The sequence below is a fragment of the Muntiacus reevesi genome, chromosome X (assembly GCF_963930625.1).
Source record: "Muntiacus reevesi chromosome X, mMunRee1.1, whole genome shotgun sequence".
Taxonomy (NCBI): Eukaryota; Metazoa; Chordata; class Mammalia; order Artiodactyla; family Cervidae; genus Muntiacus; species Muntiacus reevesi.
Genome location: NC_089271.1, coordinates 96,947,396 through 97,019,484, shown reverse-complemented (window position 1 = coordinate 97,019,484; position 72,089 = coordinate 96,947,396). Strand labels below are relative to the sequence as shown.

Sequence of the window (72,089 nt, the reverse complement as noted above, 5' to 3'; positions counted from 1 at the left end):
CTGACTCATGAGCCGAGTGCTGAGGCAAGCCCAGGACAGACAGGTCCCTGGGCCTTGCCTGCCACTCAGCAGACGGCCCAACTGGGCTCCCGACCTTTGGGGTGTCACCTTCCATGAGTCATGCACCCTGCAGCAGAAGAGATCCTCAAGTGTCCCCCAACGATGCCACAAGTTTCTGATCAGCAGCTGAGTGTCCCAGCTCCCTATCCAGGGGCCTCCCCAGGAGACTCACTGGAAAGCAGGGTCACGCCAGCCGCCAAGTGCCTTGCAAACACATTACCCCAAACCCAAAGACAAGTACAAGGTTTCCACACGGTGAACACCAGCCCTAGTCGCTCTGCCCTCACAGCTGTATTTAGGAGCCTCTCTTTGGGCGTGAGGCGGCCAGGCACTGCGTCCAACACACATGCTTTGAGAGCCAAGGGACACTTTACAGTAGGACAAGGGTCACGTGCAAGGATAAACAGTGGCTTGTTTCTGGGCCTGTGGGCCTCTCTGCCTGCCGATGTGCAGCCCTGCCCCCAGTCTTCCCCTATCACCCCCTGGTCATTGTTCCAACATCTGGGACTTCGGACCAGAACAGAGAGGGAAAAACACTAACCTGTTTCCACAACACATTTCTCTCAACCACCCAGATCCAGCAGGGCCAAAACAACTGGCAACGCCATCAATTCATAAAGGTCAAAGTCCCAGAGACTCTCACTGATTCCAGAGCAGCATCACATGAGGGGAGTCCCTGTCCCTATCCCCGCACCAAGTGGGCACCACAGCACAGGGTCGATTCAGACAGAACCAGATGGGCAAGTCCGAGCGCTATGGTGACTGCATGGTATCAGCATGTTCTGGTCTCTCGGTCACTTTCCTCTCGAGAGCCCAGTCTGGACAGGCCTCCTGCCCAAAGAGGACCAGGTGCTGGAGGATGTCCACCTGGAAGATGTCCTTCCCGCCCCTCCCATCGATGGACTGCAGCAGCCAGCGGGGGTTGGCAAGCGCAGTCATGTACTTCTGTTGCAGGTCGGGTAGCAGGCCTTGATTCTCCAGCTCCTCCACCTAGTCGGGACCTAGGTTTTCTAGGCACAGCAAAATGCTCCCGATGACCATGAGATGTGTGCAAAGACAGGACACAGAATGAGAACAAGGTCATTCAAAGTTGCACCTGCTTGAGACTAAGACCATATCATGGAGGGAACCCGAGGTGAACTGGGTCCTCTGGCTGAGCATTTCAGACGGGCTCACCTCAGCAAAGGGAACTCACAGCGAGGCCAAGCGAGGGAGGGAGCAAAATGAAACGGAGAGGCCTGGTGCCCCATGAACCCACCAGGCCACGGGCAGCTCTCAGTCTGCCCACTGCAGGCCACAGGGACAGAGCAGGAGGGCCCCAGCAGGGGCCAGCAAACATCAGGTCCCCAAGGGATTTACCAGCAGACAGGTGTTGCTGTGGGGCCTCACCCCTGGGGAGTCAGGGGACTTGCTTAGGCCCTGCTTCAGGCAGTGTGGGTGTGGAACCCAGGCTTTGTGCTTTACTGCCTCTCATGGTCTCTGCCGGGAACACAGACACACGTGGGGAAACAGACACACAGACAAGTGCCACGTGCAGACCTGGACCCACCTCTGCCTCAAGCACAAACGGGGACTGAGGCCCAGAGTGGTGATCAGGCACCTCGGGCAGCTGGCTCCCAGCCCAGGGACTCTTGCTGTCCCTCTGAAGAAACCTCAGCCGCCACGCCCAACCTCACAAACTAGTTCAACAGAAAACAAACAAGCACAATCCGGCCAAGATCCAGGGCAGTGCTGGGGGCCATGAGGGCAGCAGGAGGCAGGGCATCACTTACCCACGATCACTCCATGACTGAACTTTACCCCGTCCCGCAGCAAGGCCTGGATCTGGGTGGGGCTCATCCCCAGCCTCTGCTCCAGCAGCTCCCGCCAGGCCGCGTCCTCCCAGTCCCGGTGTGCCACGTGGACGGCCAGGGTATAGTGCTGGTGGCCACGTAGCATGGGCTGCTATGGCATCTCCATCTCCAGGGTCTTGACACCGTTTAAGACAAAACCCGCATAGGGCCGTCAGAAGAGCAGACAGCCGAACTTCATCTCCCAGGGCTCCCAGGTCTTCATGTGGCTGCAGAAACACAAAACCACAAAGGTCAGGAGTGTGATTCAGTGGCCTGCAAGCTCACAGCCCTGGGCTGGACCTCAGCCCCATGAGCCTGAGCATCCTCCAAATCTGCTGACACAGAAAGCATGGGTCAGAGAAAGCTGGCTCTTTCCATCTATCTCCACACAGTTCACTGATGGCATGGTGGTAACCGAGAGGACCCATCCATCCCATGCAGTCTGTGGGGAGGTCAGCAAGGAGGGTGGGACAGTGGGAGAAAGGCATGAGGTGAGATCCAAGACAGAGGGCCCTGAAACCCTGAGAGCACTGAGGAGGGAGCACAAGCCCCCTGGCTTCACAGCCCAGAGACCAGGCTCTGGTCCTCTCCCAGCACAGATAGGCATTGTCCTGGGCTTGGCTTCCCCCACTCCCTGCCACCACCCCACTTTTCAGCTCTGCGGCCCCATCACTGCCCATGCTCTGCAGATCCCCCGTCTTAGCCCAGGGATGATGAGGGCAGATCTATGCTAACCAATGTGGACTCGGCCATGGGGCACCCTGGACCTCAAAAACCCTGCCAGGTGTCTTCCCTGTAACTTTGGGAGCCATTTTCCACCCAGTCCTTCCCATACCACTGCCTCCACTGTCAGCAGATGTCCCGGGCCCTGCTCAGAGCCTAGAGAAAGAACAAAGAAGTGCAGGAACTACTGAGATGGGTGCACTCCATGTCATCACCAGGGTCTAGGATGGCACCATGTAGGGATCACAGAATTCAGACTTCAAATAATCCACTAGGTTATCGTCACCTCGTTTGACAGCTGAGGAGGCACAGAGGCATAGATATGTAGCCCATGACTGCAGGGGACTTGAACACACGCACCACCATTCTCACTTCTTTCCCTGTACCTGGAGGGGGGTGGTCCCTGCTCACTGGAGGGGGGTGGAGGCAGAGGAGCAGAGCCACGAGCCTTAACGTCAGCAGGGTCTCAGCACCTTGCAAGGGGCCTCCGTTTCCACATGACTGTGAGGATGGGGACAAGGTCCCATGGGCACCCCGCTCAGGGCCTTCTGGACCTTTCCCTCCCGGAGCACAGCAGAGCCACAGTTCTCACAGGCCCACGAGGCCCTATGTGATCTAGCTCCTACCCTGGTGGCCTGCTCTTCTCGACCCTGGATTCACCCCCAGTAGCCACAAAGGCCATCTTTCCATCCTTTTAACATTCCAGTGTGTTCCTTCCTCAGAGCCTTTGTAGGGTGTGAGGACTCACATTGTGTACCCTCAGAGTCAGGTGCTGGAGTCCCAATCCCAAATACCTTGGCGTGACCTTACAGACAAAGGAAAGTTCTTCACAGAGCTGATGGAGGTCAAGTGAGCACAATAAGGATGGACCCTCCTCTAACAGTACAGCTGTCTCCATATAAAGGGCACATTTAAAGACAGACAGGCACACGAGGGAACTGGGGTGAAGAGGAAGGCAGAGCTCTCCAAGCCCAGACACACCCACCAAGGCCAGCAATGCCCTGGAAGAGATGGAGGAGAGATGGGAGAGACGCTCCACAGCCCTCATGAGAGCCAACGCCAGCCAACACCTCAAATTCGGCTGCCGGGCCTCCTGAACCAACATGGATCCTAGTATGAGCCACCCAGTGTGATTCGGATGTGACTGCCGGCAAATGAAGCCAGAGTGTCAGCCCTGTCCGAACATCTCTCTGCAGGGGCAAGTGGGGAGTGGGGGGATGGCTTCTCCACTCCCAGCACCTCGGGCACACTCTTCTACGTCTGCACATCTTCGTGTGTCTGTATACACCTGCCAGTGTCAGGGGTCCCACAAGTTACTGATGCTTCCCTCTTGATGGAAGGGAAGGGAAAGCTCATTCTGCCAATACAGCCACTCGACATGACCACACACTCATTGAAAAACCATGCAGGAGGTGGCCCAGGCCACATGACACACACCCGAGGTGCTGACACACACCAGCAAATGGCCTCCCACAACGGCTTCCCCTGTTTCCACTCCACCAACCACAGGCAAGGGTGTCATGGCCTCATGCACTGGCTGGCCCTGAGCATCATCATTCGGTTGAACGTTTGCCCACCTGCTGGGTGACAAAGGGTCACACTCTTCACCGGGTCTGGCTTGGTTACAAAGGACCTGGCTGGCCCCGGGGCTTGGCCATTGCTGTGTCTTCTACTGGGGTATGTGACTGGATCCCAGGCTTGCCCAGTGGCCACCATTCAGTTTCTCAGCCAACCCAATCCCTTCCTCCTGAGAGCCTCCAAATCTCACCTGTGTGGGTGGAATCCCTGAGCAAGAAGTGGCTGCAAGCACTCCTACAGCCTGAAGCAGTGGGTGCCTGCTTGATGGCCAGAGGAGAAAACATGCTTCTGCCTGCTTGACTGGGCATCTTCACCTGCACGAGGACCGGAGGAACAGGGAGAAAGTCACCAGTGACAATACAGCAATCTTGGACAACAGCTACCACGGTCTTCTCCTTGGCAGGGCCCTCAAGCCACGGGTTTCCAGGAGGGCCCAACTGATGAGAAACACATGAGCAGTTTCCCTCAGGGTGGGTTGTGCTCATCACAGCAGCTGGCCTGTCCTCATGTGGCTGGGACAGGGACCCCATGATGTCTCAGTCCATAGCACATAAGCCCATCTCCCAGGAGTGATTGTGATTTACAGCCCAGGAGACCCTGCAATACAGGAGAAAACAACTGCTTCCCTCACACTGCCACTCTGGAAGGATCCGGGGGCCGCCACAGTCAGTGGGCTGCCCTCCATGGACTCGTGGTTGGTCCCCACCAGGAGGGGAACTGGGGACAAGCAGCTGAGCCCTGCAGGGTCAAGCTTGGGTCGGGACGACTCGCAGGGGGAGGGTGGGCCTTGTTTGAGGTCATAGTCCAGGGGCAGGGTAGGAGGCTGGAGGGCAAGTCTGCTGGCATCTTCCCATGTGGCCCAGGGCATCACTGGGATGCACACGTGGAAAGAAAGTGGGCGGGGATTGTGGCCGTGGAGGGGGCCAGAAGGTCAGCCTCGGCCCCCTGGCAAGCACTCCTTGTCCCAGAGCCTGGAAACCCCCGCCTGGAGGTATCATCTGTACATGAGGCAGGCTCCGCCTTCCTGCAAGCAGAGAGAGTCACAATCGCTTTGGGATGGCTGGGCTGCGGCCACCAGGCAGGACAGTGATCTGCCACTGGGACCGAGACAGCTGACAGCACCGGCTGGCCTCAGTCGCATCGTGCCCACAAACACTGACGCCCATCATTTCCAGTGTGTATGGCTTCCCTTACTCACGTAGGCACGCAGGTACGTAGGCACGCAGGCACGCAGTTACATAGACACGCACGTAGGAACAAAGGTGCATTCCCTCACTGGCGCTGTCTGCTAGGAGACAGACTAAGATCCGCCCAGCTCTGAGGCACCTGGAAGGTCAGACAGGGAGGAGCCTCGAGACCAGGGGCCTGGAGTGGGACCCGGAGGAGGACCAGGAAGTGAGCAGCCTAGTGGAAGAGAGGGGAGGAGGTGGGAGGAGCAGTGTGGGAGGAAGAGTATGGGAAAGACCGGGGTGAGGTGGAGCTTCTGGAGAAATACTTGGGGCTGGGGTGGGGCGGGGTGGAGCAGAGCTGGACTGGGAAGGAAAGGGGCTGGGGCTGGGCTGGGTTGGGGTGGGACTGGGGTGAGGCTCCTGCCTGGCTGTGGGTGGGGTGGAGCCATCAGAGGCAGGGCGTGGCTGCAAAGATGGAGCTGTTTGCCTAGGAAACCCACGGAGAGTGGGCCTGTCCAGCTTCATGGCAGAGGCCAGACTGTGCCCTTTTGAGTCCTTGCCATAGGTGTCCAGTCTGCGAGAATCGGCGAGAGTCAAAGTGACCATGACCCAGTGTCTTCAGCGACTGCATCTGAACTTCAGAGTGGACCCCAGGGGCCAGGGAAGCGGAGAGAGGCACGACCTCTGGGCATAGTTCCCCATCGCTGGGCTGAGGCTGGCTCCCCTCCAAGCCACCCTGAGACTGCTGGCCCGGTGCTGAGCAACAGTCTATCTGTTTTTTTGCAGAGGCAAAAGAAAATCCTCAATGTGTTTCCTGCTGCCCCTGGGACCTGAGATGTCTCAGAGAAAGGCAGCTTTGCCTTCAGAACTGTTTCCTGAACTCTTCCTTTCGTCTGGGAGCTCAGCTCACCCAGAGCAACCATCTGACTCTGTTCCTATCCACCGCCCTGCCTGCTGTGTCCCTGCCTCCCAAGTGCCTGATCACGGTAAATGCTCCTCTTCCTGTCCCCACTGCTACTAGCTGAACTCAGGCCTCATGGGCCGGGGTGGTGCTGTCAGCCTAGGCCCCCCACCAGCCTGGAAACCTGTCTCTCCATCTCCAGCTGGTGTTGTACATACCATTGATTCTGTGTCACACTGCATGCACATCTGTCCTCAACCCCGGATGGAAACCACAGTTGAGCCCTCTCCTGTTTAAGCCCCAACCTGACCGTGGTGCCCTGGGGGGCTTCCTGTGGTCCCAGGTCTCCTTCCTCATCGCCCAGCACTCTGGGTGACTGTGCTGGCCCTGGGCTCTGTGTAGAGCACATCCAGGACCCCACAGTTCAGCTCCTGCAGTTCCTGCCCCTAGACGGCTGGCTCCTCTTGTCCTGACAACCCTCTGTCCTCCTTCCAGGCACAACCATAACATAAGTGTCCGTCTTGCTCTTTTCCGTCTGCCCAAGTGTCCCTTGCTCTCATCTGGTAGTTCTGGGGCGCCCTGGATCTTCCTGCTGATGCCTTTGCCCTCCTTTTCCTCCCAGGCTGTGGCTGCTGTGCATGAGTCTGGACCCCCGAGGGTCACCGAGTCCCTGGAAGGCAGGGTCGGTGTCTCACTGGTTCCCGTTAGCTGGGCGCCCACGCAACTGCTGCTTTGGGAATGTTGAGTCCGAGCAGTGCTTTCCCTTCTAACATGCAGCCTCTTCTCTCCTTGCAGAAGCCTCCCAGCCACGAGTTGAGGGGCAGAGGCTGCCTCCTGGATTTGAGGCCTCAGTGCTGCAGGGACCCAAGCGATCACCACACCCAGCTCCCTCATGCTGGTGCTCTCCTCCTTGCCCCAAGAGTGGTTATCAGCTAACTCCATATACCCCAAAACGTGCTGGTAGTGGTTTCAGATCATGAGGGAGGGTCCTGTGAATGGTAGGTGAGCTGCTGCTGTTCTTCCCTCATCCTGGCTCTGAACAAGACCTTGCCCACTGAACTGGACACCTATGATGTGTGGCTGCTGATGGGGGCAGCTGTGAGGACCTAATCTGTGGCGTTTCTCTGCACCTGTCCCTTTCCAGCTGCTGGCGCCAGCTCTCCTCACGTGCCCAGATGTGCAGACCAAGCCCCGGGGAGTGCTGCCTCCCACCCCATCTGGGTCTCTGAGGCTTGGTGAGGGTTCCACTTTGCTCCTGCTCTGCATTTGCGGCAGCACTGACCTGGGAGCGCTCGATCCAGATTCTCGGTTTCCCTCGTGTCCTCCTTGGACGATGTGGTTTCCTCTCTGAAATGCCTGTTGCCCATTTTTCTGCTGAGCTGTGTGTCCTTTCTGTGCCGAGTTGTGAGCACTTCTTTTGGGCGCTCATCCCGCCCTGGTGTTTGTATTACAGATTTGTCCTCTTCTGTTTGCAGGCTAGCAATGGACTCAGTATTGGCTTGGTGTCTCAGAGCCATAAGTGCCCCACAGGTCAGCATGTGTCCATCATGCCCTCCCAGTGGGGGTCACCATCCACCCCCAGGCTTGGCACCTGGGGCGAGCAGTCCCCAAGGAGACACTGCCCTGGTGTCCAGCACTCTGCCAGTGAGAGAGGGGCCCTTCACATCCATGTCAGTCCCTCGGTCCCTGCCTAGCTTTGGTTCTGGGTCTTGGACTCTCACATGCAGGACAAGCCCAGGGGCAGCTGTGTAGCTCCGGGAGGTCAGCCAGACCTACTTTCCCTCTGTCTCCAGGGCAGCTCCCGTTGACCACAGCCCTTTCCATACAGGCCAGATGGAGGGGCCAGCCTGAGAACCAGACGCATTTCTGATTTCATCTCAGTTCCACTGCAGTTCTTTGAGAAGACGCGGCACACATGGGACCTGCGGACACGGGTGGCCATTCTGCTGCCGCTACTTGGGGTACTGATTGCCCAGGGGATGGGGCACCACCCAGGCTGACTGGGGGAGCTTTTGTAAGCCTCTGGTGCTGCCCTGCTCGCATTCACATCACAGGCCTTTATATCACGTTTGACCCGGGGGTGTGAGGTGCTGGTTTGCACGTGTCCATCACTCCCAAGCTCTGGGGTCTGCATGTTCTTCACTGTCCTCCATCTGGGCAGGTTGGCCACAACCCAGGTGCCACACTCCCCAGCATTGGAGGGGGCTTCCAGACACCATGCTGAGGCGCACAGACCAGATCCAGCTATTTAGTTTTTGAGAACGAGGAGCAGGGAGGGCAAACTGGAGTGCACATTGCCATCCCATACCAATGGTGAGAGGACTTCAGTGAGGGGACTCTTGTACTCTGGGTGGGAGCCCCATTGGTTATCCTTTGAGTACCTGTGTGCCCACTGTGGTGACTTGGTCAAGCAGAGTGTGTGTGAGGGGTCAGGAGCAGAGGATGCCCATGATTTGCCACCAGAGGTGAGAAGGTTCCCCAGTTCATGAGTGGGGCGTGTATCCCCCCTCTTTTTCTGTGTTTCTCTTTCACCCACTGGAGTTCACACCAAGTTTCCATTTGGCCTTACCATCTTTCCCTCACATCACATGTTCCCCCAGGTTCTGAAGGACTCCTCGACAGACATCTCGCTAAGCCCTGAACCTGGCTCTGGGGGATACTGCATTCTAGGCCTCAGGCCCTCCCAGCTCAACCAACTGACGAATCCTCGGGACTAGCCCCATGTCTCTTGACCGCTGAGCCCCTGTGCCCAGAAAGCCCAGCCCAGTTGGTCATCCCACAGGGGCCACAGAGTCAGAGTTAACCATGTCTCTCACATTGCTGTCAACTTGACCCTGTGTCTGGCAACTTCCATTCCTCTGGTCGTCCCACCTGCCTGTGTGGGTTCACCATCTCAGAGCCCGAGATCCCTTTGGGCGGGCCTAGGGTTGTTCCCATGTCTGTTTGGTGTGGTGCAGTAGCGTCCTTCATCCAGGGACCTGCCCCATCCCTGTTCCTCAGTTCCAGACCTGAGAACTGGCTCAGGGGCCAAACATGGGTGAGGTATTTTGACCTGTTTACCGGGGTGGCTGCCCTTGTCCTCAGTGTCGTTTTGGACTGTACCTTGGTTGGTTGCCTACCTATCAAAGCTCTGGGAGCCCGCGTTGCATGGTCCACCTTCCCTGCTCTGTGGGTCCGGCCTCCGGGGAGGCAGCAGCCCTCATCATGGTCCCTGGCTCCTGGCCGCCTAGCGCAACCCCACGACCTCTGCTGCAGTCTCTGCTTGGTGGCCGGGCAGTAGGTGGCCAGTTCTTCCCATGCTTCCTTGTTCTCATCCTGGTAGTGCTGTGGGCTCTGCCACAGATCGGGGCGGCCAGTTCCCCTGCTTCCTGGGATGGAGGGCACCTGTGAGGGAGGCCTCTGGTCCAGTTTGCTCCCTTGAGGGTGGGGGGCACCAGCTTAGAAGTTCAGAGATGTCTGGGATGTCCCAGTCTTCTGGGGCTTGCCTTCCAGTCTCCCTGGCCTTTGTGTCACTGATGCATTTTTTCCTGAGAGGACATCAGATACCAGTGTGTCAGTCCTGCCTTGGCGGAACATTCAGTGTCTTTAAGTTCAGCCACTCCTGTCGAATCCTGGGCCAATGTTTAACCCTGCCTGAAGCTTTGTCAGCTACTGGGGAGACCCTGCCCCCTCCCTTGGTTCTCATTTTCTTCATCCTAGGCTGGTCAGCTCGCTGCAGACAGCAAAGCAAGGAAGTCACTTTCCTGTATTCCCCCCCTCCACGTTCCACACACCTAGATCTTCTCACTTGCCAGGGAATTCCTCTCCCCTTGCCAGCCCAGCACAAGTTCTAGCAGCTGGGCTGTGGCCTTGAGCCCAGGGCTGAGTACACACTGACTACCCCCAGGATGGGTCCTCATAACCCATGGGGCAGGGATGTCAACCCCCTACCAAGACCCCATCGTGCCACTTCTCCTCAGACCACTCCAGAGCCAGCCTTCTTGGGATGGGTCCTTCGTGAGGCTGTTCCCAGGGGTGGGGAGGGTAGGGAGTTGGTGCAAGAGGCTGGCTGGGGACTTAACCACCAAGGGGACAGGGAGCAGACATGACCGGGCAGGGCACCCATCACCTGCAATGTTGACCTGACAGTTCCTGCCAGCCCGTCGGGAGGTGCAGAGCACAGACAGGCATTGAGGTGTCCACAGTGGGCCCTGATGGTATGGCGTGCAGGGCGTCACGTATCCATTCACACCTGCATCACTTAGGTCTGGGGATGGGGAGGCTGGAGTGCATCTTCCAGACAGATCTGTAAAGCACAGAGCCTGAAATGAGGCAGAGGTTGGGGGGCATGAAGCCTGGGGAACCAATCCCTGAGTCACATCGAGGGGCCATGGAGGGCTTTTCAGATGGGAGGGCCGTCTGTGCTGGGTCTTGTAGTGAAGAGGGTCTCCTTGGCAGGGAAATGGAGGAAGGGCACCCAGAAGGGTCAGACCCATGGAGGGAACTGAGCCCAGGTGTGTAGCTGAAGCAAGTGAGCTTGTGGAGGGCCCCCAGCCTGACACTATCGGTATAGGTTCCCTGAGGGATTTTCGGCAAAGGATTTCTAAAGCCTTTGATGCGCTGTGAAGTTTCATCCACTGACTGCAGAGGCAAGGCTGTGTGCAGGCATGTGCAGCAGCCAGGTAGGCTGGGCAGGCTCTGGTCCTCCACAGAGGTGGTGTGGGAGGAAGCAGACACTCTGCTCTGCCATCTCAAAGCTGGATTGGTCCCCAGCACCACCAGTGCTGGAGCGTGAGTCTCAGCAAATCACTCCCTCTCTGAGTCTCCGTTTCTTTATCTGAACGGTGAACACGGTGTGAAATGTCCCCATTAGGAATAGTCGTATTTGCCAGTGTATCTGATGAGAGTGAGGCAGTCTGGGATGATTCACATAAAAGCAGTCTCTAAACCAGAAAGCACCTACTCTGAATAGTAGTTGAAGAGGCATCTCTTGCCAAGAGAGGTTTCCCCAGAATGAGTGGGAATGCAGTCATGTACCTTGAAGCCTGCAGCTGGGAGACAGGGAGACAGTGAAGAGCCTCCAATTAGGAAAAAAGGAGAACATGGACACCACTGGCCCCCAGTGCCAAAGATTCTATAGGATGTGGCCTGGGTTGGGACTTGAGGGCCATCGGCAGATTTTGAGCAAAGATGTACATAGTGGCACCTGGGACAGAAGGCAGTGTGAGCTGAGTCAAACTGCCAGGCTTTGTGAACTGGGAACTGTAGCAGGACCAGGAATCCATGAAGCTGGGGGCCTCTTCCCTGAACTGTGCAGGAGACAGCATCTGACCACTGCCTCAGGTCCATTATCTGCTTTCCACCACTCCATCACCCAGAACACTTCAGCAGCCAAGTGTTTTCACCAGCTTGACCTAAGCACTTTTGGTAGTAAAACCAAAAATGGATGATACCAAGAAGCTATTTATAGTATCCCGAATTTTCCCTACGTAGCTCACTTGGTATTAACAGTCACATGGTTCACTGCAGCCACGTCAGTGTGTTTGCCAGCCCCTGCCTGGGTGTTGATGATCTCTGTGTCCCCGTCAATGATTTCTAAATCCATAAACTCTTGTGGCCCCCAAGACTTTTTGGCAAAGCATTGGGAACAAGTGATCCTAGCCCCAATAAGACCCAACACTTTCAGAGGACTGACAGAGGCCCAGGGGTACTGGATGTGTTACCTTCCTCCAGCCTTCTGCCTAGAGGGATGCCCTTCCTGGGACAGGCAGGACCAAGGGCCAGCCCCAGGTCAACCTAGATAACTACACACCCCACCATCTGCCAAACAGCCTTAGTATGTGGTATCTTTTGGTACCAACCATGGTCTTCTGTGGTAGAATGGGAGGACCTAGAGCAAAAGAGAAGAAGGACCCTTGGCAAGCACGTGTAGTCACTAGTTGGTAATGCTGAAAACCTGTCCATTGTCTTGTTTCAGGAATCCGGAGCCCTCTGTGGTCTCCCAGTACAGCCCCAGAAAACCTGGGTCCATGCACACAATTTTGGGGTGTTAACGTGATTCAGGAGTCTCTGGTTTTGAGATACAAGCGATGACACCGGAAGCTCAGGAGCATTAGGCTCACCTGGTTGACTTGCTTTCATAGCACACTTTTCAAGTGTCGATAGGAAATGCATGTAGAGGAGGTGAGCGGAAAGGGCACTGTGCTGCTGCTGGTGCTACTTGCCCTGCTGGGCTGCCTTCTCTGTCTCGGGGAAACCTGAGTGTTACCTTTGGACAAGATGGAAAGCTGCCTTTAGGGAGTGGCACCTGGGCCTCACTTGCTCCATGCTTGGTAACTAATCATTTTCTTAGGATTAACCTGGACCCTAAATTGCAAAGGCCAGGTTTTTCCTGAGCAAAAGTGTGGTTTCCGGTTAGCCCATGATCTGGAAGCTGCCTCTTGCTTGCCCACCCCAACCGGCTTCTGTGCCCCAGTGACCCTCCAGGTACCCGGGTTATCCATGAGGGTGTGTGGCCATCAGCTACACAGTGCAGGGCTGAGCAGCCCAGATCAGTGTCCTTGCCTGGGTTTGTCCTTGGCATTGTGGCATCATGGCTCAGGGGCCAGGGTTTTAGATCTTGAGCCAGTGATGACCCTTTTCCAGCCTCAGTTTTCACATCTGTATGCTGGGTGTAGTAGCAGTGCACAGTCACTAGGACACCAGGGAGGGTTCCATGTGTTGAAAGGCTGGGATAGATTTGGTGCACAAAGATGTTATGGGGAAGGGGACCAGGAAAATTATGCTGGGGTCTTTCATCTGCTTTTGGGACCTACCTTTGGCTGCAAGGGCAGAAAAGTGTGCTCCATGCCACCTGGTTGCCAGCCTGCTATCATGTCCCTCTGGGGATCTGGGCAGTGTTTTTGAGCAGCTTGCTGTTGGCATAGCAACATTGCCAGAAGAAATATCGATTACCTCAGATATGCAGATGACACAACCATTGTGACAGGAAGCAAAGAGGAGCTGAGGAGCATCTTGGTGAAAGTGAAAGAGGGGGATGAAAAAGTTGGCTAAAGACTCAACATTCAAAAAATTAAGATCTTGGCATCTGGTCCCATCACTTCACAGCAAATAGATGGGGAAACAATGGAAACAGTGAGATATTTTATTTTCTTGGACTCCAAAATCACTGCAGATGGTGAGTGCAGCCATGAAATGAAAAGACACTTGCTCCTCAGAAGAAAAGCTATGACCAACTTAAACTACATAGTAAAAAGCAGAGATATTACTTTGCTGACATAGATCTGTCTAGTCAAAGTTATGATTTTGCCATAAAGAAGGCTGAAGGCCAAAGAACTGATGCTTTTGAATTGTAGTGTTGGAGAAGACTCTTGAGAGTCCCTTGGACTCCAAGGAGATCCAACCAGTCAATCCTAAAAGAAATCAGTTCCAAACATTCATTGTAAGGACTGATGTTGAAGCTGAAACTCCAGTACTCTGGAACCTGATGCAAAGAACTGACTCACTGGGGGAAAAAAAAACCCTGATGATGGGAAAGAGTGAATGCAGGAGGAGATGGGGGTGACAGAGGATGAGCTGCTTGGATGGCATCACCGACTCGATGGACATGAGTTTGACCAAGCCCTGGGAGTTGGTGATGGATGGGGAAGCCTGGCGTTCTGCAGTCCATGGGGTCACAAAGAATTGGACACGACTGAGCAACTGAACTCAACTGATGGGCCCAGATGCTATGCTAAGCAAATCACACATACTGAGTGGTCGCTATAGATTTGAGTATACCATTACACCCACTTAACAGTTGAGGAAGCCAAGATAACAGGTAGTAAAATCGTAGCAACAAGATTTGAGCAAAGAACCTGTTGACCTTGTTAGTCCTCTGACTCACCATGAGACTCAGCCAAGTGACAGTGTCCCTGCTGCTCCAGGGCTCTGGCAGATAGGTTGAAGAAGTGGGTCAGTGGGGGAAAACCACAGGGAGTGAGGGGGCTAGAACACACAGAGAGAGCATGATCTAGCCCAGGAGGAGTTGCCACTCACAATAGGCGGGTGTGCAGGCCAGGTGCCAGGTCTTTTGATTAGCCCAGAATGGCCAAAAAACCTGAAGTTCAGTAAGAGATCTGGTTTTTGAATGTTGGCTTCCTAATTTTATAAAGGCACTCTCCATACCAACCGACTACACCTGCCACTCACACAGAGCCTACAGGTGGCCCTCTCCTTCCTCCACTGCACTGGCTCCACACAGTGTGCCCCTTGCCAGGGGTTTGCTCTCAGACATTGATCTTCTGTCTGAAAGTGCTCCCACCTGGGCTCAAGCTGTCTGCTCAGCTTCAGGAACTTATGCTGTTAAAGAGTGGAGAAAGATTTGGGGAACCCGCCTGCTTTCATGTCTCTTGTGGTTTACTCAGCTCAGTTCGGACTGCACCTCCAAGCTTTCCCACATCCTCTCTGTAGGGATCAGTGTCCTCTTGGCCAAAGTTCTCCCAAGGCTTTGCACCGCATCTGGCTGTATCCTTTCTTTCTTTTACCTGGTCATTTTCTCCTCTCTCCCAGTTACACAGTCAACCTCTTGGGGCAAATCCAGTTCAATCCAGTTCAGTTCAGCTCAGTGACTCAGTTGTGTCTGACTCTTTGCAACCCCATGGACCACAGCATGCCAGGCCTCCCTGTCCATCACCAACTACCTCAGTTTACCCAAAATCATGTCCATTGAGTCGATGATGCCATCCAACCATCTCATGCTCTGTCTTCCCCTTCTCCTCCTGCCTTCAATCTTTCCCAGCATCAGGGCCTTTTCAAATGAGTCAACCCTTCACATCAGGTGGCCAAAGTACTGGAGTTTCAGCTTCAACACCCAGGACTGATCTCCTTTAGGGTGAACTGGTTGTATCTCCTTGCAGTCCAAGGGACTCTCAAGAGTCTTCTCCCACACCACAGTTCAAAAGCATCAATTCTTCGATGCTCCACTTTCTTTATGGTCCAACTCTACATCCAAACATGACTAATGGAAAAACCATAGCCTTAACTAGATGGACCTTTGTTGGTAAAGTAGTGTCTCTGATTCTTACTATGCTGTCTAGGATGGTCAAGACTTCCAAGAAGTAAGTGTCTTTTAATTTCATGGCTGCAGTCACCATCTGCAGTGACTTTGGAGCCTTCAAAAAAAGTCAGCCACTGTTTCCACTGTTTCCCCATCTATTTGCCATGAAGTGATAGAAGCAGATGCCATGATCTTAGTTTTCTGAATGTTGAGCTTTAAGCCAACTTTTTCACTCTCCTCTTTCACTGTCATCAAGAGGCTGTTTAGTTCTTCTTCACTTTCTGCTGTAAGGGTGGTGTCATCTGCGTATTTGAGGTTATTGATATTTCTTCCAGCCATCTTGATTCCAGTTTGTGCTTCATCCTGCCCAGTGTTTCTCATGATGTACTCTGCATATAAGTTAAATAAGCAGAGTGACAATATGCAGCCTTGACATACTCCTCTTCCTATTTGGGATCAGTCTGTTGTTCCATGTCCAGTTCTAACTGTTGCTTCCTGACCTGCATACAGGCTTCTCAAGAGGCAGGTCAGGTGATCTGGTATTCCCATCTCTTTCAGAATTTTCCACAGTATATTGTGAGCCATACAGTCAAAGGCTTTGGCATAGCCAAGAAAGCAGAAATAGATGTTCCTTTGGAACTCTCTTGCTTTTTCAATGATCCAGTGGATGGTGGCAATTTGATCTCTGGTTCCCCTGCCTTTTCTAACCAGCTTGAACATCTGGAAGTTCACAGTTCACATATTGCTGAAGCCTGGCTTTTGAGCATTACTTTACTAGCGTGTGAAATGAGTGTAGTTGTGCAGTAGTTTGAGCATTCTTTGGCATTGTCGTTTTGGGACAAGTCCAAAGTCTTACTAATTACCTCACTCTTCCCATCTTTCCCCAAGTCTGATCTCAGTACTTAATAGGTTTACCTTTCTAATGCTTGCTGAATTAAATATTAAAAATTGCAGTACAGATGAGGCTTGCCTTCATATTCTTATTAATGACAAGGCACGTTCTGTTGTTTTAATAAAGAACTAAAAATGCAGCTATGTTGCCTCTTTAAGCCTGCTTTCCCATCTATTAAGTATTATCAAACCTATGGGAATCACCTAATAGGTGTAGATTGCATAGCACAGCGCCTGATGCATAGATTGAACTCAGAAGAGGTCCATTCAACTTGTTGCGACAGCTTTAATGATTTAATACAATCGTTGTTTAGACTCTTTTCCATCCCATGAACTGTAGCAGTCCAGACTTCCCTGTCCTTCACCATCTACCGGAGCTTGCTCAAACTCATGTCCATTGAGTTGATGTTGCCATCCAACTGTCTCATCCACTGTTTCCCTTTCTCTTCTTACTGTCAGTTTTGCCCAGCAACAGGGTCTTTTGCAGTGAGTCAACTGTTGGCATCAGGTGGCCAGAGTATTGGATCTTCAGCTTCAGCATCAGTCCTTCCTATGAATATTTAGGGTTGCTTTCTTTAGGATTGAGTGGTTTGATCTCCTTGCAGTCCAAGGGTCTCTCAAGAGTCTTCTCCAACACCACAGTTCAAAAGCATCAATTCTTTGGCACCCAGCCATTTTCTGGTCAAACTGTCACATCCACACATGACTACTGGAAAAACCATAGCTTTGACTAGACAGACCTTTGTCAGTCAAGTAATGTCTCTGCTTTTTACTGTGCTTTCTAGGTTGGTCATAGCTTTTCTTCCAAGGAGGAAGTGTCTTTTGGTTTCATGGCTGCACTCACCATCTGTGGTGATTTTGGAGCCCAAGAAAATAAAGTATGTCACTGTTTCCATTGTTTTCCCATCTATTCACCATGAAATTATAAGACTGGATGCCATTAGGTTCATTTTTTGAATATTGAGTTTCAAGCCTGCTTTTACATTCTCCTCTTTCACTTTTACTAAGAGGCTCTTTAGTTCCTCTTTCCTCTACCATAAGGGTCATGTCAGCTGCATATCTGAGGTTATTGATATTTCTCCTGGCAATCTTGATCACAGCTCAGGCTTCACCCAGCCCAGAATTTCACATGATGTACTCTGCATAGAAGTTAAATGTGTGACAATATACAGCCTTGATATACTCTTTTCCCAATTTTGAACCAGTCCACTCTTCCATGTTGAGTTCTAACTCTTCCTTCCTGACCTGCCTACAGGTTTCTCAGGAGGAAAACAAGGTGGTCTCGTTTTGCCATCTCTTTAAGAATTTTCCACAGTTTGTTGTGATCCACACAGTCAAAGTCTTTACAACGTGGTCAATGAAGCAGACATAAATGTTTTTCTGGAGTTCTCTTGCTTTTTCTATGATCCAATAGAAGTTTGCCATTTGATCTCTTGTTCTTCTGCCTTTTCTAAATCCAACCTGTACACCTGGAATTTCTTGGTTAACATACTGTTGAAGCCTAGCTTGAAGGATTTTAAGCATTTTGAGCATTAACTTGCTAGCATGTGACATGAGCACAATTGTGCAGTAGTTTTAACATTCCTTGGCATTTCCCTTCTTTGGGATTGGAAAGAAAACTGTCCTTTTGCAGTCCTGTAGCCACTGCTGAGTATTCCAAGTTGGCTGGCTTATTGAGTGCAGCACTTTAACAGCATCACATTTTAAGATTTAAATAACTCAGCTGAAATTCCATCACCTCCACTAGCTTTGTTTGTAGTGATGATTCCTAAGGCCCACTTGACTTGGAATTCCAGGAAGTCTGGCTCTAGGTGACTGATCACACCGTCGTGATTATCTGGGTCATTAAGACATTTTCTGTATAGGTCTTCTGTGCATTCTTGCCACCTCTTCTTAATCTCTTCTGCTCTGTTAGGTCCTTACCATTTCTGCATTTCAGGATTTAATACAATAGAGCTAAGATTTACTGAAAGGCAAGGCTGATCTTATTGAAGGTGATCCACACATCCTGAACTGAGATCCCAAGGAACTCATGAAAGTTCTCTTCCAAATTAAGACAGCAGTTAAAGTTCCACCTATTCGTTTTTTGCCTGTAATTGTTTGCTTGAGACTGGTATAAACACTGCTTTCTTTCTTAACAGAAACTTTAAAAATCTGAGTGTTGAATATGCTCATTACTCTCTGTCATAGGCTGAATTGTGTGCCCCCCTCCAAATTCACATGCTGAGGCCCTAAGCCCAGCAGTTCAGAATGTGCTTCTGCTTGAAGATAGGGACTTTAAAAGGGTAATTAAGGTTAAATGAGGTCATATGAGTGGGCCCTAATTCATTCTGACTGTGGTTCTTATAAGAAGAGGAAGTTTGGAGAAATAAAGGGACACAGGGGTGGGCATGCACAGGGAAGGTGCCATATGAAGATTCAGGATGAAGACCACCATCTAAAAGCCAAGAAAGGAGGCTTCAGGAGAAACCTGACCTGCTGACACCTTAATCTTGGACTTCCAGCCTTCAGAACTGTCAGAAAATGAATTTCTGGGGCTTTCCCGGTAGCTCAATAGTACAGAACCTGCCTGCTAATGCAGAAGACACAGGTTTGATCGCTAATCTGAGAAGATCCCACATGCCACAAAACAACTACCCCATGCACCACTACTGTTGATTCTGTGCTCTAGAACCCGTGGGCTGAAACAGTTGTAGGCTGTGTGCCCTAGAACCCATGCTCTGCAACAAGAGAAGCCACCACAATTAGAAGCTTGTGCACTACAACTAGAGAGTAACTGCTGCTCACCACAACTAGAGAAAAGCCTGTGCAGCAACAAACACCCAGCACAGCCAAAATAAATTTTAAAAATTATTTTTAGCAACAGAAAATGAATTTCTGTTGTGCATACTACCCAGTCTCTGACACTTTGTTCTGGCAGCCCTATCAAACTAATACCTGTTTCTTCTTTTGGATCTTTGCCTCTTCCTAGTGATGTAACTAGCAGTTACTGATGTAACTCCAGAAAATGGGGATCTGCTTGAAGGAAATGGGAGAAAACTATACTTTGGGAGAAACATGTTTGCCTAAAAACTCTGTCTCCTGGCTTAATATTTGGAAGTTTTTCTGAGGAAGACCTCTGTGGCAGATCCTGCCCATGTCCCCTCTGCCTCATGGCGATGGCACATACCAGCCAGACATTAAACTGCCAGCATCTCATCAGTGGCTTGGAGGATTATTCCTCATGCCTGAAACCTACTTTGTCAGTGCTCAAGGAAGACTGAAAATGTCAGAGAATTGATGCTTCATGACCCATGGGAACTGGAGTATAAATACCCCAGCTCCCTCATCCTCAAACATGATAACTCAGATAACACTCCATAGGCTTGTGGAGTTCTCCAGTAGCATAAATCTCCCTTAATCTTTCTTGAAATGCACCTTCTCTTGGCTCCCTTTCTATCTCTAGGGAAACTCTCCATCCTTCCTTTGCAAAGCACATCTCCAAAGGAAAGAACTTGCTTTAGAATTCTTATTTTAGGCTGTGATTCTGGTGGACCCAGAACTAGGTACAACTGCCCTCTAGCTACCTGTGTGTGCATATGAAACATCTATAGGTAAAGATGTTGCTGTGGTTTCTAATTTAACGAGACGAGATACTGCATTGGGGCTTCCCTAGTGGCTCAATGGTAAAGAATCTGACTGTCAATGCAGGAGACTCGGGCCCAGGCCCTAGGTCAGGAAGATCCGCTGGAAAAGCAAATAGCAACCCATTCCAGTGTTCTTTCCTGGAGGATTCCATGGACACAGGAGCCTGTTAGGGTACAGTCCACGGGGTCATGAAAGAGTTAGACATGTCTTAGTGACTAATCAACAACATTGCATCAAATTCCTGCTGTGGTAAAATAGTGGTTCATCAACTGATGAACACTGGGGCCTCTTCTTGCAGGAAAGGGTGTTCTGAAGTCCTGCCTTGTGGAAAGGCCTTTGCATCAAATCAACTATGCTGCATTTTTTTTTTCTTCTATAAACACTAAAGCCCAATCTTTTCAGTACTTGTGAGCTTTTTAAAAAAAATTTTTTAAATAGAAGGATAATCGCTTTGCAGCATTTTGTGGTTTTCTGTCATACATCAACAAGAATCAGCCATAGGTACACCCATACCCCTCCCTCCTGACCTGCCTCCCATCTCCCTCCTCATCCCACCCTTCAGTCTGTCGCAGAGCCCCTGTTTGAGTTGCCTGAGTCATACAGCAAATTCCCATTGGCTGTCTATCTTACATGTGGTCTTGTAAATCTCTATGTTACTCTCTCCATGCATCTCACCCTCTCCCTCTTCTCCTCCCACCGTGTCCTCATTGGCTTTGCTTAGCCTGTGCTCTAGCATCACATCTCCATGATGGGTAGGTGTGTTTGCATCAGGATGGGGTGGATTTATTAAGTTGTTTTGTGCATGAGACACATGTTTCCTTATGGGGCTGCTCTAATACCTGTTGTGATGTTTTCATGGTCCATGGGGATGCAGTTGGGAGGGTTGCTTCCGAATAGGAGTCCAAGTGACTATGAGAGAAACAGACTTCTGAGGAACAGTGCAAGCTGCCCTGGGTGTGCAGTAAAGCTTCTGCTAAGCCCGCTGACCCTAAGACCTATCTCGTTACTCTCAGGCTGCTGTTGAGCATCTCAGAGGTTGAGGTCTTCTCATTGACTACTCAGAACAATGCTATGGATGCTCCACACTGAGTAACTTTCAACCTTCTAGGCTCCCCTATCCCCGTGAAAACTATTTATAGCCAGGCCCACAGTTCTCAAATGAGGAGCACTGGGACAAAGCTGTGGGTGAATATGTTAGCCAGGCCTCACCTGACCGTGCATGTAACCTCTGCAGCTGGTTTGCTGACAGGATCACTTGTCTTTGCCCCGAGAGGAAAGGTTTTGTCAAAGAAGCTATTTCTCTGTCACAACTTCTGTGAACCTTTTTTTATTAGTGCGTTAATCCTAACAAGTATTGCTGGCTTAGAGGATTTATGTGAGTCAGTCAGGGATCTACCATCATAGTGTTTAATCACCTTCATTGCCATGTGATCTTCAGCTCACAGTGGTTAAACAGCAGTTTAAAGGGCCATGAGTGTCTCACTCCATGCATCCCTGCCAAATTATTTACCTTCTGCTCATTGACTGGTAAAAAGGATCCCAGGCTTGCCCAGTTTCCACCATTCAGTTTCTCAGCTAACCCAACCCCTTCCTCCTGGGCATCTCCTAATCTCAACTGTGTGGGTGGAATCCTGGAGCAAGAGAGGACTGCAAGCACTCCTACCTCTGGAAGCAAAAGGTGACTTCTTGGTGGCCGGGGGAGAAAACACTCTTCCACCTGCTTGTCTGGGTGTCTTCACCTGCACAAGGACCAGAGGAACAGGGAGAAAATCACCAGTGACAAAACAGCAGTGTTGGACAACAAGCCACCACAGTGTTCTCCTGGCCAGGGGCCGCAGGCCACAGGGACCCAGGAGGGCCCAAATGATGAGAAACACACATGCAGGTTCCCTCAGGGTTGGTTCTGCTCATCACAGCAGCTGGCCTGTCCTCACATGGCTGGGACAGGGACCCCATGATATCTCAGACCTCAGCATAGAAAGTCATCCCCCAGGAGTCTTGGTGAGTTACAGCCCAGGAGAACCGTGCAACAACAAGGGGACACAACTCCTCCCCTCACACTGCCACTCTGGAAGGATCCGAGGGCCACCACAGTCAGCCAGCTGTTCTCCATGCACACATGGTTGGGCCCCACCAGGAGAGGAGAGGCAAACAAGCAGCTGAGCCCTACATGGTCAGGCCCAGGTTGTGGCAGCTCACAGCAGCCCACCATTGGAGGGGTGTCCAGACACCAGGCTGCGACCCACTGAACTTGTTCAGCTGTTTAGTTTGTGAGATCGAGGAGCAGGGAGTGAGGTCTGGAGTGAGCCTTGCGACCCCATAGCCACGGTGAGAGGACTTCAGTGAGTTGATTCTCATGCATTCTAGGCTCTCCCAGCTCAAGACTGACTGATGAATCCTCGGGACTGGCCCCGTGTACCCTTGCTCCTTGACCTGCTATGCCTAGAAACCCCAGCCCTTGGGGTTCTCCTGAAGTGACTGCAAAGTCAGAGTTAACTGGGTCTCTCATATCGGTGCCTAGGTGACCCTAAGTCTGGCAACCTGCACCCCTCTGGTGGTCCCACCTCCTTGGGTGGGTTCATCATTGCAGAGTCTGAGGTCCCTTTGGGAGAGGCTGGGGTTGTTCCTGTGTCAGTTTGCTGTGGTCCTTCCCCTGGGGACCCAACCCATCCCCGTTCCTTGGTGCCAGATCTGAGAACTGGCTTTGTGGCCGAACCTGGATGAGGGATTGTGACCTGTTTACTGGGGCGTCTGCCCTTGGCTTCAGTGTCATTTTGGACTGTACCTTGGTTGGTTGCCCATCCATCAAGCCCCCAGGAGGCCACGTTGTATTGACCGCATGCCCTGCTCTGTGGGTCCAGCCTCCTGGGGAGTGGCAGCCCTCATCTTGGCCCCTGGCTCCTGGTCGCTCAGTGTGACCCTGCGGCCTATGCTGTAGTCCCTTGGCAGTGAGGATGGGGATTGAGGGGTGTCATCCGTCTCCTCCATCATGTGACCTGGTGAGCCCAGCCTGTGTTGCACAGTGTCTTTGCTCTGCTTGGCAGCCGGACAGTAAGTGACCAGCTCTTCCTGTGGTTCCTCGGCTCTTGTGTTGGTAGTGCTGTGAGTCTTGCCACAGATCAGGGCAGCCAACTCCCCTGCTTCCCGGGATGTAGGGCACCTGTGAGGGAGGACTCCAGTGCCATTTGCTCTCTTGGCGGTGTGACTGGGGTGGGGGGACCAGCACTTTATGGGGTGAGAGGCTGGGCTGCTGCCACAGGCTCAGAAGTTCAGAGATGTCTGAGATGTCCCAGTCTTCTGGGACCTGCCTCCTGGTCTCCCTGGCCCTCGTATCAGGGATGCAGGTTTTCCAAAGAGGACTTCTGATGCCAGCAGGTCAGGCCTGCCTTAGTGGAACATTCGGTGTCTTTAAGGTTCAAACACTCCTGTCGAATCATGAGCCCATGTAGGTCCACTGCCTGAAGCTTTCTCAGCTACCAGGAAAACCCTGGGAAAGCCCCTCCCCACTTGGTTCTCACTATTCTTCATCCTAGGCTGGTCATCCCCCTGTGGACAGCAAAGCAAAGAAGTCACTTCCCTCTATGCCTCCCATGTTCCACATGCCTGGATCTTCTCACTTGCTAGGAAATGCCTCTCCCCTTGCCAGCCCAGCAAAGGTTGTAGGAGCTGGGCTGTGGCCTTGAGTCCAGGGCTGAGTGCACACTGACTATCCCCAGGATGGGTCCTCATAAGCCGTGGGGCAGGGGATGTCAACCCTGTACCAAGGCCTCATCTCACCACCTCTCCTTGGACCATGCCAGGGCCAGCCTTCTCAGGATGGGTCCTTCATGAGGCTGTTCCTGTGGGTGGGAGGAGGGTAGTTGGTGCCATAGGCTGGCTGGGGACTTACCACCAAGGACTGGGAGCAGACAGGAGTGGGTGGGGCATCCCTCTACCTGCGATGTTGACCTGACAGTTCCTGCCAGCCCGTCAGGAAGTGCAGAGCATAGACAGGCATTGGAGGTGCCACAGTGGGCCCCAGTGGTCAGGCTCTCACAGTGCCTGAGGCCTCGTAAGTGCTATTGACTAAGTGGGAGAACTGAAACCAGGAACTGGTGCCTGAGTGGTGGCTGTGTGTACACACAGAACACCAAGTGCCTTTGCCCAGGTAGCACTGTGCTCTGCCCTGCATGCAGGCTGGAAGGAGGGGTTCTTGGTAACTTTTGCATCATGCAACTGCTGGGTGGGGCAGGAGAACTGCTTCCAGTGTTCTGGTCACCTGGCCATCTGCTAGTTGTGGTGTAAGCACAGCCTGATGGGAGAGGACAGGTCTGGGTACCAGAACTCACAAGGCAAAGTGCATTCAACTCCAAGGACATCCATCCTACAAGAGGCTCCTCCACTGCACAGGGCATCAGCTGTCCATTCACCCCTGAATCACTCAGGGCTGGGGGTGGGGAGGCTGGAGTGCATCTTTCTGGCAGACTTGTCAAGCTCAGAGCCTGAAACAAGGCAGAGGTTGAGGAGCATGAAGCGTGGGAAAGCAAACACTGATTCCCATCAAGGGACCGTGGAGGCCTTTTTAATGGGAGGGCAGTCTGAGCTGGGTCTTGTAATGAAGAGGGTCTCTTTGGCTGGGAAATTGGAGAAGGGCCCCCAGAAGTGTCCCATGGAGGGAACTGAGCCCAGGTGTGCAGCTGGAGCAAGGTCATGGGAAAGGGCTGGGATACTAGACTGGGTCAAACTCAGACGCAACTCTTAGGGCATCTGACCTGTGCCCTGCGTACAGTTGCTCGGTGCCCTCACTTGCAGTTTTAAAGGTAAGCCATTGCTTCTCTCCCTGAGAAGAATTCATTGATTCAGTCATTTGGTTAGTCAGTGACTGGAGGAAAAAAAAAAAAAAAAAAACTTTGTGTGCCTCCCATACACAGGGTCAAGCAACAAGTAGACAAGAGAGACACACAGGTGAGTCAGGCGATGACCAGCATGGTTCTTTCCAGGATGAGCGGCCCTGGCAGCTGGTGCATATCCTCACTGAACTAGACAAGGGCACTGTCTTCTTCAGGCTGACTTCTCCTGGCTTGTGTGGAGGTTTCCAATTCTTCCTGACTCCAGAATGAGGTTTAGAGAGATGACATTAGGTCTTTATGGTCTGAGAGTTATTGCTGGGATAGAGGGTAAGATGGTTAGATAGCATCACCAACTCAATCGATGTGAATTTGAGCAAACTCTGGGAGATGGTGAAGGATGGAAGCCTAGCATGCTGCGGTCCATGGGGTCACAGAGTCACAAACGACTTGGTGACTGAACACACACAGAAGTGAAGGTGTTGAACCCAGATTCTCCTGGCCCCCAGAAGAAGGTTGATTTGCCCTCTGTGGCACCCAGGGTCCCCCAGGCTGAGCAGAGTGGCTGCTGCTGATGCATTGGGCAGAGAAGGAAGATGTGGTACAGGTTTCCCCAGACCAACTCCCCGGCAGCATGAACCATGGTAGCTTCAAGTGCCAGGGGGAGTATAGCAGTGTGGGCCCCTCGCTTACTGCCTTTGAAGGAATAGTGCAGGCAGTGAAGACAAGACAATATGGGGGGCTGGCCTTGGCCTGCTCTATTTCCCAACTAGAGTGTTCCCAAATGACACTTGGAGGAAGCATTAAGAAAGGGATCAACTTGGTGTCTGTAATGACACTAGGGTTTGACAGTAATATGCTGCTTGCTCATTGTGCCATTTGCTGGCCCACTCTTCCAACTTCACTTTTTTTTTTTTAATTGATATATAGTTAGGGCTTCCCTCATAGCTCAGTTGGTAAAGAATCTGCCTGCAATGCAGGAACCCCAGTTCAATTCCTGGGTGGAAAAGATCCCTTGGAGAAGGGAAAGGCTACCCACTCCAGTATTTTGGCCTGGAGAATTCCATGAACTGTATACTGCATAGTTCACGGGGTTGCAAAGATTCTGACATGACTGAATGGCATTCACTCATATTCACATAGTTGATTAACAATGTTGTGTCCGTCTGGTGTATAGCAAGGTGATTCACTTTATATATATATAAACACTTCCAGATTCTTTTCCATTATAGGTTATTGAGATATTGAGTATAGTTTCCTGTTCTTTACAGTAGGACCCTATTTATGCATTTTATACATTTTTGTTCAGTCGCTCGGTTTTGTCTGACTTTGTGACCCCAAGGACTATAGCACACCAGGCTTCCCTGAATTTCACTGTCTCCCGGAGTTTGCTCAAACTCCTGTCCATCGAGTCAATGATTCCATCCAATCAGCTCACCCTCTAGCACCTTCTTCTCCTTCTTTCTTCAGTCTTTCCAAACATCAGGGTCTTTTCCAGTAAGTTGGCTCTTCACATCAGGTGGTCAAAATATTGGAGCTTCAGCTTTAGCATCAGTCCTTCCAATGAATATTCAGGCTTGATTTCTTTGGAATTGACTGACTTGGTCTCCTTGCTGTCCCCAGGACTATCAAGAGTCTTCTCCAGCATGACAGTAGTACTATTTTATACATAGTAGTGTGCATCTGTTAATCGCAAAGTACTAATTTATCCCTTCCCCTTCTTTTTTCACTCTGGTAACCAAAATTTCTTCTCTGAGTCTGTTTCTGCTTTGCAAATAATTTCATTTGTACCATCATTTTAGATTCCATCAATATGTGATATCATAGAATATTTGTCTTTCTCTTTCTGACATACTCCACTTAGTATGATAACCCCTGGGTCAACACATGTTTCCGCAAATGGTATTACTTCATTATTTTTCAGGGCTGAGGCGTATTCCTGTGTGTGTGTGTGTGTGTGTGTGTGTGTGTGTGTGTGTGTACCACATCTTCTTTATCTATTTATCTGTTGAAGGACATTTACATTGTTTACATATCTTGGCTATTGTAAATATTGCTGCAATGAACATTGGGATGCATGTATCTTTTCAGTGTAGAGCTTTGCCTTTTTCAGGTATATATGCAGGAGTGGGATTGCTGGATCATATGATACTTCTATTTGTAGTTGTTTAAGGAACCTCCATACTGTTCTTCATATTGAGTGTACCAGTTTACTTTTCCACCAACTGGGTACAAGGGTTCCCTTTTCTCTGCAACCTCTCCAGCATTTATTCTTTGTAGTTTTTTGGATGATGGCCATTCTTTCCAGTGTAAGGTGATACTTCATTGGAGTTTTCATTTGCATTTGTCTAGTAATTAGGAATGTTGAGACATCTTTTCATGTGTCTTTTGGCCATCTATGTCTTCTTTGGAGAAATATCTGTTCAGGTGTTCTGACCATTTTTTGATTGGATTGTCTTTTTTTTTTTTTTTTTTTTGCAGCTTAAATTTTAATGAAAGGCGGTTAGTAATAAGAGCTTCCGTGGCAAAAAGCTCCAGGCAGTGCTTGGAGGGTATGAATATAAAAATGAGGTGCTAAACCTAAATGTCAATACATTGTAAAATATTACTTTTCCCTTTCCTCCCCTGACCATTTCTGCCTTCTTAATCTTTCTAACTTTCCCAAGGCATGGAGATGTCTGATACATATCAATGGATATTAAAATGGATTCAACCTAGATGCCCATCAGCAGATGAATGGATAAGGAAGCTGTGGTACATATACACCATGGAATATTACTCAGCCGTTAAAAAGAATTCATTTGAATCAGTTCTAATGAGATGGATGAAACTGGAGCCCATTATACAGAGTGAAGTAAGTCAGAAAGATAAAGAACATTACAGTATACTAACACATATATACGGAATTTAGATAGATGGTGGCGATAACCCTATATGCAAAACAGAAAAAGAGACACAGAAATACAGAACAGACTTTTGAACTCTGGGGGAGAACGTGAGGGTGGGATGTTTTGAAAGAACAGCATGTATATTATCTATGGTGAAACGGACCACCAGCCCAGGTGGGATACATGAGTCAGGTGCTCGGGCCTGGTGCACTGGGAGGACCCTGAGGAGTCGGGTGGGGAGGGAGGTGGGAGGGGGGATCGGGATGGGGAATACATGTAACTATATGGCTGATTCATGTCAATGTATGACAAAACCCACTGAAATGTTGTAAAGTGATTGGCCTCCAACTAATAAAATAATATTAAAAAAAAAAAAAAAAAAAAAAAAAGAAAAGAAATTTTTGTTATTATGTATGGTGACAGATGTTAATTGGTCTTATTGTGGTGATCATTTTGCAATACATACAAATGTTGTATCATTACATCATATACTTGAAACTAATAAAATGTTATGTCAATTGTACCTCAATTAAAAAAAAAAAATAAAATAAAATGGATTCTTAATTCTCATTACCACAAAGATATAGCAACCAAATTTGCATGTCCCTTGCCTTGCACTTATAGCAGGAGACCAGGCATTGGCATAGATGCCCATTATTTGTATTCCAAAGTCCATGAGTGTAGATGGCTCCTTTTTTGAGTGAATGTGTGTCTGTGTAGCTCATAGGCTGGGCCGATGCTTAGGGCACACAGAGGGGCTATCTATTTGTGCTCATTATTTGAATGACATGATCCACAGCCTGGGCTTTGGGATCCAGGGGCCTGGGTTTGGACATCAGTTCCTCTCTTGCTGTGTAGCTTTGGCACTTACTATCTCTGGGTGTCTTTCTCCTCTGTTGAAAACCAGATAGCACAAAATGCCACTCATATCACAGGGCTTTTCCAGGGCACAGCCTTGGACATCATGTTGTCTCCCACTGGATCTCAGGGACTGTCTTTGCTTCTACTTCTGCAGGTGGGAGGTTATCCCAGCAACACTACATATGAAGATTTTTCTTGATTCCCAGGCTTTGTAAACTTCAAAATTCTCTAACAGTGTTCAAGGGACTATAATGTGATTTTGGCAAAATTCCCTTATGCTATTTGGAAGATTTCAGTTGTGCATTTAGAAAATGAGATGATTGGTCCAGAACTGTGATTCTCCAAACTTTGTGTCCATGGGATAACTGACCAGGGGATAGAGTGTGGTTCAGCTTTCTGAAAAAATCAGAGGCAAGATGCTCAGCTGAATTGAGGCCTGTTCCCCAACCCCCTTCTTCCTAAACTCTTCCCGGCCCACTCCTAGCATCAGTTCAGTTCAGTTCAGTTCAGTCTCTCAGTTGTGTCCGACTCTTTGCAAACCCATGAATCGCAGCACACCAGGCCTCTCTGTCCTTCACAAACTCCCGGAGTTTACTCAAACACATGTCCCTTGAGTCGGTGATGCCATCTAGCCATCTCATCCTCTGTTGTCCCCTTCTCCTCCTGCCCCCAATCCCTCCCAGCATCAGGGTCATTTCCAATGAGTCAACTCTTTGCATCAGGTGGCCAAAGTATAGGAGTTTCAGCTTCAGCATGAGTCCTTCCAATGAACACCCAGGACTGATCTGCTTTAGAATGGACTGGTTGGATCTCCTTGGAGTCCAAGGGACTCTCAAGAGTCTGCCCCAACACCACAGTTCAAAACATCAATTCTTTGGTGCTCAGCTTTCTTCACAGTCCAACTCTCACATCCATACATGACCACTGGAAAAACCATAACCTTGACTAGACGGACCTTTGTTAGCAAAGTAATGTCTCTGCTTTTTAATATGCTATCTAGGTTGGTCACAACTTTCCTTCCAAGGAGTAAGCATCTTTTAATTTCATGGCTGCAATCACCATCTGCAGTGATAGAGGCCCCCCAAAGAACACAGTTTGTAAACCAGTGACCTAGAACTCAGATTTCAGTGTGCATTCAGATCCCTTAGTGATCTTGTCAAATGTGGCCTCTGATTCACATGCTCTGAGGTGGACCTGAGATTCTGTGCTTCTGACCAGATCCCAGTTGATGCCTAAGTGTCTGGTGTGTGGATAGCAATTTGAAAAGCAAGGGTCTGATCACAAACTGCCTTTGACCTTTCACATCCTTTGATTCAGAGTTCTTACTGTTATTCTGATTGTGTCATAAAATAAAAATCTGCATTAAATGAATGTTTCTATTAAAGGCAAAATCCTCACCTCTACAGATGTGACAACTGACCTGAGATATGAAGGAGAGAGAAAGTGTTTGTTTCTCAACTGTGAGTGTATGAAACATGTGGAAAATATTTTCCGAATAGCACAATTTGGGTTAAGAAACTGTTCCACTTTGTTAAGAAGAGTTGCACTTTGGTTTGGTTGTAGTCTGGATCACAATGAAAGTGTTAGTCAATGAGTCATGTCTGACTCTTTGCAACCCCATGGAGTGTAATCCGCCAGGCTTTTCTGTCCATGGAATTTCCCAAGCAAGTATATTGGAGTGGGTAGCCATTCCTTTCTCCAGGGGATCTTCCTGACCCAGGGTTCAAACCTGGCTCTTCTGCATTGCAGGCAGATCCTCTGCCATCTGAGCCACAAGGTAAGCTAACGGACACTTTTCTAAGGGAACTTCTGATAGAAACAAGTGACCTGCTTTCAGACCCTGGCTGAGGCCTGTCTCCACAATCTAGGTCTAAGTGAAGGTTCAGAACTGTGGACAGCTGTTGGTGTGTCTGGCATCCATGTGCTTTCTTGATACTCATAATGACGTGGCATCAAGAAAGATACCTTCATGTAAGTGGCCTCCATGCTTTCTGTCCATTGCTGAGTTGAGTGCTCCAGGTTCAGTGTTGATAGAATGTTCTGTCTTCTGCACTCTGTTGGGACTCCTCCTATGGGTGTCCAGAAGACTGGATGCGTTGAGAGTCTGTAGGGCTTTGCTTGTCAGTCTGTCTCTGTTTTAATTCAGTAACATCATGGCTAAGGTGGGGAACCCACTTCAGCAAGGAGACAAAAGCCCAGTTGCTAGAGTAGCCAGTGTGTTGAAATGTCATGTATCCTTTGTGAAATTTGGCAGGAGAATACTGTGTGCTCTGTGGCATTGCCCAAGCCCTTCATTAAGAAGAATGGTTACTTTCCCATGGAGGTGGAGGTGGCATGTGCACCATCTGAGGAAGCGAAGTGAGACTGAACACCAGGGAGGCTGGATCCAAACAGAGGTGTTCCTTTGGTGGTCAATCAATGAGGAGAACAGTCTAGTGGATGTGTGTTCCCAGGACATGTCAGTGGGCTTCTTTAGCATCAGGCATGTTGGAAGCACAGACGGCGTGTGCCCAACCACCCCCTCCTCCAGATGCAGACAGTCTGGTGACTGGTCCATCAATAGCTCTGTCAATGGCCACTGGTCACCTTTCTTCCTTCTTTGACCCCCTCACTCACTGGTGTGTGAGCACCGCCTTGGTGCCTGGCATGGGGTCTACAAAGGTGGAGAAGATGGGGAACTTTCTGACAAACTGCAGACAGGGGATCAGCACAAGGGGCCTTAGGAAAGGCATTGCTCCTAGAATCTGGGATCTGAAGAGGGATGCCAGGGTTGGTGGCGTGGAGGGCATGGAGCTCAGTGTGTGTCTGGGGTGCTGATCCAGAGTGCATTGCTTTCCCGTCATGTCCCCAGAGGATTCAGGTCACCTCAGGTACATGTGGAGGGCCTGTGCCTGAGCCTTTCTTGCACACCTTCGACAAAGTATGAGAGTTTCTTTTCCCAACCACCCCTCTCCCACTCAGGTCCTTCTGGCACAATATCAGCAGATAGTAGAGGAGTCTCAGATAGAATCCTTAAGAAGTTTCTGGAAGAATACCCTGATCATCCAGTGCTTCCTGAGCTCTCTTAAACCCAGGGCCCTTGGTGACATGACACATGGAAGATTTCTAATCCCTCTCCAGCCCCTGCCACCCAGGCCACCCTGGTAGTATAACCACGAATCCTAAAACACAGCTTTCCCGAAGCGACCCCTGACTCCCACAACTTGGTGTTCGAGTGCCTGCAGCACTCTGGTCTCATCTTGCCCGTCTGTCAAATGAGGTCAATGAAAACAGTTCTGGGTCCAGGATCAGCCTTTGCTCCCCATGCTTCTCGGGGCTCTGACCCCCACCACAGACCTTTCTGCCTTCGTCGCAGCAGCACTTCCCCTTGTCTCCTCGATGGTCATGGCCAGGCCTCCACTCCTGCAGCCTGACTCTCCGGGTGCCCAGCCCTCCACACTGCTGCTCATGGCAGATCCTTCCCTCCTCACTTCCTGTGCCCTCCTGAAGCCTCTGAGGCTGACTTCAGGACCGTTCCTTCCTCCCCACAACCTTCCAGAACCCTCTCCATAGTACTCTTTTTGTGAATTGTTACCCTGGATGGTATCTGTATGTTTGTGTGTGTGTGTGTGTGTGTGTGTCTGTGTGTACGTGTGCACAAACTTCGGGAACCCTCTCTATAATACTATTTTTGTACAAGGATACCTCGGTCGGTTTCTTTGTGTGTGTATGTATGGGTGTGTGTGTCTGCATGTGTGCATGTATGAACTGTTACCCCAGCTACACCACAAACTGAGAATAAAGACCCCACCCAGCTTACCTTGGTAGTGTCCCCAGAGCTGCCTCTGCAGAGCAGGCACTTACCAGTGCTGTCTGTTCACTTTGAGTCACTTAGCACTCATCAACTCTGTTGTACCACTCTGGACCCGGCAGGTGATGATAAGGGCCCTGCCCAGGGGTCAGTGTGTGCAAGGCAGGCAAGCAAGGCAAGTGTGTCAGTAATCTCACTGGACACAGCACCACTCTTTTTAGAAACACTCATTGTGCTAGGATGCCTCTCCCTGTGAGAAGGAGGCAGGCTCTGAGTGGTACACTGCAGAGTGGGTAGTGTGTGGATGGTAGTGAGACAGGAGTCCACCTCAAGGGGCCAGTCCTGACTCCTGTACTGGTGACCTGCTCCCTGTCCCCATAGAGGGTGGGGGCATGGAACATGGGATCTAGGAGGTCCTATCGAGCTTGGCACACATTGGATGCTATGACTGTACCATCCAGGAATTCAGTCTTGACAGACTCAGAGGGTTGTCTGTGTCAGCCGTCTTTTTGGTTTCTGTGTTACTTGACTTGAATCTGTGCTGGTCCAGCAAGGTTCTTCTCTGATGCTGGTTCAAGAAGCCCACCTCCCCTGAACTGCTTCCTCTTCCTACCACTCAGTGTCTACCCAACATCACGTCAAGTTTCTCACCTCAGCCATGGAGGAAAGACAGCTGTGTAGTTTGGGTCCTTGTGTGGTGTTCCAGCTCAGGCTGTTGTTCCATTCCTTAGGTCACATGCTAGTCACTCACTTCCAGGTACTTTTTACTTTTTTTAAATTTTATTTTACTTTATGAGCCCTCAGTAAATGTAGATGCTTTTTAAATTTGTACTTATTTCTTTTGGCCTTTCTGTGAGGCATGTGGAATCTTAGTTCCCTAACCAGGGATCGAACCAACGTCCCCTTCAGTGGAAGTGAGGAGTCTTAACCACCTGACCACCAGAGAAGTCCCACACTCCCAGGTAATTTTGTATTCTGGTTATTTGGAATCCATTCTGATTGCTTCATCCTTGCTTCTGGTTAGATACCTCCCTGCCTTCTGCCTTGTTATCTGAGTCCCAAGCCTTTTCTCAGTGTTTCATTTCCCTCTGTAAGTGTCTGGACCAGACAGAGATGAACAGTGAAGCTAATGAAGCTTAAGATTAAGCTTCAGAGTCATTGGCATTTCAAGGCTTAGAAGGGGCCCTAGCATTATGGTATATGCCAGTCATTTAGTTTGTAAAATCTATGAAAGGTGGTTTAGCCACAGTTGTTTCAGGGCAACTCTGTGTCCATTCTGCTGTCTCCATCACTCTTTCTGTTGTATTGGGTGGCTATACAGTGACCATTGGCAGATTGGGAACCTGGCTAAGGGGAGACTAAATCAGGATAAGTGTAAGTGTGAAAACAGACACATGAAGTTGTGCAGACGTGGAGGAGTGAGCCCGAGGTACTGGGAGTGTGGAAGTCATCCCCCCACTCCCCCCTTGCCCCTGCGGAATGATGTCTGGACTGGGCTGACCCTCTGTCTCCAAATGCTGACAGTCGTTACGGGGTCCCACAGGCTGGGTGGCTCAACTACATTCCGTGTTGGTTCAGGAGGCCAGCATCTGAGGTCAAAGGGTCAGCTGATGTTGGCTCTTCTGTGGGCTGTGGGGAGAGTCTGTCCCATCTCTCCCCCTTCCCTTCTGGGGCATTGTTGGCCATTGTGGGCGTGTCTGGGCTTGGAGAGCTCCACCTTCCTAGAGCTCTCCCATGTGCCTGTCTGTATCTAAATGTGTCCTTTGTATGGGGACAGCCGTCCTGTTAGAGGATGGTCCATCCTAATGAGCTCACTTGACCCCAATCAGTGCTGTGAAGACCTATTCTTTGTAAGGTCATGACGAGGCAGTTGGGACTGACACTCCAGCACCTGACTCTGAGGGGACACGATATGATTCCTCACACCCTACAAAGGCTCTGAGGTAGGAACAGACTGGAGTGTTCCAAGGATGGAAGGATGGCCTTCATGGCTACCAGGTGTGAATCCAGGGGCGAGGAGAGCAGGGCGCCAGGGTAGGAGCCAGATCACGTGGGGCCTCGTGAGCCTATGAGAACAGTGGCTCTGCTGTGCTTGGGGAAGGAGAGGCCCGGGAGTCTCTGGGCTGGGTTCCTCTGGGACCGTTTTCCCATCCTGACCGCCACATGGAAACGGAGGCTCCCTGCGAGGTGCTGAGACCCTGCTGAGGTCCAGGCCCTCCACCTGAACTGCCTGTGCTGCTCTGCGATCACCCTGCTCCAATGAACAGGGACCCCTCCTCCAGGTACAAGGAAAGAAGTGAGGATGGAGCTGTGTGTGGTCAGGTCCCGTGCTGTCATGTGCTATCTCTCTATCTCTCAGCATCTGCTCAGCCATGGAACGAGGTGACAGTAACCTAGCAGATTATGTGAGGTTTGAATTCTCTGATCCCTGCGTGGTGCCATCCCAGGCCCTGGCAAGGACACAGAGCATGCCTGTCCCAATAGTTCCTCCTCTCCTTTGTTCTTTCTCTAGGCCCTGGGCAGGGGATGGGGCATCTGCTGAGAGTGGAGGCAGTGGGGAGGTTTGGGAGGAAGGTGGCTTCCATAAGGCATGGGGAAGACACCTGGCAGGGCCGTCTGAGGTCCAGGGCACCCCAGGACCGAGGACAGATTTGTTAGCATGGATGTGCCCTCAGCAGCATCGGACTGAGATGGGGGATCTGCAGAGCATGGGCAGGATGGGGCCAGGGAGCTGAGGGGTCTTTGTCAGCTGTGGCTCAGGACACACACAAGCCATCATGATGTCCAAGGCCTGCCTTTCTCAGCCTCGTTCTCCTGCCCCTGTGCTTGGAGTACCCACCCTGGTGTCCCCAGCCCAGAGGCCCTCCAGCTGCTCCCCTCCCTTGTTGCAGCTTGGGAGCCCTGGAGCCTTGGGGGTCCACCCGTGTTACCTTCCCTCCCGTATCAGATGAGGCTCCTGTAGGGTCTTATCCCAGTGGGCACTGGGACCATACAGTCAGGCTCTCCCTCCCTCCTGCTCAGTGAGGAGCTGGTCAGCCTGGCAGGTTCCATTGGGCAGGAGGCCCATGGCAGCAGCAGGGACAGGGCACCGCCCTCACACAGAAGGCGCTGGCACTGGACAGAGACACTGGCCCCCGGCAGAGCCAGTTCTTAGCAAAGCACAGAGCAGCCCCACAGTGCTTCTGATTCTCCTTGTCCCCTTCCTTTCACAGGCCTGCATTTTGTCACCTCAGAGGTATCAGAGCATTAAAACTGGGATCTTTACCACAGGGCAGATGATACAGTCCAGGCAACCCTCCCAGGGCCACCTCAGTGATGGTGCATGGGATCATCTGAGCTTCTTCTCTGCTGGTAATTGCAGTTAGGGACATGTGTTTTTCTTTTTCTTCCCCCTGCGTATGTTGCTCTATGCAGTCCCAGATTTCCCCACTGTTACCGATCTGAGAGGGTTTACTATTGTTTGCAATTTTCCCCTCCTTTACAGCTTCTTCTTCAAGACAGGTCTCAACCCCTAAATACTTTACCTCTCTTTATGTCTCTTTTATTTTGTTCTAACTCTGTTTGAAGAGACTTGTTTGACGTTCTGGGTAAATAGGGCCAGTCAACAGTGTTCACAATTTGTTTTCTGGATGTTCTTCCATGTGCAGTCGATCCTTAGATGAATTTGTGTGGGAGAGAGTGGTCTTTGCCTCCTATTCCTCTGACATCTTGGGACCAACCATCAACCTACAAGACACATTTTATCAACTGAAATGTTGTTGTTCTTCAGTCACTAAGCTATATTTGGCTCTTTGTGCCCCCTTGGACTGTAGCACATCAGGCCTCTCTGACCCTCACCATCTCCCATATTTTCCCTGAGATCATATCCTTTGAATCGCTGATGCTATCCAAATTTTTCATCCTCTCTCACTCACTGCTCCTTCTGCTTTCAACATTTCCTAAAGATCATGGTCTTTTCTAATGAATAATTTTAGAGCCACAAAACATGAAATCTGTCACTCTTTCTGCATTTCCCCCTTGTATTTGCCTTGAACTGGTGGGAACAGATGCCATGATCTTACTTTTTGTAATATTGAGTATTCAAATGTACTGTTTAGCAAATGTTTCCCTATAAACAGTGACAATTATTGTTTTCTTGTAACTTTGTTTTACCTCAGCTTTTAGGATAAGAAACTCTTCTCGAAGCGTTTTCTAAGACTATAGCTACTCATTTTATATAATACTGATGGCTTTAATTTTCTTGCTGAAAGCATGTGTGCTATGCCTCTGTGACAACTGGGTGAAATGTTGATGAAATACCCAGCCTATAAAGTATTTCCACATTAACATAATGTCTTGAACCTGTTAAAGGTAACTAGTTAGTTTTTCCCTAATATGGAAACTAGGCAAATACAAAGGATGACAGTACCAAGAAGATATGATATGGAGAGGGGACAGGCAGCTGAACCACCGTGGCATGAAGAGACAGAAGTTTGGTTCATCAGTGCTTTCTATTGTAATATTTGGAACAAAAAGTTAGTGGTGAATGGAAATTTTACCTACTGAGATATGGAAAAGAGATTCTGATTTATACATCATTTAATTTCAATGTTAGGCTACCCAGAATAGCCTGATTATGACCTATGAACTGTGCAGTCTACATCTGTTTTACCCATTAAAGGGAAATACATTTTTAAAAAGTGGGATATCTCTTGTCCCAAATGCAACTAGTTGACCACTGGGAATATTGTTCAGATATGCTCCGGTGTTACTGGAACTTGAATCTTTAACATTTTTTTCAATGTAAGAATAGCAGTTGCTTTCTTAGAACAATATCTTTAAGCACCTGAAGTTGCAATTTTATAGGTTCAAGGTTTCATCAGTTGTATGAAACCCATCTCTTATTACAGAAAGAATAGCATAAGATGAGCCAGATTATGGCATAACCTTTCAGCAAGAGGACGTAATTGTTCAGCCAGAAAGTGATTAACAAATCTTGGGTTGCCTAAATAGTTCATTTACTCTCTTGGGATTTCCCATTGTTCGGCCATTTTAATGAAGATGCTGTAAATATTATTCTGACAAAACAAAAACAAAAAATTTGGAACAAGATGCAAGTCCTAAAGCCATGTAAAGTGGTATTTACTGTAGATTTATAAAATATTTTATTTGAGGAGCATAATTTCTACTAATATGTAAGTTTTTAAAACTATGAATGGAGGGGGCTTATTTGATGCTATTACCATTGTATGATTAAAGGAATCAATTTGTTTATAGTTGAGCTTTGTTTTTCTGATTTATCTGGGTTTTAAAAGTTACTAAATAATTTTCTCCTTTGGTTTCAGTTGCAGCCCTATGATAATCCAAATTTTGAATGCGGTTATCCCCAAATTTGGTAAAAATGAAAGAAGAGTTGGGAATAAAAATGTCTCTACACTATCTTCATTAGTCTGAGGTTATAGGAAGCATTGTAAGCAAGAGGTAATGTGGATGATCATAACTCTGACTTTCATCTTGAAACTAGAGGAGAGGACGTGTTTTCAGCCTGCACAAGTTTAAGTATGCCATTCCTAAAAAAGCCTTCTACCATTCAGATAGTTGCTGATACAATTGCTCCAACTCAAAATGTTTTCACTTCTCCATCATCAAAATCATTTAGACCACAGAAGCATATTGTGATACATCAACCTGCAACTGTTGTCGTTGTTGCTTTTAATTGAAGAATGATTGCTTTACCGAATTTTGCTGTATTCTGTCAGACCTCAAAATGAATCAACCATAGATATACATATATTTCCTCCCTTTGGAAACTCCCTCCCATCTCCCTCCCTATCCCACACTCTAGGTTGAGCATTTTTCATGGGACTTCACATAGCAGCTACACGAAATCAAATGGCCCGAATGAGAATTTTGCAGCTATGTCTACATCTATTTCTCAGTGCCACATCTTATCTCCATTACAGAACAGTTATTTTCGACTGAGGGTGGAGACTTTTCACTTTCCAGCTTTTTACGGTAATATGGCAGCCCATGACAGTGCTTTTCCCAAACTATAACACGCAGGCCCTTCATGTTTCCCAGGGCCAAAGATCCCTGATACATCTGCTGCCTCTCTTTCAAGGTCGACTCATCAACCATCTTCATTATTTGAAAATCATCCTAATACAACTGATCTACAAAACAGATGTCAGATTATGCAGGATAATGGTGATTAGAATTAATGTTGGGAGAGATCAACAAATTCCTACAATTCTCTTATTTGAAGAATAAAGTTACATGTTCATCTTCATAGTGTCAATTTCTATTTTGAAATAATTGAGAGTAAAATAAGAGTGTTATTTCAGCACCTGGCTATTTTACTGTGCTTTAATATAAACTCTTCTATTCAAGGAATCATTCAATATGCATCCTATGTAAATTACACCTAATAAATTGTTTAAAAAATATAAAATTAGAACAAAGTGAAAAGATGAAATGTAAATAAAATGATTTTGAAATCATCCAGGCTGAATTGACTGGGTGTCTAAGTTAGGATGGTATGGGAGAAGGAACAGACAGAAATCAAATTTAGAAAAGGCAAATGAAGAATATGTACCTTGCTGCTTCCTCAGTTTTATTATATCATGTCAGTAGGAGGAAAGCTAAGAGGTTAGACAGCATGTTGTCTTCATTAAACAAAAATTTGTTTCGTACTTGAAAATACTGAGATGTACTCAGTAACCATGATCACCACCATACCATCACTGGAATACCAACAATACCATGACATAGTCAAAGATTGCACCACAGTCAGCAAAAGATAGGTATTTTACAAGCGAGATTATAAAGGGTCATTTTTGTACTGCTCTCCTTATATAATGTCTTCATTTCATCCCACCAAGACACCACCCTATATTTCCTAATGTATATTTTGATGTTGCTTTCCTGTTCCTAAAAGAAAGACTTAAATCCTTGTGCTGAATGCAGCATCTCATCATGGTTAACCAGTTCTTGGAAGACATGACATCTGTTTCCCTTTGTAGCTTCATTATCTATCTGTTTCACTGAGTTTCTAGAGCTACAATCAGGCTAAATATTTTCAGTCATACTAAGCCACATTTCACAATGTTTCCTAAACTCTCATATGGAATTGGAAATAACCTGTTTGCCTACTTACCAAGTTATTCACATGTATCAGATTCTTCTATGTTTCGTGTCTACCCAAGTTTCCTTATGTATCTTGCACATCAGTTAAGACTTAGTGCCTGCCAAATGATATATTTTACATACTTACTGAATTAGCAATAAAGAGATGTAATAACCAATCAAAAGCTATATGCATTACTCAACAACATCCCATAGCCTCCACTATTACCATAATCGAACTTTCTTATTTACTGAGAATTTAGTAAGGTGATGTCTCTTCTTGTTAATGCAATGTCTAGGTGTGTCATAGATCACACACATCAAGAAGCAAGTGACATTTAACTTGATGACTGCAGTCACAATTCTTAGTGATTTTGGAGCCAAAGAAAATTAAGCTTGTCACAGTTTCCACACATATACCCCTTCTGTTTGCTGAGTAATGATGTTACCAGATGCCCTGATCTCTGTTTTTATGAATGTTGAGTTTTCAGCAAGATTTTTCACTCTTCTCTTTCACCCTCATCATGAGGCTCTTTATTTCCTCTCAACTTTCTTTTCTTTTTTTCTGTTTTACCATCTGTATATCAGAGGTTGTTGATGTTTCTCCCAACAAATTTGATGTCAGCTTGTGATTCATTCACCTGGTATTTTCATAGTATTCTCCACATATGTTTCACATAAGCCGAGCTATGAACTGGTTTGTCACTCTCCTTTCCCAGTTATGAAATGGTTAATTGTTCCACGTCTGGTTCCATTTCTTGTGTCTTGACTCATGTAAGAGTGGTTTCAAATTTTACCTCCTCAAGAATTTTCCATGAACCCCCCCCCCTTTTTTTTTTCCAGTTTTCTCCTTCTGGGCATCTGGTTTCTCCATCTAGTTTCTCCATTTGGTTTTCTCCATCTGGTTTCTCATTGTGGAGCATTGATCATTGCCCCGGATGTCTCAGAGCTTTATGTGTGTCTTTCTTTCATTATTTTTGCACACTCCACTGTGCTTCATCTATTTCCTCGTTTCTACCTCCAGCTAATTAATTCTTTCTCTGTCTCATTTACTCTACGGTTGGTTCCTTCCAGAGTGTTGTTAATCTCAGTTATTGAATTGATTATTACTGCTTGACTCTTCTTTATTTCTTCTAGATCCATGGTAAACATATTTATTTCTTCTCAGTCCGGGCCTCCAGTGTATTTACTGGTGACTCCTCTTAGCTTTGAAGACTTTGGCCATCTTTATTCTCATTTTTCTGAATTCTTTTCAGGAAGACTTCCTATCTCCTCTTCTTTTGTTTGTTTTGGTGGGTTTTTATCATGTACCTTCACCAGCTGAATGTCTCTCTCCCTTTTCATTTTCTTTAGATTGCGTGGTTTGGGTCCCTTTTCTGAAGGCTTATAAAGGGTTATGGTTCCACTTCATTGTGGAACCTGACCTTTGTGGGTGGGATTGGACCAGTGACTTGTCCAGGTTGAAGGCTTTGGGGAATTTGTGTGTGTGCACTGCCAGGCGGATCTGGATCTCTTCTCTCTGGAGTGCAATGAATTTTCCAGCATTGTCCTTTGGGGTGTTTGTGGGTTTGGCATGGTTTCAGGCAGCCCCTTTTATCATATTCACTGTCGTGTTTCTGTTTTGCTGAAGAATAGGTGTGGGGTCTCTTGTACTGGACTTGCTGCCTCAAGCCTGGAGCTTGCTTTCCATGTAGGCATGGAAACTCTGGGGTGTGTGCCTGTCCTTTAATGTTCCCTGAGGTCAAGTGTTCTATGGTGATCTAAAGTTTTGGAATCAATATCCTGGCCTCTGGTTTCTGTCCCCAAGTTACAGTAGCATCAAAAGTCCACATCCACACAATACGGAAGTTAAAATTCCTAGGTTAATGGTGACACAACTCTCCTCATCCTGAAACAGTCAAAGGGATTCACAGCGTTACATAGAGCAGAGAAAAAGGAGGAGGAAGATAGAGGTGCCTAGGTTGAGAAAAGGGAGAGTCAAAAGAGGAGAGAGCAATCAACTCAGGAAGCAAATCCCTAAGTGAAAACAGATCCTAAAGATTATGTTCCTAAAGTTACAAAGTTGATAACCATTTTAAAAAAGCAGAATAAAACAACCAAGAATAAAATTTAGACTCATTTAAGTAGTGTAAAAAAAAGAGGCCAAAATCATTCTCATATATGTAACAAATGTTTAAAAATTAGATTTATGTTTATTTTTTAGAAAGGTAATAATAGTCAATAGAAATAAAAGTTTAGGGAATAATAAAGAACTAAAATTTTAAAAGTTAAAGAAATCATAATTATAGAAATAGACCTCAGAATTTCTAAGAAGTTGTTTTGTGCTTTATGGTGTCAGTACAGTGTCAGATAGTCTCTTTAAACTTGTACATGTGAAAGGCTACTGTTACCCCTCAAGTGAACAGTCTCAGCATTAACTACAGACTGTTATTCCATTGAACCTGTCACCTCTGGGTTGGTTTACACTTCTTTGCTAATATTTTCTTCTTCTATTTGAAAGCCTCTCCCATGTCTGGTTTTCAACATGAACAAGGGTGTGGAAGCCTCTTATTCATTTTCACTTGCTCAGTGATTTGGTGGTGAGGGGCAGGACACTGAAAACAGAAATTGAACCTGCAACTGAGATTTTCTGTCACATTTAAGATCAACCTCTAAGTCCAACACTGTATTTCTTTTCTTGTTCTAAGCAGTCTGTTCTTTAGATTGAAAAGTATGAAAGAAAGAGAGAGACATAGGGGATCGTAGACCTCCTCATGTTCCAAGAGTAATTTTAATCAGAGAAGTTAGAAAAGGCAGAAACAAAGGAAAATAATCAAGCAATATAAAATAATAAGGATTTAGCCATTAAGCAAAGTCAAGGATCTTTAGTTCCTCCTCAAGGGCTATAGATAATATTCTGAGCAATATCCTGTGTACAGTTTTAGAGATGCTAAAGCCCCAACCAGGCTGAAATTTAAGTGCATAGACCACATAGTAGAAGGAACTAGCCGGTCAATGATGTTGTCTCCCAATATCCTCTTTATTGATGTGATTTTTCTGTGTAAATATTCTTTAGGAATGAGATTTTGCAGGTTTCATATTTTTGGTTACTTTTTATGTAAGCAGCCTGTATTTAAGTTGATACAGAAGTAGACACTGGTTGAACATTACCCTTCAATTGCTAGGAAACCAGTGACTTTGTGATGTCACAGCTACCCTTCAATTGCTAGGAGATCAGTGACTTTGTGATGTCACAGCTTTTTGACTTTGAGAACCACTGTGATGGTCTAGAAAGTTTATTTCTGTAGGCCAGCCAGGCAGCATTTGAAGTTTCAGAGTGTAAAATCAGACAAATAAGAAAAGTATCTGAGGAAATATTTCTTTGAGATGGCACATTTTTCTTCAGAAATTCAAGATGTGCCTCCTAGAGATAAATCAACTGGTGCAGAAACCACCATTAGATCCCCTTTGTGTGATTACACACTTACTGAGGACTCAGTTTTGAGATCTATCATTGAAGAAGCAGCTTTTCAGGCTTTGTTTGAGGAAGTTGTGGTAAAAATGCCACGTTACACATTTTCTGTCTCTGAAACAGATGAATTGAACGATTTTCTTTCACTCAATTTTCCTCAAAAACTTTGGAAGATAGTTGAAAGTGATCAGTTTAAATCTATTTGGTGGGATGAGAGTGGCACTTCTATAGTGATCAATGAAGAAGTCTTCAAGAAAGAAGTCTTAGAAAGAAAGGCCCCTTTCAGAATATTTGAAACTCATAGTTTGAAAAGTATAGTTCGACAGCTTAACCTTTATGGGTTTAGAAAAAAGCAACAAACTGTTCAAAGATCTGCTTCACTAGCTGACTTTCTGGATGAAGAAAACAATGTCTCTGTTTTGAGCAAGGTATTCCAAACTTTTCACTTATTATTGGCAATATGTAAGATTAAATCATGTAACCTAGAAAGCGTGTTCACATATGTAGCTAAAACTGAATTTAAAATTGAGATAACAAACTGTTGAAAAGCTTTATTTCTTGAAGTTGAGAACATCTAGAGGTTAAAATATTTGATATTTAACAAACATTCCTAGCAACTTGAAACTGGATACAAGTCTTGAAGCTAATTAAAGTGGGATTTACTATATATGTTTACAACATATTTTTACTTGGTATTTCCTGTATTTACTGTATATGTTTATAACGTATTTTTACTTGAGGATCATAATTGCTTCTAACATGTAATGTTTTTTTAATACTACTTATGCTCTCATTGTTTTTTAAATTATATTGTAAATTTTAATTGGAGGCTAATTACATTACAATATTGTAGTGGTTTTGCCATATATGACACGAATCAACCATGGATGTACATGTGTTCCCCATCCTGAACCCCTCTCCCACCTCCCTCCCCATCCCATCTCTCTGGGTCATCCCAGTGCACCAGCAATGAGCACCGTGCTCATGCATTGAACCTAGACTGGCGATCTTTTTCACATATGTTAATATACATGTTTCCATGCTACTCTCTCAATTCATTCCACGCTTGCCTTTTCCCACAGAGTCCAAAAGACTGTTCTTTACATGTGTGTCACTTGCTGTCTCACATATAATGTTATCGTTACCATCTTTCTAAAATTTTTTTCCATCATTCTAAATTGCACATATATGCTTTGGTATACTGTATTGGTGTTTTTCTTTCTGGCTTAATTCACTCTAAGGCTCCAGTTTCATCCACCTCATTAGAACTGATTCAAATGTATTCTTTATAATGGCTGAGTAGTATTCCATTTTGTACATGTACCACCGTTTTCTTATCCATTCGTCTGCTGATGGAAATCTAGGTTGCTTCCATGTACTGCCTATTATAAACAGTCCTGCGATGAACATTTGGGTACAAGTGTCTCTTTCGGGTCTGGTTTCCTCAGTGTGTATGCCCAGCAGTGGGATTGCTGGGTCATATGGCAGTTCTATTTCCAGTTTTTAAAGGAATCTCCAAAAAAAAAAAAAAAAAAAAAAGGAATCTCCACACTGTTCTCCAGAGTGACTGTACTAGTTTGCATTCCCACCAACAGTGTGAGAGGGTTCCTTTTCTCCACAGCCTCTCCAGCATTTATTGTTTGTAGACTTTTGGATAGCAGTCATTCTGATTGACGTAAGATGGTACCTCATTGTGGTTTTGGTTTGCATTTCTCTGATAAAGTGTGATGTTGAGCATCTTTTCATGTGTTTGTTAGCCATCTTTATGTCTTCTTTGGAGAAATGTCTGTTTAATTCTTTATCCTGTTTTTTGATTGGGTCAGTTATGTATCTGGAATTGAGCTGCAAGTGTTGCTTGCATATTTTTGAGATTAATTCTTTGCCAGTTGCTTCATTTGCTATTATTTTCCTCCCATTCTGAAGGCTGTCTTTTCACCTTGCTTATAGTTTCCTTCGTTGTGCAAAAGATTTTCAGTTTATTTAGGTCCTACTTGTTTATTTTTGCTTTTATATCCGTTACTATTGGAGGTGGGTCATAGAGGGTCCTGCTGTGATTTATGTCAGAGAATGATTTTCTAGCAGTTTTATAGTTTCTGGTCTTATGTTTAAATGTTTCATACATTTTGAGTTTATTTTTTGTGTATGGTGTTAGAAAGTGTTTTAGTTTCATTCTTTTACAAGTGGTTGATCAGTTTTACCAGGATTACTTGTTAAAGAGATTGTGTTTTCTCCATTGTATATCCTTGCCTCCTTTGTCAAGGATAAGGTGTCCATAGGTGCGTGAATTTATCTCTGGGTTTTCCATTATGTTTCATTGTTCTATATTTGTGTCTTTGTGCAAGTACCATACTGTCTTGATGACTGCAGTTTTGTAGTGTAACCTGAAGTCAGGCAGGTTGATTCCTCCAATTCCATTTCTTTCTCAAGATTGCTTTGACTATTCGAGGTTTTTTGTATTTCCATACAAATTGTGAAATTATTTGTTCCAGTTCTGTGAAAAATACCATTGGTAGCTTGATAGGGATTGCATTGAATCTATAGATATCTTTGGGTAGTAAACTCATTTTCACTATATTGGTTCTTCGAATCCATGAACATGGTATATTTTGCCATCTATTTGTGTCCTCTATGATTTCTTTCATCAGTGGTTAATAGTTTCTATATATATTTGTCTTTTGTTTCCCTAGGTAGATGTATTCCTAAGTATTTTGTTCTTTTCATTGTAATGGTGGATAGAATTGTTTCCTTAAATTCTCTTTGTTTTCTCATTGTTAGTGTATAGGAATGCAATGGATTTCTGTGTGTTAATTATATATCCTGCAACTTTATTATATTCATTGATTAGATCTAGTACTTTTCTGGTGGAGTCTTTAGGGTTTTCTATGCAGAGGATCATGTCATCTGCACACAGAGTTTTACTTCTTTTCCAATCTGGAATCATTTTATTTCTTTTTCTGCTCTGAATGCTGTAGCCAAAACTTACAAAACTATGTTGTATAGTAGTGGCCAGAGTGTGCACCCATGTCTTCTTCCTTTAGGAACATTTCCTTTAGGGGAAATGCTTTAAATTTTTCACCATTGAGGATAATGTTTGCTGTGGGTTTGTCATATATAGCTTTTATTATGTTGAGGTATGTTCCTCCTATTCCTGCTTTCTGGAGGGTTTTTTTTTTTATCATAAATGGATGTTGAATTTTGTCAAAGGATTTCTCTGCATCTATTGAGATAATCATATGGCTTTTATTATTCAAATTGTTAATGTGGTGTATTGCATTGATTAATTTGCGAGTATTAAAGAATAATTTCATCCCTGGTATAAAGCCCAGTTAGTCATGATGTATTATTTTTTAACATGTTGCTGGATTCTGTTTGATAGGATTTTGTTAAACATTTTTGCATCTATGTTCCTCAGTCATATTGGTCTGTAGTTTTCTTTTTTTGTGGCATCTTTGTCTGGTATTGGTATTAGGGTGATGGTGGCCTAATAGAATGAGTTTGGAAGTTTACATGCCTCTGCAATTTTCTGGAAGAGTTTGAGTAGGATAGGCGTTAGCTCTTCTCTAAATTTTTTCAGCTGTGAAGCCATCTGGTCCTGGGCTCTTGTTTACTGAAAGATTTCTGTCTACAATTTTGATTTCTGTGCTTGTGATGGGTCTGTTACATTTTCCATTTCTTCCTTGTTCAGTTTTGGAAAGTTCTACATTTCTAAGAATTTGTCCATTTCTTCAAGTTGTCCATTTTATTGGCATATAGTTGCTGACAGTATTTTCTTATGGTCCTTCATTACTGTATAGTCTCTTGTTGTTTCTCCATTTTCATTTTTAATTTTTTAAAATTTGATTCTTCTCCCTTTTTTACTTGATGAGTCTGGCCAGTGGTTTGTCAATTTTATTTATCTCCTCAAAGATCCAACTTTTAGTTTTGTTGATTTTTGCTATAGTCTTTTTTGTTCCTTTTGCATTTATTTCTGCTCTATTTTATTATTTCTTTCCTTCTACTTACCCTCCTTTTCTAGTTACTTTAGGTGTAGAGTCAGGTTATTTATCTGACTTTTTTCTTCTTTCTTGAGGTAAGCCTGTATTGATATGAACATTCCCCTATGCACTGCTTTTACAGTGTCCCATAGGTTTGGGGTTGTTGTGTTTTCATATTCATTCGTTTCTATGCATACTTTGATTTCTTTTTTATTTCTTCTCTGATTTGTTTGTTAATCAGAAGCGTTCAGCCTCCATATGTTGGAATTTTTAATATTTTTTTCTCCTGCAATTGACATTTAATCTTACTGCATTGTGGTCTGGAGATGCTTGGAATGATCTCAATATTTTTGAATTTACCAAGGCTAGATTTGTGGCCCAGGATGTGCTCTATCCTGGAGAAGGATCCATGTGCACTTGAGAAAAAAGGTGAAATTCATTGTTTTGTGGTGAAATGTCTTACAGATATCAATTAAGTGTAACTGGTCCATTGTATCATTTAAAGTTTGTGTTTCCTTGTTAATTTTCTGTTTAGCTGATATATCCATAGGTGTGAGTGGGATGTCAAGGTCTCCCACTATTATTGTGTTATTGTTAATTTCCCCTTTCATACTTGTTAGCATTTGCCTTACATATTGTGGTGCCCCTTTGTTGGGTGCATATATATTTATAATTTTTATTTCTTCTTTTTGGATTGATCCTTTGATCATTATGTAGTGTCCTTCTTTGTCTCTTTTCACAGCCTTTATTTTAAAGTCTATTTTATTTGATGTGAGTATTGCTACTCCTACTTTCTTTATGTCTCTATTTTCATGGAATATCTTTCTCCAACCCTTCATTTTCAGTCTGTATGTGTCCCTTCTTTTGAGGTGGATCTCTTGTAGACAAGATATATAAGGGTCTTGTTTTTGTATCCATTCAGCCAGTCTTTGTCTTTTGGTTGGGGCATTCAACTCATTGACATTTAAGGTAATTATTGATAAGTAAGATTCCATTACCATTTACTTTGTTATTTTGGGTTTGAGTTTATATATCCTTTCTGTGTTTCCTGTCTAGAGAAGATCCTTTAGCATTTGTTGGAGAGCTAGTTTGATGGTGCTAAATTCTATCAGCTTTTTCTTGTCTGTAAACCTTTTGATTTCTCCTTCATATTTGAGTGAGATTCTTGCTGGGTATAATAATCTGGGTTGTAGGTTTTTCTTTCAATACTTTAAGTGTGTCTTGCCATTCCATTCTGGCCTGAAGAGTTTCTATTGAAAGATCAGCTGCTATCCTTATGGGAATCCAAATGTCTCTTATTTGTTGTTTCTCCCTTGCTGCTTTTTTTTTTCTTTTTCCACTTATTTTTATTAGCTAAAGGCTAATTACTTTACAGTACTGTAGTGGTTTTTGCCATACATTAACATGAATCAGCCACAGATTTGCATGTGTTCCCCATTCCAATCCCCTCTCCTGCCTCCCTCTCCATCCCATCCCTCTGGGTCTTCAAAGTGCACCAGTTCTGAGCACTTGTCTCATGCATACAACCTGGGCTGGTGACCTGTTTCACCCTTGATGGTATACTTGTTTCAATGCTATTCTCTCAGAACATCCCACCCTCGCCTTCTCCCACAGAGTCTAAAATTTTGTTCTGTACATCTGTGTCTCTTTTTCTGTTTTGCATATAGGGTTATCATTACCATCTTTCTAAATTCCATATATATGCATGAGAATACTGTATTGGTCTTTATCTTTCTGGCTTGCTTCACTCTGTTTAATGGGCTCCAGTTTCATCTATCTCATTAGAACTGATTCAAATGAATCCTTTTTAATGCCTGAGTAATATTTCATGGTGTATATGTACCACAGCTACCTTAACCATTCGTCTGTTGATGGGCATCTAGGTTGCTTCCATGTCCTTGCTATTATAAACTATGTTAGGATGAACATAGGGGCACACGTGTCTCTTTCAGATCAGGTTTCCTCAGTGTGTATGTCCAGGAGTGGGATTGCTGGTCATATGGAAGTTCTATTTCCAGTTTTTTAAGAAATCTCCACACTGTTCTCCATAGTGGCTCACAGTCTTTATTTTAAAGTGTATTTTATCTGATATGAGTATTGTGACGCCTGCTTTCTCTTGGCCTCCATTTGCATGAAATAATTTTTTCTATCCCTTCACTTTCAGTCTGTATGTGTCCCTTGTTTTGAGGTGTGTCTCTTGTAGACAGCATATATAGGGGTATTGTTTTTGTATCCACTCAGCCAGATTTGTCTTTTGGTTGGGGCAATCAGCCCATTTACATTGAAGGTACTTATTGATAGGTATGGTCCCGTTGCCATTTACTTTGGTGTTTTGGGTTTGCTTTTATACAACCTTTCTGTGTTTCCTCTCTAAAGAAGATCCTTTAGCATTTGTTGAAGAGATGGTTTGGTGGTGCTGAATTCTCTCAGTTTTTGCTTATCTGTAAAGCTTTTGAATTCTCCTACATATCTGAATGAGGTCCTTGCTGGGTACAGCAATCTGGTTTGTAGTTTATTCTCTTTCATTACTTTAAGTATGTCCTGCCATTCCCTTCTGGCCTGAAGAGTTTTATTGATAGGTCAACTGTTATCCTTATGGGAATCCCTTTGTGTTATTTGTTGTTTCTCCCTTGCTGCTTTTAATATTTGTTCTTTGTGTTTGATCTTTGTTAATTTGATTAATAAGTGTCTTGAGGTGTTTCACCTTGGGTTTATCCTGTTTGGGGCTCTCTGGGTTTCTAGGACTTGTGTAACTATTTCCTTCCACATTTTAGGGAAGTTTTCAGCTATTATCTCCTCAAGTATTTTGTCATGGCCTTTCTTTTTGTCTTTTTCTTCTGGGACTCCTATGATTCCTATGTTGGGGCGTTTCACATTGTCCCAGAGTTCCCTGAGGTTGTCCTCATTTCTTTTGATTCTTTTTTCTTTTTTGCTCTCTGCTTCATTTATTTCCACAACTTTATCTTCTACCTCACTTATCCTATCTTCTGCCTCCGTTTTTCTACTCTTGGTTCCCTCCAGAGTGTTTTTGATCTCATTTATTGTATTATTCTTATATATGGACTCTTTTTTATTTCTTCCAGGTCCTTGTTAAGCATTTCTTGTATCTTCTCAATACTAGCCTCCAGGCTATTTATCTGTAACTCCATTTTGTTTTCAAGATTTTGGAGCATTGCTATTATCATTATTCTAAATTCTTTTGCAAGTAGATTCCCTATCTCCCCTCTATTGTTTGGCTTGGTGGGCATTTTTCATGTTCCTTTACTTGTTGGGTATTTCTCTGCCTTTTCATCAGTTTAGATTGCTGTGTTTGTAGTGACCTTTCTGTGTTCTGGTGGTCTGTGGTTCCTTGTTATTGTGGAGGTTTCTCCCGGTGGGTAGGGTTGGATGATTGGCTTGTCAAGGTTTCTTGGTTAGGGAATCATGTGCCGGTGTTCTCATGCATGGAGCTGCATTTCTTCTCTCTGGAGTGCAATGGAGTGTCCAGTAGTGAGTTTTGAGATGTGTCTATGTGTTTGGTGTGACTTTGGTTAGCCTGTATGTTGATGCTTAGGGCTATGTTCCTGCATTGCTGGAGAATTTGCATGATATGTCTTGCTCTGGAACTTATTGGCTCTTGGGTGGTGGTTGGTTTCAGTGTACATATGGAGGCTTTTGGGTGATCTCTTATTACTTAGTGTTCCCTGTAGTCAGGAGTTCTTTGCTGTTCTTAGGTTTGGTGCTTAATTCTCCTGCCTCTGGATTTCAGTCTTACACTTCCAGTAGCCTCAAGGCTTCTCCAACTATACAGCACTGATAATAAAACTTCTCAGTTAATTGTGAAAAGATTCTCCACATTGAAGGACACCCAGAGAGGTTCACAGAGTTACATGAAGAGGAGAGGGAGGAAGGAGATAGAGATGAGCAGGAGGAGAAAAGTGGGGACTCAAGAGGAGAGAGAGAGAGATCTACATAGTACTCTCTTCCCTAAGTGTTCTCCATAGCCCAGAACACCCACAGAGATTCACAGAATTGGATTGAGAAGAGAAGGGGGAGGGAGGAAATAGAGGTGATCTGAGGGAGAAAAAGAAGAGTCAAAAGGGGGAGAGAGTAATCATCACAATCCTGAGTAAAAATGGGTACTGATTATTGGATTCTTAATGTTCAAAATTGATATCAAATACTGAAAAACAAAGATTAAAAATCTAGAGTAGAGGTTAGACTCTTAAAAATACAATATTAAAAACAAAAACACAAAAATTTAAGAAATATATATGAAGGTCGCTTCAAAAATAGAGTCTTCCTTTTTTTGCAAGGCTAGAGTGAAGTGAAAATGAAAGTTAAGGAGTAATAGAGGACTCCAAAGGAAAATAAAAGAAGAAAAGAAAAAAGGAAAAAAATTTTAATTAAAAAATATTAAAAATATATGTAACTGAAAATTAAGGAGTAATGGGGGAGTAATAGAGGACTTTGAAAAAATAACAGAAAATGAATATTACACAGTAATAGAGGAGTAATAGTGAATTTTAAAAGAAAATAAAAGAAAAAAAAAAAAGTTAAAAAAATTTCTTTTAAAAAAAAGTAAAAATATATCTAGGAATTTCTCTGGAGCTGTTGCGTGCAGAGTGGGTTCGGTTCAGTTACAGACAGCTCCTTGTTCCAGCTTACACTTCTTGATATCTATAGGCTCCTTCCAGTTTAGTTGGTGTTGACCACAGGGCTTTTAATCTGTTGCACCAGTCACTTCTGAAGTGGTTCCCTTTGTTTCTTTGGCTTCTGTTTGCAGGTCTCTTCTGTGTCTAACTTCCGCCCTGGCACAAGCGGGCGGAGGTTGTCTCTTGTTTAGGTTCGCTTGTTCAGTCGTGCTGTGGGGAGAGGGGGCACTGCAGAGAAATGTCACTGGCCTGTGTGGGGAGCAGTCACAATATTTCAGCCACACTGGGTTTTCCCCCACTCTCGGCTCGTGTGCTTTCCCCGTCTACACTGCTCAGGCTCCAGGCTGCTCTATAGGGAGTCGGCCCTGAGTTGCGTGCAGTTCCAGTTTTTGGGTACTCCAAAAAACACAGACTCGGTTGGGCCTGCGTTTTGTGCCTTCCCCGGCGTGAGCAGCTCAGGAGGCCAGGAGCTTGACGAGCACACTCTCCCTGGGTGCAGTGCACCTTATCTCCTCAGTGGTCCCAGCCTCAGTTTCCACGCACGCCGGTCCGGTGCACCTTGTATCTGTTCTGGAGACCTGGTTTCTAGCTGCGACCCTCCCGGTGGATGTCAACCATCCAGAATCTCAGGAAGTCTTTGGTTAGAAACTGGAAGCCTGTTTGCAGTTTGGTAGGGGATGCGGTCTCTGGGGCCGATTTTGCCCCTTTCCCCTCCCTCCTGGCTCCTGCCTCTGGCGGGGGATTGGCTAGTCCACAGCTGGCTAGCTCTTCTCTGGAATTGTTCAGTCTTTCTTTTGTTCTGCGAGTGGCTGTCAGTGAGTTCAGTTAGCCTGCTTTTTGCTGGTTAATTTTCTCTCTCTCTCTTGCTATCCCACAGTTTAAGTTGCTATCTCACATTAGCTCCCTCCAATTGCCCTCAGGGCACTCAGGCCCGGTCCTTACCCTAAGCAATACCTCCCGCTTCTCTCCATTCAGCCTCCACTTGCTGGTGGTGGATGCGAGTGTCTGGGGTACTTTTCTGCTGGGAGTTGCTTTTAGGCATGTAATCTGTGGTTTTTATTTATTTTTCCTCCCAGTTAGGTTGCCCTTTGAGATTCGAAAGCTTCCCCCAGACCCACCAGTGGGAGGGTTTCCTGGTGTTTGGAAACTTCCTCTATTACGACTCCCTTTCCGGGATGGTTCTCTGTCCATAGCTATTTTGTCTCACTTTTTATCTTTTATACTTTGTCCTACCTCCTTTCGAAGACAATGGGCTGCTTTTCTGGGCACCTGATGTCCTCTGCTAGCAATCAGAAGTTGTTTTGTGCAGTTTGCTCAGGGTTCCAAAGTTCTTTTGATGAATTTGTAGGGGAGAAATTGGTCTCCCCAACCTATTCCTCTGCCATCTTAGTTCTTCTCCTCTCTCTTGCTGTTTTTAATATTTGCTCTCTCTGTTTGATTATGTTAATTTGCTTAATATGTGTCTTGGGGTATTTTGCCTTGGGTTTATCCTGTTTGGGGCTCTCTGTGTTTCTTGGACTTGGCTGGCTATTTCCTTCCCCATTTTAGGGAAGTTTTCAACTATTATCTCCTCAAGTATTTTCTCATGGCCTTTATTTTTATCTTCTTCTTCTGGTAGTCTTATGATTCAAATGTTGGGGTGTTTAACATTGTCCCAGATGTCTCTGAGGGTGATTTTATTTCTTTTAATTTTTTTTTATTTTTTCCACTCTGCTTCATTTATTTCTACCATTCTATCTTCTACCACACTTATCCTATTTTCTGCCCCTGTTATTCTACTGTTGATTCCCTCCAGAGTGGTTTTGATATCATTTATTGCATTATTCCTTATTTATTGACACTTTTTTTTATGTCTTCTAGACCCTTGTTAAACATTTCTTGCATCTTCTCAATCTTTTTCTCCAGGCTGTTTATCTGTAACTCCGTTATGTTTTCAAGATTTTGGATCATTTTTACTATCAGTATTCTGAATTCTTTCAGGTAGATTCCCTATCTCCTCTTCTTTTGTTTGGTTTGTTGGGCATTTATCATGTTCCTTTACCTACTGATTATTTCTCTGCCTTTCCATCTTGTTTAGATTGCTGTGTTTGGGGTGGCCTTTCTGTATTCTGGCACTTTGTGTTTCCTCTTTATTGTGGCTCTTTCTCGCTGTGGATGGGGTTGGTCGGGTGGCTTGTCAAGGTTTCCTGGTTAGGGAGGCTTGTGTCGGTGTTCTAATGGGTGGAGCTGGATTTCTTCTCTCTGCAGTGCAATGAAGTGTCCAGCAGTGAATATTGAGATGTCTATGGGTTTGGTGTGACTTTCGGCAGTCTGTATATTGAAGCTCAGGGCTACGTTCCTGTGTTGCTTGTATGTCTCATTCTGGAACTTGCTGGCCCTTCGGTGGTGCTTGGTTTCAGTGTAGGTATGGAGTCTTTTGGATGAGCTTTTATCAATTAATGCTCCCTGGAGTCAGGAGTTATTTGGTGTTCTCAGGTTTTGGACTTAAGCCTCCTCCCTCTGATTTTCAGTCTTATTCTTACAGTAGCCTCAAGACTTCTCCAACTATACACCACCGATGATAAAACATCTAGGTTAATGATGACAAGCTTCTCCACAGTGAGGGACACCCGGAGAGGTTCACAGAGTAACATGGAGATGAGAAGAGGGAAGAGGGAGATAAAGGTAGATAGGGAGATAGAGATAGAGGAAGAGGAGATAGAAATAGAGATAAAGGACTCAAAAGGGGAGAGAGAAAGCTATCCAGTAATTAATTCTCTATGTACTCTCCACAGTCTGGGCACCTCAGAGGGGTTTACAGTTACACAGCAATGAGAAGAGGGAGGAAGGAGACAGAGGTGACCAGGAAGAGAAAAGGGGGTGTCAAAAGCAGAGAGACAGATCCGGCCAGTAATCAGTTACCTAAGTGTTCTCCACAGCCTGGAACACACAAAATGATTCACATAGTTCGATAGAGATGAAAAGGTGGAGGCAGGAGATAGAGGCGACCTGGTGGAGAAAAAGGAGAGTTAAAAGGGGCAGAGAGCAATCAAGGCTGTAATAACACTCCCAAGTTAAAATGGGTACTGAAGATTGGGTTCTTAAAGGTTCAAAATTGATAATAAATACCAAAATGCAAAGATTAAAAATCTAGAGTAGAGGTTAGACTCTCAATAATGCAGTATTTAAAAAAAGTCACAAAAATCATAAAATATATATATAAAGTTTGCTTTAAAAATAGGGTCTTTTTTGGTAAGGTAATAGTAGGTTATAGAAATGAACATCAGGGAGTAATAGAGGACTCTAATAACTTAAACAATGGTAATAGTAAAAATATATCTAGGAATTTCTCTGGAGCTGTTGCAGGCAGTGTGGGGTCAGTTCAGTTTCAGATAGTTCCTTGATCTTGTTTATACTTCTCAAGACCTATAGGCCCCTTCCAATGTAGTTGGTGCTAACTACAGGGTTTTAATCTGTTGCACCTGTCACTTCCAGAGTGGTTTCCTCTGTTTATTTTAGTTTCTTCTATTTGCTGGTCTCTTCAGTGTCTAATTTACACCCTGACACAAGGAGGCAAAAGTGGTCACTATTTAGGCTCACTTGTTCAGTCGTGCTGTGGGGAGGGAGGAACACTGTAAAGAAATATCACTGGCATGGGAAATGCTCAAAGACTCGGCTGCACTGGATTTGCCCCAGCTCAGGGTGCGTGCACTTTCCCAGTTTATACTTCTCAGGATCTAGGTTGCTTCTGCTAGTGCACTGCCTAAGGCGGGCCCTGGGTTGTGTGCACTTCCCAGGTCTAAGCCTCTCAGGTTATGTTCTTGGGTACTCCACAAAGGCGTGGACTCGGTTGGGCCTGTGTGTTGTGCCCTTCCCAGGTCCAAGCAGCTCAGGCGAACAGGTGCTTGTAGTAGTCTTCCCAGGTGGGGAGTGTATCTTATCACCTCCCCAGGCCCAGCTGCTTGGTTTCTTGGGTTGCATCGGGCATGCCTGTCTCAGGTGTGCCGTGTGTCTCTTCTTGGGAGCTGATCTCTGGCTGTGACCCTCCCGTCTGATGTCAACCATTCAGAATCCCAAGAAGTCTTGGTTAGCAACTGGGTGCCTGCTTGCAGTTTGGTAGAGGATGCCTCCCTGGGCCCGATATTGCCCCTTTCCGGCTCTAGCTGCCCCTGCTTTCTTCCCCATCTCTAGGGGTGATGGGATGGTCTGCAGCCGGCTAGCTCTCCTCTGGTATTTGCTCAGTCCTTTGTTCTGTGAGCAGGCCCAGCCATGCCTTAGGTTAGGGCTTTTCATGGGATAGTTCTCTCTGACTCTCTCTCTCTCTCTGGCTATCCCACAGTTCTGGTTGCTATCTGCTGTTAGTTCCCTCAGATTGCCTCAGGCAGTTCAGGCCCTGTCCTTACCCTAAGCAATGCAGCCTGCACCTCCCTGTTCAGCCCACACTTGCTGGTGACAGATGCAAGCAATGGGAGTTGCCATTAGGCACATAATCTGTGGGTTTTATTCATTTATTTATTTATTTTTCTCCTAGTTATGTAGCCCTCTGAGATTCCGACACTCTCCATAGACCCACTGGTGAGAGTGTTTCCTAATGTTTGGAAACTTCTCCTCTTTTAAGACTCCCTTCCTGGGACAGATCTCCATCCCTACGTCTTTTGTGTCTCTTTTTATCTTTTATATTTTGTCCTATCTCCTTTCAAAGACACTGGGCTGCCATTCTGGGGGCTTGATGTCTTCTGCCCGCATTCAGAAGTTGTTTTGTGGAATTTGCTCAGCTTTCAAATGTTCTTTCAAAGAATTTGTGGGGAAGAAAGTGGTCTTCCCATCTTATTCTTCTGCCATCTTCAGAGCGACTCTCTCTAACATGTAAGGTGTTAAAACTACTAATGGAGGTATTTTATTTGATGCTATTTCATTTGTATCATTCAAAGAATAAATGCTTATAGTTTAGTTTTGCTTGTCAGTTTTACCTTGGTTTATAAAGATACTAAGTAATTTTCTCCTTTGATTATAGTTACAGATCTATCATAATCCAAATTTCAAAAGAGGCTATCCACAACTTTTAGTAAGAATGAAAAGAAGAGCTGGGATTAAAAATGTCTCTCCAATATCTTCATTAGTTCAAGATTACAAGAAGAAGCATGCTAAAGCATGGGGCAACATACATGATCGTAACTCTAATTTTCTACCTGAAACTAGCGGGGAGAGTGCTTTTTCAGCCTCGACAAGTTTAAGTGTGCCTTTCATACAAAAGCCTTATACCAGGCAGGCAGTCGCTAATAGAAGTGCCCTATCTCCATGTGATTTTCCTTCCCCATCATCAATATCAGTTAGACAAACAAAACAGATTGTGATAGATCAACCTGCTGTTTTAAATCAGTTGAGCATGTTAAATTGGCACTCACATAGCAGCTACACTCAAGCAAATGGCCTCATTGAGAACTTTACTACTACAATTACTTCTATTTCTCAGAACCACATCGTATCTCCATTACAGAGCAGTTATTTTGGACTGATGGTGGAGCCGTCTAAATTTCCAGTTAGGTACAGCGATATGTCAGCCTATGACAGTCCTTTTCCTAACCTGCAACAGAGTGGCAACTCATGGCCCCCAGTGCCAACGATCTGTGATATATCTGCCTCCTCTCTTTCAAAGTCAACTCATCAAAAATCTTCATTATATGAAAACTATCCTAATTAAAACTGATATATCAAATATGTGTCCGATTATGCAGCATAATGAAGATTAAAATTTATGGTGGGAGACGTCAACAAATTCCTACAATTCTCATATTTGAACAATAAAGTTACATGTTCATCTTCATAGTTTGATTTTCTATTTTGAAACGAGTAAACGGGGCCTTATTTCATTGTCTGGCTATATTAATGTGTTGTTTTATACACTCTTTAGTTCAAGGAAGCATTCTTTATGCATCCTAGGTAAATGACAGCTAATCAATTGTTTCTAAGCAAGAAAATGAGAACAAGGGGAAAATAGGTAAAGACTGTAAAAATGATTTCTGAAATCATCCCTGCTGAAGTGAAGGGGTGTCTAAATTATGATGGTATGGGAGAAGGAAGGGATACAAATAAAATTAAAAAATGCAAATACACAGTACATACCTTAGGGTATTCTGAGTTACATCATACTCTATGAATTACTGGATAGAGTCTTAAGAGGTTAGACAGATTGTCCTCATTATAGAAATTCATTTCACCTATGAAAATATAGATGTTGTAGCATATCCAAAATCATGATCGCCATCATACCATCAATGAGATACCAAAGATAACATGACATAGTCAATGATTGGCCCATGGTCAGCACAAGATTGGCACTTTACAAGATATGTATTTTACCTTATAATACAAGGCATTATACAGGGTCACTTTTGCTCTGCTCTCCTTAAGGCATGCCTTTATTTCCTCCCACCAAGATTCCACCCTATATTTCCTAGTGCATATTTAGATGTTGCTTATCTCTTCCCACAGAGACGGAATAAATTCCTTGTGGTGATTGCAGCACCTCAGTATGGTTAACAAATTCTATGAAGACATGATATCTGTTTCCTTTATTGTTTCATTATCTTTCTGTTACACTAGGCTTCTGGAGTTACAATCACACAAATTACTTTCAGTCATGCTAAGCCTCAACTCACAACTTTGCCTCAACACTTTCTTAGCGTTGGAAGGAACTTCTGTTTGCCCTCCTATCAAGGTAAGCACAGATAACAGGTCTTCGACGTGTTTTACCCTCTTTTCTTTATGTATCTTTCACATCAGCTAAAACGTAGAGCCTGAAAATAACACATCTTAGGTACTTACTGAATTATTAATAAAGAGATGTAATAACCAATCAAATGTTATACACATTACTCAACAACATCCCATAACCTGCACTAGCATCATAATTGACCTTTCCTATTTACTGAACATTTTTTCCAAGTTGATAAGTATTTATTATATTTACATGAATATCACATGTGGTAATTCAAATTATAAAATGATTACTGCTCTCATGAAGTTTACAGTCTATAAGAATCCATTCTAAGCATGTTGCTTCAGGCCCCAGTTCCCTAAAATTCAGTAGTAGTTATAGAGATATGTATTTTTTAAAAAAAGGAATCATTCAATTTAATCATCTAGAAAAGTCATGGAATAAACAGGAATCAAAATAAGTGGTTATCCTTAATATATTTCACAATGAAATACTCTGAGCAGACTGTGCTTGTTGGACTATCCAGATTGTCATGAACACTACCTAGAAATCTTGGCAATCTCAAATTTGTGGCCATTCCTTAGGCAGCGGTGGCAACATCAAGTCATGTCCCTGTATTATTATGGTAATACACATAGGACAACACAAAGTTAAGTTCACCGTTTTCATTCTTGCAGCCAACAGACAGTGAAATCTGTGGAATATTTGCGTTGATAAGGGAGTTGTCCACACAGCACACTATTTTTCTTTCACTGAAAACTTTCATTAAATGTAGGTGAGAATACCATGCTTTAGAGAGGCAAGCATTTTACAGCAACTGTAAGAGCTATTGAAATTGGTGTCCTTAGTTATCACTTCAAGCACAAAGTCCAATGGCCTTGTTTTAGATTTCAGGCATCTTAGTATGTAGTCAAATTTGCTTGCTTTGAGAAGTATCACCTTAAACGTGATTATATCTTCTATTTCATTACCATATACTGATTATTCCTTCTCACTCCCTTTTAACATCTTTTCATGTTCTGGTTTGAGTGGCAGGTCCTTCTCAAAAAGAACAGGATTAATCCACTTAGTCCTCTGTGATAACTTGGAAAAGGCATGGATAAGGACATCCAATATATCGTGTTTAAAAACTACTGTTTTTATTCCCTCATGAAAACATTATTAAATTGTACCTCCATTTCCCTACCAAAGGAAGTCTGGTTGCATGATACATTACCTTGGTGATCAATTTCCATATGGCTTTAGCATATCAGTACCTTTAATTCTCAAAAGCTTATAGCGAATATAGCTCAGTACATTAGGTAAACATTGTACATGAATTCAGTTTAAGTTCCTTTAATTTTTTTTATTTTTTTATAATTGGTGCCTAAAATAGTAAAATTGAAATTGAAAATTTAAGTGAGGTAAATGCAGAAGATTGGGGCAAAAGTAGAAAAATTGATAGGAGAAGGTCAGAGGATGGAATCAGATGCTTAAAGTTTAACAAGTACATGTGTAACTGCAGGGCCTGAAGAGGTCAATATGTCTTCAATAATGTTACCCTACAACATTATTTTCTTTTTAGCAAATCACAGAATAGTCTTACAGACAAAATATTCTAAGATCCCCTGGAGTGCAGAACAAAGGTATATATTTTAAAACATTCTGATTTAAAATGTCACTAGAGTGAAATCATTCAACTACAAAATAACTTCCAACATTAAGTCTGCAAGCAAGTTAGAGAACTTCTGTGCAGTTCATAGGTGTCCTTCAGTGAGTCCTTGGGTTTTCTTTTCCTTTTGTTAATTGTGTTTTAACATATAAGATGGTGACTGTGCTTGTGTGTGTCCATCAGAGTAAGAACGTGTTTGTGAGTGTATGTCTGGGTTTTCTTTTTGACTTTTATGTTAGAGATTTTGGCTGAAGAGATGGTTAGTTCAAAAATACAAGAGGCACAAATTAAAATGCCCATTCAAAAGTCTACTTTCTATTTTCAAAGTGCAAGACAAATGGGTGAGTTTCAAAGGCTGAAAGCATATTGATAATAACCAAGCTACTCCATCTAAACATAGTTGAAATCTATGGTACTCTCCCAACCAGCCCAGTAAAAGTTAAGTGGGACCTTAGAGGTCTATTATGTCTGGCAATAACAAAACACCCACCTTCTAATATGGCAGTACCAGAGAAGGCTTAGTAGATGCCTGGGGTTTCAACCAAGTCCTTCCTGTAAGAGGATACTACCTTCCTTCTTAGCCAGGAATGCACTGTGAAGAATTATCGGGGAGCATGGAGGCTGCACACTCACCAATAATGAAGAACACTCTTAGGAATCAAATGACACTAAGGATGAAATCTGGAATTCTGTTTCCACATGGTGGAAGTTGCCTTCCCCCTTCCCAAGTGTATCAGACAGACAGTTAAAATAGAAGGAATAACATATAACATGGCCCATATCCTTACGTAATACCTTAAATGCCCAAGCCCCGCCACACTGCTAAGATGCTGACTATACAGGGCTTCTGGGCTTCAACTCTGTGTGGCAACCATCAAATAAAGTTTTATGAATCCTTGAGAAGTATTGATAGTGCAAATCTATAAAGCCAAAAGTCTTGAGATCTGATTCAAAGAGGAAAACTGTGTACTCCCTGTCATCATTTTTATGGGGCTTTCACATGCATTCACTCACTTCCACAATCCTCAACCTTCATCTGAAGACACAAGCTGTGACTTTAAGAGAAGAGGAATGGTCTGTTCATAGAGCAGGCGAGTGGCAAAGTCAACATGGATCCAGTCACCTACCGGCTTCCATGCCCCGTTATGTAACCCTTTGTAAACATTCCTAAGGGCGACTAGGATGCACAAGTCAAAGATGCTGCTCACTGGATTACAGAGTTTGACTGAGAAGCTATAAGTTTGTTTACCTCTCCCCCCATTTCTAAAATCACATACCATGCATGTTAATACATCAGATGATGGGCAGCTCTAGGAGATATTCAGAGACAGTGCCTGCTTCTTTCTAAGACCAAGGTTGTTGGTCCAAGGGGCATGTGGGCTAAGGTTTCCATCTCAGGATATCACATGACTCCACAGGAGTTCTTCTCTGGAAACTTCTCAAAAGGCATTGTGAGAAGTACATTTTGAGGGCAGAACAGAAGGAATCTGACCTGAGCTGTGCTCTTTCTAATTGTCCTCAATCTCACTTATCATCCCAGGTACAACAACAGGGTTAACATGCTATCTATACCATCTCCCAAGCACTGCTAATACCAATTTTTTGATGTTGTTCAGTCACTCAGTCTTGTCTGACTCTTTATGACTCCATGTACAGCAAGAACCCTGGGCTTTGCTGCCCTTCAAATTGCCCACAGTTTCCTCAAACCCATGACCTTTGAGTCAGTGATGCTTTGCTGCCACCTTGTGCTCTGTCCTACCCTTCTCTTCCTGCCCTCAATCTTTCCCAACATCAGTTTCTTTCCAGTGATTTTGTTCTTGGCTTCAGGTGGTCAATATACTGGTTCTTCAAGTTCAGGATCAGTCCTTCCAGGAATAGTCAAAGTTGATTTCCTTCATGCTTTACTAGTTGAATTCCATGCTCACCACAGAACTGCTACACATCTTCTACAGACCCACTGTGGCAAAGCATCAGTATTTTGGCGCTCAGTTTTTGTGGTCCTGCTTTCTCCTCTATGCGTTACACCTGTAAATTAACTTTAACTGTTTGAATCTTTTTCAGTAACCTCTCTGCCTTTCAATATGGTGTCTAGATTGGTCATAGGTTTTTGAGCAAGGGGTAAGAGACTTTTAGATTCATGTTTGCAGTCATTTTGGCAGTGTTATCAGAGGTGAAGAAAGTAAAACCTGTCATTTATTCAATTGTATCCCATCGTTATATCTCCAAATGGTGGGACCAAATTCAATGATCTTATTTTTTGTGTTTGTTTTTTTGTTTTTATACTGAGTTTTACTGCAGCTTTTCCACTCTCCCCTTTCACTTTCATCAGAAGGCTTTTTAGTTCCTAGTGTTTTTCAGCCATTTGTGTGGTGTCATCTTATAATTCACTTCAGTCGCTCAGACATGTCCGATTCTTTGCAACCCCATGAATCACAGCACGCCAGGCCTCCCTGTCCATCACCAACTCCTGAAGTTTACTCAAACTCAAGTCCTTCGAGTCAGTGATGCCATCCAGCCATCTAATCCTCTGTCTTCCCCTTCTCCTCCTGCCCCCAATCCCTCCCAGGATCAGGGTCTTTTCCAATGAGTCAAGTCTTCGCATGAGGTAGCCAAAGTAATGGAGTTTCAGCTTCAGCATCAGTCCTTCCAACGAACACACAGGACTGATCTCCTTTAGGATGCAGTGGTTGAGGTTATTCATATTTCTCACACAGTAATTTTATTTCCAGCTTCAGATTCTTTCAGCAAGTTTCTTTCCATGATGTATTCTGCACAGAAATCAAACTAGGTGACAATACATAGCCTTGATGTATTTCCTTCCCAATTTTGAACCAGTTCATTTTTCCTTGTCCAATTGCAACTGTTGTGTCTTTTTAATTTTATTTCATTTTATTTTTCATTTATTTTTATTAGTTGGAGGCTAATTACTTCACAACATTGCAGTGGATTTTGTCATACATTGACATGAATCAGCCATGGAGTTACATGTGTTCCCCATCCCGATCCCCCCTCCACCTCACTGTCCACCCGATTCCTCTGGGTCTACCCAGTGCACCAGGCCCGAGCACTTGTCTCATGCATCGCACCTGGGCTGGTGATTTATTTCCCAATAGGTAATATACATACTGTTCTCTCGAAACATCCCACCCTCGCCTTCTCCCAGAGAGTTCAAAAGTCTGTTCTGTACATCTGTGTCTCTTTTTCTATTTTGCGTATAGGGTTATCTTTACAATCTTTCTAAATTCCATATATATGTGTGTTAGTATGCTGTAATCATCTTTATCTTTCTGGCTTACTTCACTCTGTATAATGGGCTTCAGTTTCATCCATCTCATTAGAACTGATTCAAATGAATTCTTTTTAATGACTGAGTAATATTCCATGGTGTATATGTACCACAGCTTCCTTATCCATTCGTCTGCTGATGGGCATCTCGGTTGCTTCCATGTCCTGGCTATTATAAACAGTCCTGCGATGAACATTCGGGTGCACATGTCTCTTTCAGATCTGGTTTCCTCAGTGTGTATACCGAGAAATGGTATTCCTGGGTCATATGGCAGTTTTATTTCCAGTTTTTTTTAAGAAATCTCCACACTGTTTTCCATAGTGGCTGTACTAGTTTGCATTCCCACCAACAGTGTAAGAGGGTTTCCTTTTTTCCACACCGTCTCCAGCATTTATTGCTTGTAGACTTTTGGATAGCAGTCATCCTGACTGGCGTGTAATGGTACCTCATTGTGGTTTTGATTTGCATTTCTCAAAGAATAAGTGATGTTGATCATCTTTTCATGTGTTTTTTAGCCATCTGTATGTCTTCTTTGGAGAAATGTCTGCTTAGTTCTTTGACCCATTTTTTGATTGGGTCATTTATTTTTCTGGAATTGAGCTTCAGCAGTTGCTTGTATATTTTTGAGATTAATCCTTTGTCTGTTGCTTCATTTGCTATTATTTCCTCCCAATCTGAGGGCTGTCTTTTCACCTTACTTTTAGTTTCCTTTGTTGTGCAAAAGCTTTTAAGTTTAATTAGGTCCCGTTTGTTTATATTTGCTTTTATTTCCAATATTCTAGGAGGTGGGTCATAGAGGATCCTGCTGTGATTCATGTCAGAGAGTGTTTTGCCTATATTCTCCTCTAGGAGTTTTATAGTTTCTGGTCTTACATTTAGATCTTTAATCCATTTGGGGTTTATTTTTGTGTATGGAGTTAGAAAGTGTTCTAGTTTCATTCTTTTACAAGTGGTTGACCAGTTTTCCCAGCACCACTTGTTAAAGAGGTTTTCTTTTTTCCATTGTATGTCCTTGCCTTCTTTGTCAAAGATAAGGTGTCCATAGGTTCGTGGATTTATCTCTGGGCTTTCGATTTTGTTGCATTGATCTATATTTCTCTTTGTGCCAGTACCATACTGTCTTGATGACTGTGGCTTTGTAGTAGAGCCTGAAGAGAGGCAGGTTGATTCCTCCAGTTCCATTCTCCTTTCTCAAGATTATTTTGGCTATTCGAAGTGTCTTGACCTGTATGCACATTTCCCAGGAAACAGGTATGCTGGTCTGGTATTCTTGTCTCTTTAAGAATTTCCCACAATTTGTTGTGATATGCACAGTCTAAAGGCTTTGCTTGTGACTCAGATGGTAAAGCATCTGCCTGCAATGAGGAAGATCCAGCTTCCCAAGGAATGGAACATTCCATGGAGAAAGAAATGGTAGGTTGCAGTCCATGGGGTCACAAAGAGTCAGACATCAATGAATGACCTTTCTTTCACACACAGTCTAATGTGTTAGCAGAGACAATAAAGAAGATCTAGACACCTTATGGAATCCATTGCTTTTTCTGTGATCCAAACACGAATTAAGGTTTACCTATTAAAACTAAATGACTGAATACACGTTCCTTTTTTTTTTTTTTTTCAGTGGGTTTTGTCATACATTGATATGAATCAGCCATAAAGTTACACGTATTCCCCATTCCGATCCCCCATCCCACCTCCCTCTCCACCCGATTCCTCTGGGTCTTCTCAGCCCACCAGGCCCGAGCACTTGACTCATGCATCCCACCTGGGCTGGTGGTCTGTTTCACCACAGATAATATACATGCTGTTCTTTCAAAACATCCCACCCTCACCTTCTCCCACAGAGTTCAAAAGTCTGTTCTGTACTTCTGCGTCTCTTCTTCTGCCCTTCATATAGGGCCATCGTTACCATCATTCTAAATTCCGTATATATGTGTTAGTATACTGTAATATTCTTTATCTTTCTGGCTTACTTCACTCTATGTTATGGGCTCCAGTTTCATCCATCTCATTAGAACTGATTCAAATGAATCCTTTTTAATGGCTGAGTAATATTCCATGGTGAATATGTACCACGGCTTCCTTATCCATTCATCTGCTGATGGGCATCTAGGTTGCTTCCATGTCCTGGCTATTATAAACAGTGCTGTGATGAACATTGGGGTGCACGTGTCTCTTTCAGATCTGGATTCCTCAGTGTGTATGCCCAGAAGTGTTATTGCTGGGTCATATGTTAGTTCTAAATTCCTTTTTTTGTATTATTTTTCTTTCTCTCTTTTTCAAGCTATCATCTACCAACTGTTACATTCCTGGGCACTTGCCATCTTCTTATACAAGAATTAAATTATGCCCATGCCAGTTTCTGACCTTTGACACCCACTTAAAACAAGTAAGTTTCCAGATTAAAAATAAGGAATCCGTGCTCTGGGAAAATGTCAGGATCATTTCAAAAATAGCTAGATATGTTCAGGAACTGACTTTTGAGCCCAATTCCTGTATCATCTCTTATCTGGAAAAGAAATACACATCTTCAAGCTGATGAAAATTCCTCATTAGCAGAAATTTCAGGAAAAATTAATGTGCTTGTCTGCATGTTCAAAGTCAAAGATGCACCAGTTATGTGTGTATGTGTGTAAGCTCCAATCAAACAGATTAATTCATGTCAACTAAAGTTTATTGTTTTACTGGCATGCAGCAAGGGATTACAGAGCTTGCCCAGAAAGAAAATCAGAAGGTACAAGTTGGCAGAAAAGTAAGAGGATGTTGAGTGCAGCTCTCTTCATGGAGGCATCACAATAATACTTCTATAAAGGCAAATGTTTCTCCAGAGCACCGGATGAATATTAGCAGAAGACCTTGCTCAGAGAGGACTACATGGAATCTAGACATTACTGGGAACAACTGAGGGAAGATGGTAGAAGGAGGACAAGAGAAATAGGACCAATCTTGTGTCTTGCTGTGGGAGGTTGAGAAGCACGGAATAGTTTGAGGACTCAGGCAAGTCATCTCACTAAACTTTAAATTTCTTTCTATTAAAAAGAAACAAAGTGATGAAGCTGATGAAATATAGTTTGTATAGAGTGAGAATCAAACAGAGGATGCGTGGTGTGGTCCTACATGCCCAAATCTGCAATGCAGGTCAACCAATGTGCATAGGACCTGGAAGATGAAACATGGTGTTAGAAAGCCAACCTGGGAGGGAACTGCTTATAACTATGTGGAGATGACATGATGGATCTGGGACAACAAAGTGTGTAGAAAGGAATGCCTTTTGAGAAAGCCCAAACTGACCTAGAAGCAGGAACTTAGGGTTCAGTCACACAGAGGAGGTGGTGACACCTTTGAATCCCCCCTCTTCCCACATGCTAAGACCTACTATCAGGCAATAGAGAAAGACTAGCCAGACTACCACTCATGCTGCTGCCACCACAGGCTAGAAAATGATCTCGTTAGGGCCATAACTTTTCTGCCCATGGCTGATGGCTCCTCTGCAAAACTGACACCACCAGGGCTCCTACAGTCCAAGAAACTGTACCACTTCCTCCAGTGTTCAACAAGGCAGACCCAAGTGTTCCACAAGAGTCTTGGGGTAGGCTCCTCTGGTGACCATATGGAGAGGTTTTCATAAAACTACATCTGAGACCCAGGGTCAGGGAAACTAATGAAAAGGATTGAAAACTTTCCCCCCAGCTGAGCAAACTGCAGATTAAATCCACACAATCAATTGTGCTGACTTTTGGTCTATGGGATACATAAAAGGACAATAGATTTCCAATGAATGAAAATGTCCAGTCTCTGGCAACTCTAAGAACAAACAGGAGTTATCCCAGATTAGAGTCTGACCTGTCCCTACTTCAGATCCAGATTTCAGTCCTCCCCACATTTGGGAGAGCTTTCTGGAGATTTGGAACTCTGCTGTGGCTCATGTTGAGACTAGAACACTGACAGCAGGGACCCAAGGTAACATTCATTATATTTATGATGTTTCGCTATGCTGTGAGGTTGGTTCACTCTTTTTGTCAGTTGTGGGCTTTCTTGTTATTATTCTTGCTTATGTGGTATTCCAAGATTGTCTAAATCATATATTTATTTTTTGTATGTATATATTGTGTATTTGTTTTCCTGCTATCTGTGTCTTTTGTTTATGTTTCTTGTCATTTTTGTTTTAATAGCTATATGTTTCTATATTAACTGTGATTTTCTGTTGTTCTGTGGGAAAGATCTTGTCATTTTTGTTAGATTTGTTTTCTTTATTCTTCAGGTGGCACTCTGCTCTGATGTTGTTTTATGTATTGCAAGTTATTTGCTTAGTTCTATTGTTGATTCTGTGTTATTGCTTGTGTTATTTTACTTGTTGTTTTATCTTAGCTTCTTACCATTATTCTGTTTCTTTTAATCATCTGCCTAATGTCTTCCTATGTGATCTTGGCTTCTGACCAGAAGTTGGGCCTGATCATTTAGGGTTTCAGCACTGTATCGAGGATCATAGACCACCAGAGAATTCCAGGCTCCAGTGAATATTAACTGGTGAGAGTCCCTATGAAAGCCTCCATCTGAAACTAACAATTCCACCCAAAAGCCTATACTATCCAGAGCTGATGCCTCACACCACTCAAACAGCAAGACAGAAACACAAACCAAATCATTCTCAGATGGGCTGCCTGAAGTCAGACTAAACCCGTGCATACCTGCAACAGACACCACTGTCATGGTCCCGCCATGAGAGAGAGAAGCCTCAGCTGTGGTCACAAGAATATAGTTGCCAGGTCCTAAACCTCCAAGGACACACAACCACTGGACCACACTTATCCACTCAGAGCACAGACTGGAAGCAAGAACTACCACCCTGTACCCTGGGAAGAAAAGACCGTTTACGCAGTGAGATAAACAAATGTGAAGACAGTAAAAAATATGTTCCAGGCAAAGAAACAAGGTAAAATAACACAAGACATGATTAAATAGGAAATAGAAAGTGTCACTGAAAAAGAAGTGAGAGTAACAATAGCAAAGATGATCAAACATCTCAGAAAATAATTGGAGATCATGCATGGAACATTTAAGAAGGGCATGGAGCAATGAAACAGCAACAACAAATGATTAACTGCACAATAACTGGCATAGGTATACTGTGGGCTGATCCATGCTTTTGTACAGAAGAAGCCAGAATAACATTGGAAAATAATTATCTTCCAATTTAAAAATGAAGTATTAAAAGAAACACAAGCTTTAAATACCATAACAGACCTGACATTTTAATTGATACTTAAGTAGATTTCATCCAAAACTAGCAGAATGCAGTTTCTTCTCAAGGGCAAATGAAATATGTCCAGGATAAATCACAAACTGGATCATAAATCAATCCTCAGTAAATTTAAGATAATCAAAATTGTATAAAGCATCTTTTCTTTTACCACAATGTTATGATTTACATGTCAGTTATGTGGGGTGCAAAACAAAAACAAACAAAAATATCAAGCAAAAAACCAAAAAACACCAATACATTGAGGCTCATGTATACACCTCTACTTGGCTAAAAAATCAATGAAGAAATCAGAGAGAAGAAAAACATGTGTGTGTGTGTGTGTGTTTATATTCATACAAACAAATGACAATATGTGATTGCATAAAACTTATGAAACAGGAAGAAACATTAAAAGTAAAGATTATAAAAAAGGAATGTCTTAAATAATCAACCTAACCTTACAACTAGAGCAATTAGACAACGACAAAAAACATACAAACTGAAAATCAGTTTTGGTAAAAAAAAAAAAAAAAAAAAAATCATAGAGAATAGAACAGAAAAAAAAATGAAAACAATAGCAAAGATCAAAAATACTAAAAGAGGGCGCTAGGAAAGCATAAAGAAAATACATAAATCATGAGCCAGACTCATCAACAAAAAGGGAGAACACTCAAATCAGTAATGTTAGACATGAGAAAGGAGACGTCATAAGTGACACCACAGGAATACCACAGGATCATAAGAGACTACAACAAACATCTTTAAGCCAATAAATGTAGAATCTGGGAGCCACAGACAAGTTCTTGGAAAGAGAGCTAGAGGAAAGAGAAAATATGAACATAGCTTTACGAGCACTAATATTGAAAGTTTAATGAAACATTTTCCCGTTAATAAAATTCAAGATCAGGATGGCCTCAGAGGTAAGTTTTATGAACCATTAAGAGAAATGTTAACACACACACTTCTGAAAATCTTTCAAAATACTACAATAGTAGGCAAACCCGCAAACTCATCCTATGAGTACAGCATCAACCTGATATCGAAGTGAAAGAAAACACAGAAAAGGAAAATTATAGACAAATATCTGTGCATGCAAGAGCGGTGACTGCATGTCGCAGGAGTGGCACACCTGCCATAACAGCCAATAGGAGAGACCCAAAATCCAAGCTGAGGAGCTGTGGCTTACCCCATATCCAAGGTGAAGATCAGTGGGTGAGAGGTGCTACCCCATGTCCAAAGTCAGAAAAGGTGGTTGAGAGGAGATACTCTACGTACAAGGACAGGAGAAGTGGCCAGGAAGAGATACCCCACATCCAAGGTAAGAGAAACCCAAGTAAGATGGTAGGCACGGAGAGAGGACATCAGAGGGCAGACAGACTGAAACCACAATCACAGAAAACTAGCCAATCTGACAACAAGGCCACAGCCTTGTCTACCTCAGTGAAACCATGATGTGTGGGGCCACCCAAGACAGATGGGTCATGGTGGAGAGGTCTGAAAGAATGTGGTCCACTGGAGAAGGGAACGGCAAACCACTTCAGTATTCTTACCTTGAGAAGCACATGAACAATATGAAAAAGCAAAAAGATAGGACACTGAAAGATGAACTGCCCAGGTTGGTAGGTGTGTGGAGAAATAACTCCAGAAAGAATGAAGGGATGGAATGAAAGCAAAATCAACACCCAACTGTGGATATGGCTTGTGATGGAAACAAGATCTGATGCTGTAAAGAGCAATATTGCATAGGAACCTGGAAAGTTACGTCCATGAATCAAGGCAAATTGGAAGTGTTCAAACAGGAGATGGCAAGAATGAATGCTGATATTCTAGGAATCATCAAACTAAAATGAACTGGAATGGGTGAATTTAACTCAGATGACCATTATATCTACTACTGTGGGCAGGAATCCCTTAGAAGAAATGTAGTAGCCTTCTACATCTAATACCCAAAAAATATGTCATTTTCATTATAGGGGACTGGAATGCAAAAGTAGGAAGTCAAGAAACACCTGGAATAACAGGCACATTTGGCCTTGGAGTTCAGACTGAAGCAGGGCAAAGGCTAATAGAGTTTTTTTTTTTTTTTTTTAAATTTTTCAGTGGGTTTTGTCATACATTGATATGAATCAGCCATAAAGTTACACGTATTCCCCATTCCGATCCCCCATTCCACCTCCCTCTCCACCCGATTCCTCTGGGTCTTCTCAGCCCACCAGGCCCGAGCACTTGACTCATGCATCCCACCTGGGCTGGTGGTCTGTTTCACCACAGATAATATACATGCTGTTCTTTCGAAACATCCCACCCTCACCTTCTCCCACAGAGATCAAAAGTCTGTTCTGTACTTCTGTGTCTCTTTTTCTGTTTTGCATATAGGCCCATCGTTACCATCTCTCTAAATTCCATATATATGTGTTAGTATGCTGTAATGTTCTTTATCTTTCTGGCTTACTTCACTCTGTATAATGGGCTCCAGTTTCATCCATCTCATTAGAACTGATTCAAATGAATCCTTTTTAATGGCTGAGTAATATTCCATGGTGTATATGTACCACAGCTTCCTTATCCATTCATCTGCAGATTAGTCATAGCAAACACCCTCTTCCAACAACACAAGAGAAGACTCTACACATGGGCCTCAGAAGATGGTCAATACCAGAATCAGACTTATTATATTCTTTGCATCCAAGATGGAGAAGTTCTATACAGTTAGCAAAATAAACTGGGAGCTGACTGTGGCTTAGATCATGAACTCCTCATTGCCAAATTGAGAAGGAAATTGGAGAAACTGGGGAAAACCACAAGACGATTCAGGTATGACCTAAATCAAATAACTTTTGATTATGCAGTGGAAGTGAGAAATAGATTTAAGGGAGAGAGTGCCTGAAGAACTATGGATGAGGATCATGACATCTTACAGGAGACAGGGATCAAGACCATACCCAAGAAAAAGAAATGTGAAAAAGCAAAATGCCTGCCTGAGGAGGCTTTACAAATAACTGTGAAAAGAAGAGAAGTGAGAAGCAAAGGAAAAAAGTAAAGATATACTTATTTGAATGCAGAGTTCCAAAGAATAGCAAGGAGAGATAAGAAAGCCTTCCTCAGCGATCAATGCAAACAAAGAGAGAAAAACAATAGAATGGGAAAGACGAGAAATCTCTTCAAGAAAATTAGAGATACCAAGGGAATATTTCATGTAAAGATGGGCTCAATAAAGGACAGACGTAGTATGGACCCGACAGAAGCAGGAGATATTAAGAATTGATGGCAAGAATACACAGAAGAACTGTACAAAAAAGATCTTCATGACCCAGATAATCACAATTGTGTGATCACTCACCTAGTGCCAGACATCCTGGAATGTGAAGTCAAGTGGGCCTTAGAAAGTATAACTATGAACAAAGCTAGTGGAGGTGATGGAATTCCAGTCGAGCTATTTCAAATCCTAAAAGATGATGCTGTGAAAGTGATGCATTCATTATGCCAGCAAATTTGGAAAACTCACCAGTGGCCACAAGACTGGAAAATGTCACTTTTCCGTCCAATCCCAAAGAAATGTAACACCAAAGAATGCTGAAACTACTGCAAATTGCCCTCGTCGAACACAAGAGTAAAGTAAAGCTCAAATTTCTCCAAGTCAGGCTTCAGCAATATGTGAACCGTGAACTTCCAGATGTTCCTGCTGGTTATAGAAAAGGCAGAGGAACCAGAGATCAAACTGCCGACATCTGCTGGATCATCAGAAAAGCAAGAGAGTTCCAGAAAACATCTATTTCTGCTTTATTGACTATGCCAAAGCCTTTGATTATGTGGATCATAAAAACTGTGGAAAATTCTGAAGGAGGTGGGAATACCAGACCACCTGACCTGCCTCTTGAGATACCAGAA

General features: G+C 44.7%; 1 protein-coding gene and 1 pseudogene across 1 annotated transcript; one reads left to right on the top strand and one right to left on the bottom strand.

Moving 5' to 3' along the window:
• Nucleotides 1-813: 813 nt before the first annotated feature.
• Nucleotides 814-2,091, bottom strand: LOC136154607 (protein EOLA1-like; annotated as a pseudogene).
• A 40,541-nt stretch (nucleotides 2,092-42,632) lies between these two features.
• On the top strand, nucleotides 42,633-57,005 carry LOC136154206 (heat shock transcription factor, Y-linked-like). The gene is made up of 2 exons (XM_065916469.1): nucleotides 42,633-43,145; nucleotides 56,319-57,005. Exons 1-2 carry the CDS (start codon nucleotides 42,633-42,635, stop codon nucleotides 57,003-57,005), a joined length of 1,200 nt encoding a protein of 399 aa, XP_065772541.1.
• The last annotated feature ends 15,084 nt before the right edge of the window (nucleotides 57,006-72,089 follow it).

What these genes read in the sequence shown, in the direction of transcription:
- LOC136154206 (XM_065916469.1), top strand. Translation starts at nt 42,633, where the DNA reads ATGGCACATTTTTCTTCAGAAATTCAAGATGTGCCTCCTAGAGATAAA. An exon ending in ATGTCTCTGTTTTGAGCAAG is followed by an intron (nt 43,146 to 56,318) that starts GTATTCCAAACT and finishes CTTTGATTATAG; the next exon opens with TTACAGATCTATCATAATCC.